This window comes from Arachis hypogaea, chromosome 5, assembly GCF_003086295.3.
Source record: "Arachis hypogaea cultivar Tifrunner chromosome 5, arahy.Tifrunner.gnm2.J5K5, whole genome shotgun sequence".
Classification (NCBI taxonomy): Eukaryota; Viridiplantae; Streptophyta; class Magnoliopsida; order Fabales; family Fabaceae; genus Arachis; species Arachis hypogaea.
The window spans coordinates 68,982,316-69,038,440 of NC_092040.1; the positions used below are offsets into that span (position 1 = coordinate 68,982,316).

Genomic DNA, 56,125 nt, shown 5'->3' on the forward strand with positions numbered 1-56,125 from the left:
GCAACCATGATCCCTTCACGCAAGAGATCATGAAGGAGAAGGTACCACGAAACGTCAAACCACCCGATATGGATCTCTACGACGGCACCACCGATCCAAGTCACCACCTCAGCAACTTCAGAAGCAGAATGTACCTAGTCGACGCCTCCGACGCGATTCGGTGCAAAGCCTTCCCCACCACTCTCACCAAGTCAGCCATGAAGTGGTTCGACAACCTGCCACCAAGATCAATCACCAGCTTCGAAGACCTAACCAAAAAATTCCTAACAAGGTTCTCTATTCAAAAGGACAAGACAAAACATGCCCCCAGTCTACTCGGGATCAAACAAGGTAACCAAGAAACTCTTCGAGAATACATGGAGCGATTCAACAAAGCCTGCCTGGACATACAACACTTGCCCACTGAAGCAGCCATCATGGGACTAGCAAACGGCCTAAAAGAGGGACCGTTTAGCCAATCCCTATCCAAACGATACCCGACCTCCCTATACGAGGTGCAGGAGCGGGCAGAAAAATATATCAACATGGAGGAAACCTCCCAGCTAAGAGACTCTTCTAGGAAGGAATCAACCTACCCACCCCGAGATCGAGATCGGGAACAGAGGAAGAAAGAAGAACCCAACTCGGACAAGCCACGGAAGTACCACAGCTACACCCCCCTCTGAGTCTCCCTGGTAGACATCTACAGAGAAGTATGCCACACCGAAAAGATCCCACCGCCCCGACCGCTAAAACACAAGAGGGCAGGGAGAGATCGGTCCGAATACTGTGAATATCACAAACTCTACGGTCATTCTACTAACGACTGCTACGACCTAAAAAATGTTATAAAAAAACTAGCCAGAGAAGGAAAACTCGACAGATACATAGCAGAGAAAGGAGAAGAGACCAGGAAGAGAAGGCGGGGAGACAACGAAGATCGGGCCGAACAAACCCCGCGAACCCCTGAAAGACACGTTCACATGATAAATGGAGGTTTTGCAGGCGGAGGAACATCCAGATCCTCGCGAAAAAGACACCTCAAAGAAGTCTATCACGTCCGAGAAGATAGTCCCCTGCCTGAATTACCTACCATCTCATTTACCCGAGAAGATGCTCAAGGGATAATACCCGGGCACGACGATCCCATGGTAATCACCATTATCCTAGCAAACGCCAACCTACATCGAACCCTGATTGACCAGGGAAGCTCAGCAGACATCCTGTTCAAAACGGCCTTCGACAAGCTCGGACTTGAGGAAAAGAACTAAAGGCCTATCCCACCGACCTATTTGGGCTAGGAGATACCCCGATCCATCCCCTAGGATACATCTCGCTACACACTACCTTTGGAAGAGGCGAGCAATCTAAAACATTAAGCATCGACTACATTATAGTCGACGTCACTTCAGCATACAATGCCCTCATTGGGCGACCAACCCTAAACAGACTGGCAGCTATAGTCTCGACCCCACACCTCTGTATGAAGTTCCCTACCACAAAAGGAATCGCTACCCTAAAAGGCGACCAAAAACTAGCGCGGCGATGCTACAACGAAAGCCTGAGCCTAAAAGGGAAAGAGGTCAACACAATAGAACTCGGACGAGTTCAATCCCGAGAAGATCTTCGGCCACAACCAGAGGGAGAAACCGAAAAAATCCAGATCGGGAACACACCTGAAAAAATAACAAACATAGGAGCAAACCTCGAAGCGGGCCTAAAAGAGGAACTCACAACCCTCTTAAGGGAGAATTCCGACCTCTTCGCCTGGAAAGCCTCCGACATGCCAGGCATAAGTCCCGACCTGATGTGCCATAAGCTATCAGTTTACCCGGGATCCCGACCTATCCAACAAAGACGCCGGAAGCTCGGACCCGAGCGCATGCAAGCAATAGAAGAACAAGTACAAGCACTGCTAGATGCAGGGTTCATTAGGGAAGTAAAATACCCCCTATGGCTCGCAAATGTGGTCTTGGTAAAAAAGCCCAACGGAAAATGGAGGATGTGCGTCGATTACACGGATCTCAACAAAGCCTGCCCCAAAGACCCATATCCACTACCAAACATCGACGCCTTAGTAGACGCAGCCTCAGGCTACAGATATCTCTCCTTCATGGACGCATACTCGGGATACAATCAAATCCCGATGTACGGACCCGACCAAGAAAAGACCTCGTTCATAACCCCAAAGGCAAACTACTGCTACGTAGTGATGCCCTTCGGGCTGAAGAACGCAGGGGCAACCTACCAGAGGCTAATGAACAAAGTGTTCTCAGAGCACATCGGACTACAGCTGGAGGTGTACGTCGACGACATGCTAGTAAAGACACAAGAAGACAGAAACTTGCTGACCGACCTCACCAGTGTCTTCGGCACCCTCAGAAAACACAACATGAGACTTAACCCGACAAAGTGTACCTTCGCCGCAGAAGCCGGAAAGTTCTTAGGCTTCATGCTGACTCAAAGGGGCATCAAAGCGAACCCGGACAAATGCCAAGCGATACTCAATATGAAGAGCCCGACGTGTGTCAAAGAAGTACAACAACTGAATGGAAGGCTAGCCGCCCTATCAAGATTCTTGGCAGGATCAGCGATAAAATCACTACCTCTCTACTCACTCCTAAAGAAAGGGAAACCCTTCTCATGGACCCCGGAGTGCGAAAAAGCCTTTCAAGAATTCAAGGAATTCCTCGGGCAGCCACCAGTCCTAACCCGACCTTTAAAAGAAGAAGAACTCGTACTATACCTCTCGGTTGGAAATCGAGCAGTCGCTTCAGCGTTAATACGAGAAAATAACCAAGGACAACACCCCATATACTTTGTAAGCAAGGCACTACAAGGGGCCGAATTAAACTATCAGAAAATAGAAAAATTCGCCTACGCCCTAGTGTTCACAGCTCGGAGGCTCCGTCCCTACTTTCAAGCCCACACCATCAAAGTCCGGACAAACTAACCCATGAGACACATCCTGCAAAAAACAAACCTGGCAGGACGAATACTACAATGGGCGGTGGAACTGTCCGAGTTCGACCTCCACTATGAAGCCCGAACTGCCATAAAATCTCAGTATCTAGCCGACTTCATCGCAGAATACACTGAGACCCCTGGAACCCCACTCTCATGGAACCTGTATGTCGACGGGTCCTCAAACAAAACAGGAAGCGGAGCCGGGGTTATACTCGAAAGCGACCAAGGAACGCGGATAGAACTATCCCTAAAATTCGAGTTCCAGGCTTCGAACAACCAAGCCGAATACGAGGCCCTACTAGCAGGTCTAAAGCTAGCCGAAGAGGTCGGAGCCCAGAGAATCACGATCTTCAGCGACTCCCAGGTCGTCACATCGCAAGTAAATGGAAGCTACCAGGCCAAAGACCCAACTATGAAAAAATACCTGGACCAAACACAGGCACAATTACGCCACTTTTCAGAAATACAGATCCAGCACATACCTCGGGAACAAAACGCCCGGGCAGACGCCCTCTCAAAACTCGCCAGCACCAAGCCCGGAGGCAACAACAGAAGTCTCCTCCAGGAAACCTTACAATCTCCCTCCGTGCTAAGAGAGGAAGAAACGCTAAATATATCCAACCAACAGCAAGGATGGATGACCCCCATACTCAACTACCTGAAGACGGGAACTCTCCCCGCCGAAAGAAAGGAAGCTAAAAGACTCACGAAAGACGCCCAGAATTATACACTAATTCACGACGTATTATACAGAAGAGGATTCTCAAACCCCCTCCTTAGGTGCGTCCCGACCTCAGAAACAAAGAGCGTCCTCGAAGAAGTCCACGGAGGCATGTATGGAAACCATCTCGGAGCTCGGGCATTATCCAAAAAAGTAGTCCGAGCCGGGTTCTACTGGCCGACCTTGCAAAGAGACGCAACGGAATTTGTGAAAATATGCCCCCCTGCCAAAAACACGCCAATTTTCACAAGGCACCACCTGAAGACCTTATCAGCATCACCGCACCATGGCCCTTCGCCAAATGGGGACTTGACCTACTCGGCCCGTTCCCCCAAGGATCGGGGCAAGTCAAATACCTCATAGTAGGGGTCGACTACTTCACAAAATGGATCGAAGCTGAACCCTTAGCCACCATTACGGCTCAAAAAAGTCGCAAATTCCTATACAAAAACATTGTCACAAGGTTCGGAGTCCCCTACTCCATCACAACAGACAATGGAACACAGTTCACGGACACAAGTTTTCAGAACTTGGTGGCCGAACTAAAAATTAAACAGCAATTCACCTCAGTCGAGCACCCACAAGCCAATGGACAAGCAGAGGCTGCGAATAAAGTCATCTTGGCCGGGTTAAAACGAAGACTCCAAGGGGCCAAAGGGGCATGGGCCGAGGAGCTCCCCCAGGTACTATGGGCATATCGGACAACTCCGCACTCTACAACAGGAGAATCGCCATTTCGACTAGCTTACGGGATGGAGGCAATGATTCCTATTGAAATAGATGAAGGGTCACCTAGAACCATCTTCTACAGCGAGAAAGGTAACCCGCAGGCATAAAGAGAAGAACTCGACCTCCTCCCCGAGGTCCGAGAAAAAGCTCGGATCCGAGAAGAAGCCTTAAAGCAGCAAACGGCCCTCAGATACAATCAGAAAGTAATAAAACGAAGCTTCTCCATTCACGACCTAATTCTAATCCGAAACGACATTGGAACACAAAAGTCGGGAGAAGGAAAGCTAGCTGCAAATTGGAAAGGGCCCTACAAGGTAACTGAAGTCTTAGGAACAGGCTACTACAAAGTATCCGACCTAGAAGGCAATGAGTTGCCCAGGACCTGGCACGCCTGCAATCTAAGACGATACTACAGCTAGAAAAAGATAACCCGAGGTGTACTCTTTTTCCCTACAAGGGTTTTTTAATGAGACACCCGGTCAAAAAGACACCCGACCTAGCCAAAGGGTAAACACTCTGTAAATATTCTTTCTTTTTTAATACTAATCAAATTTTTCTATTTTCTTTTCTTCTTCCTCGTATTGAAACAAATCCTGAAAAGTACCCCCGCCAAGGCGCATTAATTTATGCTCGGCAAAACGCAAAAAATCATTTGCCAAGAGACCACACAAGGTCGGCAAAGATAAAGCGACGAGGTTCAAATTAATGTGAGAAGTTATAAAGCAACTCTGAAAAGGCTCAAAAAGCCAAATAAAAAGAGATTACAAAAATAACTTAAAAGGCCGACCAACGACAAGGTCGGACCCAACAAAGGGAGGTACTCGAACGCCCGAGGTCCGAGAAAAAAGCCCGGATCCAAGAAAGAAGCCTTAAAACGGCGAAAGCAAAGATTTCGAAAACGCTTACTAAAAAGTTGCCATACAAAAACAACTAAAAAGTACAAGCGAAAAAACGAAATCAAAGGAAAGTTCAAAAAGCGCTAGCTAAAAAGTTGTTATCCAAAAACAACTAAAAAGCATAAAAGCGGAACAAAAAGGCAAAACGCGAGCAAAAACACCGCATAATAAGCTAAAAAGTTACTACAAGTAGCTAAACGCGAAAAGGTGTCCAAAGCGTCCACAGAAACCATCCAAAAACAAAAAAGCCCACAGGCCGGGCAAAAAACCAAAGATAAAAGGATTACAGAGATTCAAGGTCCTTTCCGGACTCCACATCAACAGAAGGCTGCGGAGGAAACATAGAAATCGGGACAGCATTGACGGCACCATCATCTCGGTTCAAAACCTCCACACCAGATCCCTCCTCGGCCAAAAGTGAAGTCGGGTTCGCAACCGGAACTTTGGGGTCGGACACCGGAACCTCATCCTCGTTGGGAGCAGGAACAATCTTTCCCTCCACAACAACGTTATCCGTACTAAATAAGCTCAGATCCAGGTCAGGAGCAAGAACCCGGACCTGAGCCTTCAAATTTTCAAACATAGCATCCATACCCTTAGCCACATGACCTTCTAGTTCGAAAAAGTCATCCTGAGCGGATTGCAACTTCTCCTTTGTCTCCACAAGCTCGGCATATATCCGAGAATAATTCTCCGTCGCCGCCTTCGCCATCTCCTCAGATGCTTTCGCTGCCGCCACAGCCGCGGTAGCTTTAGTTTTCTCTTTTTCCAAAGATGCCTCCAGCTCAGTAATCCTAGCAGCCTTCAGCTCACTAAACTTCTCAAACTCAGACTGAGCCTTCTCAAGTCGGGAGCTGGTCGCACCAATGGGGGATTTCTTGAACTCCCGGGCAATAGCAGCATGAAGACTAGCCATCTGGACACAACTCCGCGCCATATACTGAAAATGATGTTCCATAGACACATCATCAGTAGAAATAAAGGTCTGAGGGAGAATATGCTGTTCAATCCAACCAAGAGCATCAAAATCCTTGTCATTAAAACCCGCAAGCTCTTGAGAGGTCTTCTGTTTCTTGGGAGGAGGACCCGAGGACGAAGGCGGATAAGAGGTAGCAGGCCCAGAGGTCGGGGGATCTTGATTTATAGCTCGGAACTGGGGAGTTGGAATAGTCTTCGACCGAGTAGTGACACCCACAGTAGACTTCTTCGGAGAAGATCGGGCAGAAGCCTCCCCGGCCTCGATATTTCGAGCAGCCACAGACTTCTTTGTCCGACGAAGGAACTTCATGGAATCCGCCTGAGAAGACATCTCTGCAGAAATAAAAGAAAAGGATTACCACAACAGAAATTCCACCAAAACAAGGAAAACCAAAATACTAAAAAAGATGAATCTCTGAGAGGTCGGGAACTACCTAACTCGGAACGGAGAAGGCTTGGATCTCCCAACATTTTCTTCGTGTCCAAGTGAGGTGCCCGACCCCATAAACTACTCACCACACCCACAAAAGCCTGCTCCACCTCATCTAGACTCTCAAAGGTATACTTAACAGACACTACATTCTCCTGCCAATAAAGAGGAAAAGAAGGCTCCCCACTCTCGTCTAGAAAGAAAGGTCGGACGTCTCCAGTAGCCCGGACCTTGAAATAAAAGTTCTTAAAATCATGAAAGGACTCATCATACAAGGTACAAAACTTCCTCCCCTGGTTAGCTCTAAAAGAGACCCAAGATACCTTCCCTCCACCCGACCCCGGCTTCGTCAACACAAACAAATATGAAAAAAGAGAAATAGAGGGAGAGACGCCCAAAAACTGACACAAAAGTTGAAACAGCTTTAAAAACGCCCAAGAATTTGGATGGAGCTGCGTAGGGGCAAGGTTACAAGACCATAACACCTCGGACTCCAGATCGGTAAAGGGAAGTCGGACACTCAGCTTAGAGAAAAAACAATCATAAGCATAAAAGAAGAGCTTCTCGGAACTATCTAAGGGCGGGAAGCACACTCTCTCCTCGGATTCCGGGGCCACTAGTTCGTAATCCCTCTCAGACTCCCTATTCTCACATATGCTACAGTGCCTACGGAACCTAGCTAAATACTCAGAATCTACCACAGAAGGGACTCTTAGAGGAAGAGGGTCTACCCAACCAAGACCACATGGAATCTTAGTCGACATCGCTTGAAGAACCTTTCGAGACATAAAATTTTTACCTACAAAGAAGAATACAGCAGCAAGCAAAAATCACATAAAGAAGATAGCAAAAACCCATTCAGCAAAGCAAGAAACAAAAACCCCACGAAAAAAAACGCGACAACCCGGAACAAAAATACCGGGGAACAAAAAAGAGCCCCCCCATATACAAACAACAAGCAATGGCGGCGCCTCTTTTCGGGGCAACCCAGGCATAAAGAAAAAGAAAACAAACAAGAGCCACACAAAGAACAGAAGCATATGTGCACAAAAATGGGAACAAACCTGGAAGAAAGAAAAGAAGACGACAAGCTCCGAAGCAAGGAGAACGAAACGACGGCGCAGAAGGAACCCCAGAAAGACACACGGAAGAGATTCGGGGAAGCAGAGCAAAGAGAAAGAAGAAGCAGTGCTCGGAAAAGATAAAACAAAAACGCAGAAAAAGGAGGAAAGGGGCAAATAAATAAAGCCTTCACAGAGCCCGAACGGAAATCTAGGAAAAACGGTAAAATGCAATAAATGCAGGAACGGCCATTTTTGAATTTTGAAAAAACTACTATGCCCGAGCTCGACCTCCCAAAAAGGACGAACTCGGGCAGGGGCACTGTTCATACCCTGACCGAGCTCCTCCAACTCGGCAAATTCGTAAGAGGTCCGACCTCGCCCTAAGGCTCACACCTACAGGTCGGACCTCGGGCAAATAAAGCAAGGAAGGCCCATCAAAAGGAACGCAGTCCAAAACCTAAAGGCCGAAAAGGCCTAGAAAAGGCGGTTCCACAAAGATAGGGATAAAACTCCCAAAGATAAGATAAGATAAGAATATCTTATCCAGGGAAGATCACGGCCAACTACTATAAATACACTGGAGCACCCAGGTATGGCATTGATTCCATATTCTACACATATCTGCTTGGACCCATGCTAACTTAAGCATCGGAGTGTCATTGCAGGTACAACCACCAACCGCTCCGCATATCAAGCTCGGGTCCCTGAACCCCCACCTCGGGCCTCTCCAGACGACCGAGCTACACGTTTCAGGTAACCCTCGGAACACCTATGAACGCGCGTGACTGACAACCACTTCCGTTCTACTCTAGGCCGGGTGCATATCTCTTAGATTCCCCAACAGAATCTTTGTGGTATAAGCTAGATAGATGGCGGCATTCATGAGGATCCGAAAAGTCTAAACCTTGTCTATGGTATTCCGAGTAGGATTCTGGGATTGAATGACTGTGACGAGCTTCAAACTCCTGAAGGCTGGGCGTAATGACAACCGCAAAAGAATCAAGGGATTCTATTCCAACCTAATTGAGAACCGACAGATGATTAGTCGTGCTGTGACGGAGCATAGGAACGTTTTCACTGAGAGGATGGGATGTAGCCATTGACAACGGTGATGCCCTACATACAGCTTGCCATGGAAAGGAGTAGGAAGGATTGGATGAATGTAATAAGAAAATAGAGATACGAGAGGAGCACAGCATCTTCACACACTTATTTGAAATTCCCACTATTGCTTTACATAAGTATTTCTATCCCTTTTTATTTTCTATTTATTATTAATTTTCGAACTCATCATAAACCAATTTAATCCGCCTAACTGAGATTTACAAGGTGACCATAGCTTGCTTCATACCAACAATCTCTGTGGGATCGACCCTTACTCACGTAAGGTATTACTTGGATGACCCAGTACACTTGCTGGTTAAGTTGAACGGAGTTGTGGAAAGAAAAAGCTTCTCTAACAGTGCCTGGAACTCTTATATCACAATTTCGTCCACCAGTGGTCAAGTGTTGGTTAGGGTCTTCTTGAGCACCTCCTCCAAATGAGCAATTATTTTGCACCAAAGTGATGAGCTGGGGTTTTAGCTCGAAATTGTTGGCATGTATGGTGGGTTTCTGAATGCTACTCCCACAGTTTCCAGGATTAGGATTGGTATAGGATCCTAAGACCCTCCTTTCTTGTCCAGCACGGTTGGCATGGCCTTGATTATGAGCCTCCTCTTCATGGTTGTTCTCCAAATTCTCTTCCATGTTGGGTTCAAAGTACTCTTCCTCTTCCTCAGCACCAATAATCCTTTTTCCTCTTGCCTCCCTTCTTAGTCTCCAAAGGGTTCTTTCAGGTTCTGAATCAAAGGATGTTGAGACTCCTTCTCTTCTCGTTGTCATACAACAAACAGATTGCACAACGGGAGGTATAGTGAAGATTATTCTTGTTATAGTAATTGTTAGTGTGAGTGATGCAAGTTATCAAACAGTTAGTGGGTTAGTGAGCTGAATTATGATCAACTAAGAAAAAGAGAACAGAAAATAGAGAGGGTATAGGGGATGAGGAAGAAATTAAAAACAAACTAAGGTAAATTGACTGAATAAAAAAAACGAATAACGAAATAAAAAACAAAAAAATGCTCAATCTAGTGATCTTCTAACTTAATCATTGTTGATTCAAAATTAATCCCCGGCAACGGCGCCATAAACTTGATGCGTGAAAACTTGTCTCTCAACAAATTTCTCTTCGGTAAGTATACCTAATTGTCGTCAAGTAAAACTCACAATAGAGTGAGGTCGAATCCCACAGGGATTGATTGGTCAAGCAACTTTAGTTAGAAGAATATGCTAGTTGAGCTAAACAGAATTGAGATTGAGATGCAGAAATTTAAATGACTGGAAAGTAAATAATAAAAATTAAAGTGCAGAATCTTAAATGGGGAGTTGGGGTAATGAGTAGGAAATTAAATGGCAGAATGTAAATAGAATGGGTAAGATCAGAAATGGGGAGATCATTGGGTTTATGAGATGTTGCATTCTCTGGATTAGGTTCATTCTCATCTCTTCCTCAATCAATGCATTCATTAATCTCCTTGGAAATCTTAAGTGATTGGATCCCAATTCCTTGGCAATCCAATCTCTCTAAGCTTGAACAATTGCCCAATTCCTAGATTTAATTGCTTATGGGAAGAGAAGAAAGTGTGGTCACTGATTATACCACATGTATTTCCAAATCAAAGCGTTGGGAGGATTAAATGTCACAATATCCATCCAAACCCCAATTTGGACCAACATGAGAAAGCATTTCTAGCATGATTTCCTCATCCCTTTTCCAAGGTTCAAAGGAGATCCAATTATGGAGAGTTTCTTTTCCAAGACAACTAACCAATTGAATTAAGATCGAAAGCTTTCTAGTAAGATCAAGAGAAAAGAAAGAAGAAGAAGAATGAAAACTATAATTGATCCATCAAATTACAACAGAGCTCCCTAACCCAATGAAAGGGGTTTAGTTGTTCGAATGAAAAATGGCAAAAAAGAAGAATCCATGCTAGAAGTACAGAAAAGTAAATATGCAGAGAGTAGTTCCCAAAAGTGCTAAGCTTCTCTCTAGTTCAAAACTACTCCTATATATACTACTCTTCATGATCTTCTAGTGAGTTCTTCAAGTCTTGGATGTGGGCTCTAGACCTTGAGTTGAAGCAATTCTCATCTTTAGTGGGCCCAGCTTGCAGAGAAATATGAATTAGGCTTGGGCATTTAGTGAGATTAACGTTGAGTAACATTTTCGGTGCGAGAACGTTAGTGGCATTCACTTTTTTCACTAACGTTCCACCCTTATATACCCACGTTAATTCCAACGTTAGTAATCTTAACGTTTCTTACTCAATCCTTGGCCAACGTTAATGGGACTCACTTTTCCCATTAATGTTAGCGTGTGCCCCTTTTCACAAACGTTAATGGGAATCACTTTTCTCATTAACGTTGCTTGCCTCTTGCCCCTACGTTAGATCTCACGTTAGCTTGGCTAACGTAGCTCTTAACGTGGGTATCTATCACCTTCGAGAGCGTTAGTGACACTCACCTTTATCACTAACACTCCAATTGCCGTAAGTCCCTACGTTAGAACCCACGTTAACTAAGTTAACGCGGCTCTTAACGTAGTAATGAAGCCATCTCCCAACGTTAGTGACAAAAGTGAGTGTCACTAACGTTGGTTCTTTGAACCCAACTCCACGTTAACTTTCACGTTAACAATCTTAACGTGAGAGTTAACGTAGGCAATGCTAATGATCCAACGTTAGTGACAAAAGTGAGTGTCACTAACGTTGGCGTTGTTGATCCTCTTCCACGTTAGAGTTCACGTTAACTAAGTTAACGTGACTCTTAACGTGGGGCATTGCCTAGTTTCCCAACGTTAGTGGTGTTCACGTTTACCACTAACGTTGAGGAGAAACGTTATTGGAGTTCATGTTTCTCGTTAACGTGGAGTCTTCTTTTTCTTCGACGTTAAGTACCACGTTAACTTAGTTAACGTGGCTCTTAACGTAAGCTATGAATGGCTTCGCAGGCATTATTGGTGATCACTTTTCTCATTAACGTTGCAAGCTCTTTGCCATCCCACGTTAGTAGTCACGTTAACTAAGTTAACGTGAATGCTAACGTGGTTCTTCCATGCTTCATTTATCCTGAAATCAAGCAATTAGAGTGCATCAAAGCTCTAGCCAAAGTCATGAGATTATGCATCATCAAGTTATCATGCAATTCTGGCAAAAATCTCATGAAATCATGCAAAATTCACAATAGTTGCTTAAAAGAAGTTGTAAGTGTATTTTCACCCAAAACTTGCCTTATTCACTAAGAAAATGCATAAAACTACCCTAAAACAGTAAAGAAAAGGCCAGTGAAACTAGCCTAGATGCCCTGACATCAGTTCACTCCATTAGTTTTGACAGGATCACAAATATGTAGGAAATCAGATATGAATTTATTGGGGTCCTCCTGTGGGAGTCCATGAAACTGGCGATTCTGTGGCACTAGAGTAACCAGTTGAAGCTTAAGCTCGAAGTTGTTGGCACCTATGGCATGTATAGATATGCTGCGCCTATAGAAGTTAGAGGTGTGTGTAGTATAAGAGACAAAGACCTTCCTTACATCTCCTCCAGCGTCTGGATTAGCTGCCATGGTTGTATCTACAGTGTCTTGCTCTAGAGATTCTGTGGGGTTCCCTCTGGCTCTACTAGCTTGAGCTTGTTGCAATCGCCGCCTTAAGGTCCTCTCAGGTTCAGGATCGGATTAAGAAAGGCTTCTCTATCCCTGTTCCTGCTCATAAACAAGAAGAAACAAAACAATAAAAGGGGAAAGAAGTAAGTCTCTATGTCAGAGTATAGAGAGCTCCCTATGAGAAATTCTAATAAAAAAAATCAAATGAGTCAAAGTAAAAAAAAAATAAAAAAATAAAGGTGTTTTTAAATTAAAGATTTTTCAAAAATAAAGAGAGAGAAGAAGTTAAGAAGTTTTCAAAAAAGAAGAAAGAAAAAAAAGTTAAAGAGACACCAAACTTAAAATTAAAATAAGATAAGGCAAACAACTAACTAACAAGATTTAAAATTAAAAATGGAGGGTTTATTTTGAAATCTTTCAAAAATTTGAAAGAGAAAATCAAATAAAAGTTTTGAAATTCAAATTTGAAAGAAAGAAAGATTAACAAAATACTAAACTTTTAAAATTTGAATTTTAAAATAAAGATAAGATAACAAAATTTGAAAATAAAGGAAAAAGATAGAAGATTTGGTTCTAATTTTTTTTTTCAAAAATAAAAGGAAAAAAGTCAAATAAAGATTTTGAATTTCAAAATTAAAGAATGAAAACTAAAGAAACTCTAAATTTTAAAATTTGAATTTAAAATATAGATAAAATAAGATAAGATATCAAAGTTTCAAACTTTAAGAAAAGATAAAGATTAAAGGTCAAGAAAGATAAACACGACATGATTTTAAAAAGAAAATTAATTAAAAAGAATAGGAAAAGGCTTGAAAATTTTGAAATTTAAAAAGAAAAAGGAAATATGAAAAGACACCAAACTTTAAAATTTAAAATTAAATCAAAATAAGATAATAAGAAAAGTTTGAAAATTAAAAAGGAAAAATAAACAATATTAATTTTAAAAATTTAAAGGAAAAACATTAAAAAAACACCAAACTTAAAAATTTTGAAATCAATTAACACTAATTTAAAAAAAATTTAGAGAGAAACACTAAAAAATACCAAACTTAAAAATTTTGAAATCAAACAAGAGAAAATAACGAAAAAAATTCGAACAAAAATAAAAAAGGGAAAAGATAAACAAGATAGAAATTGAATGTTCAAGTAAGCAAACAAGATCTGTTCATACCCTGGGTCACAGCCGTCCGACTCGGGATGCTCTACAGACAAAGCGACCGACCTCTTCAGGTCAGGATGACCTGACCTCTTCTCAAAGAGCTCGACTAAGTCACAGGAAAGTCCAAATTAAGGGCCCAAATGGAGGACCACGTCCCAAATCTTAAGGCAGCCCAAGCCTACAGAGAGAAAGGCGGTTTCCTTGAAGATAAGATAAGATAAGATAAGATAACTAACTTATTTTATCTAAAAAGGTCACTACACACCATTATAAATACACTGGAGCACCCAGTTATAACTCATACTCTGATTCTACTCAATACCTGCTTAATACCCTTGCTAACTTATGTATCGGAGTCCCTTGCAGGTACCCCCCACCCTTCGGGGGACGAAGGATTAGCATACCCACCAAGTCCATAAGTCGGACACAATAGCTCCGACCCACGCAGAAGATCTTGTTCGAGATCGACCTACAGTTTTAGGTAACCGTCGGAACATTGGCGCCGTTGCCGGGGAACCTAGAAGTCATCCCATTACCATAGTGGACGACCATGACAATGATCACACCTCAGATCTAGAAGAAAGAACACCGCATAAAAACACGGACACCACACCAAAAGATACTCCCCAAATCAACAATAAAAAGAACTCCCCAAACGAGGGAGCCCTAGATGCATTTCAAGATCGGTTAAAACAACTTGAGGAAGAAGCTCTATGTCAACGAGAGGCTGAGAAGGACCTGCAAAGAGAAATAAGGCGACGCTGGGAATTGGAGAACAAAATCCTAAAACTTGAAGCTGATGTCAAGACTAAAGCCAGCTGATCCATTCCCGAAGATAGCACCCGCAAGGAGCAAGATCCATTCACCAAGGAGATCATGAAGACAAAAATCCCAAAAGACTTTAAACTCCCAGACACGACCTTGTATGACGGCACTATGGATCCCATCCATCATCTCAGCAACTTCAGGAGCAGAATGTATCTCACCGACGCCTCAGATGTAGTTCGTTGCAAAGCCTTTCCAACTACCTTAACAAAAACAGCAATTAGATGGTTCGACAACCTCCCGCCTAGGTCCATCTCAAGTTTTGATGACATGGCTAAGAAATTCCTGGCCAGATTCTCCATCCAAAAGGACAAAGCTAAACATGCGCTGAGCTTACTGGAATCAGACAAGGAGAAAGGGAAACCCTGCGCAACTACATAGAGAGATTCAACAAAACATGCATGGATATACAAAACCTGCCAACAGAAGCCGCTATCATGGGCCTCATTAATGGCCTGCGAGAAGGGCCTTTTAGTCAATCTATATCAAAGAAGTACCCCACATCTCTAAACGAGGTGCAAGAACGAGCGGAAAAGTACATCAACATGGAGGAAAACTCCCGATAAGGAGAGACCTCTGAAGAGATGAACTTTGCATGGTCTAGGAATCTTTACAATTAGGTACTCATTGCAAGTATAGCTCCTAAACCAATAGAAGTCCTTTCTTACAAACGTTTTGGTTGTCACAAGTAACAAACCCTTTTTAAAATTGATAACCGAGTATTCAAACCTCGGGTCATCTTCTCAAGGAATTGCAGGGAAGTATGATTTGTTATTGGTTATGGAAAATAGTGTTTTGGGTTTGAAAAAGGTTTTAAACAAGGGAAGTAGCTTGCAAGAATTAATAAATTAATAACTAACATAACTCCTGGCAAAGTATGAAAACTGGAAGTCCTATCCCAGTTGTCCTTATCAATTATGACGAGGATTGGATTTTTGTCTACCACTAAGTTAACCTCTAACTATGAAGGTAAGTTAAGTGGACGGAATAAGTTTGGTTCCTCAAGTCCTAGTCTTTCCTTGGGAAAGACTAGAGTTAGTGGAACTCAAGTTAATTCTTGATGAATTCCAAAATTCAGTCAACAATGAGTTTGACAACTCAAGAGTTACCAATTAATCAATTAAAGCCAAAAGGGAAGAGAATCTACTTGAATAAAAATGCCTTTAGATGAGAAGCAACAATAACATAAATAAAAGAAGGAAATCTTAAGTCTGAAATACCTCAATTGCATTAATAAAATAAAATCAATCCAATCATGAAGAGTCATAAGCCAAATAGGTAACATCAATAATCAAATAATAGAGAAGTCAAAATAAAGGGATATTGAACCTGATATGAAGATGAGACAAATCCTAATCCTAATATAAATCCTAATCCTAATCCTAAGAGAGAGGAGAGAGCCTCTCTCACTAAAACTACATCTAAATCCTAAAAAGTGTGTATTCTCTATATCCCTTTATGAATGAGTGGATTCCTCCATTTATAATCCTTTTAATTTGTGTTTTTTGGGCTTGGATCTGTGCCAAAAAGGGCCCAAAATCGCTGAGAACGAGATCTGTAATTTCTGGTGCGTGGCTGATGAGCGGATAATTTATACGCTTTTTGGCATTGTTTTTAGGCAGTTTTTAGTAAGTTCAAGCTACTTTTAGGGATGTTTTCATTAGTTTTTATGTTAAATTCACATTTCTGGACTTTACTATGAGTTTGTGTATTTTTCCGTGATTTCAGGTAATTTCTGGCTGAAATTGAGGGACTTGAGCAAAACTCTGAAAAAGGCTGACAAAAGGACTGCTGATGTTGTTGGAATCTGACCTCCCTGCACTCGAAATGGATTTTCTAGAGCTACAGAACTCCAAATGGCGCACTCTCAATGGCGTTGGAAAGTAGACATCCAGAGGTTTCCAGCAATATATAGTCCATACTTTATTCGGGAATTGACGACGTAAAGTGGCGCTCAACGCCAAGTACATGCTGCTGTCTGGAGTTAAACGCCAGAAACACGTCACGACTCGGAGTTGAACACCCAAAACAGGTCATAACTAGGCGTTCAACTCCAATAAAAGCCTCAACTTGTGGATAGATCAAGCTCAGCCCAAACATACACCAAGTGGGCCCTAGAAGTGGATTTATGCATCAATTACTTACTCCTATAAACCCTAGTAGCTAGTTTATTATAAATAGGACTTTTTACTAGTGTATTAGATATCTCTGGACGCCTAGTCCTTAGACCATGGGGGCTGGCCATTCGGCCATGCCTGAACCTTTCACTTATGTATTTTCAACGGTGGAGTTTCTACACACCATAGATTAAGGGTGTGGAGCTCTGCTGTACCTCAAGTTTCAAAACAATTATTATTATCTTCTATTCAATTCTCTTTTATTTTTATTCCAAGATATACGTTGCTCTTCAACTTGATGAATGTGATGATCCATAACACTCATCATCATTCTCACCTATGAACGCGCGTGACTGACAACCACTTCCGTTCTACCTTAGGCCGGGCGCATATCTCTTAGATTCCCCAACAGAATCTTCGTGGAATAAGCTAGATAGATGGCGGCATTCATGGGAATCCGGAAAGTCTAACCTTGTCTGTGGTTTTTCGAGTAGGATTCTGGGAATCTGGAAAGTCTAACCTTGTCTATGGTATTCCGAGTAAGATTCCGGTATTGAATGACTGTGACGAGCTTCAAACTCCTGAAGGCTGGGCGTTAGTGACAGACGCAAAAGAATCAATGGATTCTATTCCAACCTGATTGAAAACCGACAGATGATTAGCCGTGCTGTGACAGAGCATTTGGACCATTTTCACTGAGAGGATGGGATGCAGCCATTGTCAAGGGTGATGCCTCTAAACGATTAGCCATGCAGTGACAGTGCATAGGACCATTTTCCCGAGAGGATGAAAAGTAGCCATTGACAACGGTGATGCCCTACATACAGCTTGCCATGGAAAGGAGTAGGAAGGATCGGTTGAATGTTATAAGAAAGTAGAGATTCAAGAGGAGCATAGCATCTCCATACGCCTATCTGAAATTCCCACTATTGATCTACATAAGTATTTCTATCCTATTTTATTTTCTGTTTATTATTAATTTTCGAACTCATCATAAACTATTTAATCCGCCTAACTGAGATTTATAAGGTGACCATAGCTTGCTTCATACCAACAATCTCTGTGGGATCGATCCTTACTCACGTAAGGTATTACTTGGATGACCCAGTACACTTGCTTGTTAAGTTGAACAGAGTTATGATCACACCAGGGATTATTAAGATCCCAATTCATCACACCATGATCTCTTTGGGGTATTTTTGATAAGAGCCATTAAATAAATTTCATACAAGTACAAAGAGACCAACTTTGAAGATCACAATTTCATCCACCAAGTTTTTGGCGCCGTTGCCGGGGATTGTTCGAGTATGGACAACTGACGGTTCATCTTGTTGCTCAGATTAAGTAATTTTCTTTTCAAAATTTTTTCAAAAAAATAAATAAATATTTTTCAAAATTTTCTTTTCTTTTTCGTTTTTCCAAAAATATTTTCGAAAAAATTTAATAATAATTCAAAAAAAATCATAAAATCATAAAAATCAAAAATATTTTATGTTTCTTGTTTGAGTATTGAGTCAATTTTTAAGTTTGGTGTCAATTGCATGCTTTAAAAAAAAATTTCTTGCATTTTTCAAAAAATGCATGCATTCATAGTGTTCTTCATGATCTTCAAGTTGTTCTTGGTAAGTCTTCTTGTTTGATCTTGATGATTTCTTGTTTTGTGTTGTTTGTTGTTTTTCATATGCACTGTTCGTTTGTTAGAGTCCATGCATTAAAGATTTCTAAGTTTGGTGTCTTGCATGTTTTCTTTGCATAAAAAATTTTTCAAAATTATGTTCTTGATGTTCATCATGATCTTCAAAGTGTTCATGGTGTTCATCTTGACATTCATAATGTTCTTGCATGCATCATGCGTTTTGATTCATAATTTTCATGTTGTGAGTCATTTTGTTGTTTTTCTCTCTCTCATAATTAAAAATTCAAAAATCAAAAAATATATCTTTTCCTTTTTTCTCTCCAAAATTTCAAAATTTTGGGTTGACTTGGTCAAAAATTTTTTTAAAATTAGTTGTTTCTTACAAGTCAAGTCAAATTTTCAATTTTAAAAATCTTATCTTTTCAAAATCTTTTTCAAAAATTATATCTTTTTCATTTTTTTCTATTTTTCGAAAATTTCAAAAAAAATATTTTTCAAAATATTTTCAAAATATTTTTCTTATCTTTATATCATATTTTCGAAAATTCACTAATAATTAATGTGATTGATTAAAAAATTTGAAGTTTGTTACTTTCTTGTTAAGAAAGGTTCAATCTTTAAGTTCTAGAATCTTATCTTGTAGTTTCTTGTTAGTGAAGTAAGTAATTTTAAATTTTTAAATTAAATCTTTTTATCTTTTATCTTATCTTTTTCAAAATTTTACCTAAAAGGACTCTAAAAAGGAAACTAAGAGAAGCTAAATTACAACAATCCAGAAGTAACCTTTCAGAAAATTTCGAACAAGAGAAGGAGATGGCAGCCGAACCCAATAATGATAATGCAAGAAGGATGCTTGGTGACTTTACCAAGCCCACGTCCAAATTTGATGGAAGAAGCATCTCCATTCCTGCCATTGGAGCCAATAATTTTGAGCTTAAGCCTCAATTAGTTGCCTTAATGCAACAAAACTGCAAGTTCTATGGACTTCCATCTGAAGATCCTTATCAGTTTTTAACTGAGTTCTTGCAGATTTGTGAGACTGTAAAGACGAATGGAGTAGATCCTGAAGTCTACAGACTCATGCTTCTCCCTTTTGCAGTAAGAGACAGAGCTAGAATATGGTTGGATTCAAAACCTAAGGATAGCCTGGACTCATGGGATAAGCTGGTCACGACTTTCTTGGATAAATTCTTTCTTCCTCAAAAGCTGAGCAAGCTTAGAGTGGATGTTCAGACTTTCAAACAAAAAGATGGTGAATCCCTCTATGAAGCTTGGGAAAGATACAAGCAGTTGACCAAAAGGTGTCTATCTGACATGTTTTCAAAATGGACCATATTAGATATATTCTATTATGGTCTATCTGAATTTTCAAAAATGTTATTGGACCATTCTGCAGGTGGATCCATTCAACTAAAGAAAATGCCTGTAGAAGCTCAAAAACTAATTGACATGGTTGCAAATAACCAATTCATGTACACTTCTGAGAGGAATTCCTTGAATAATGGGATGCCTCAGAGGAAGGGAGTTCTTGAAATCGATGCTCTGAATGCCATATTGGCTCAGAACAAAGTGTTGACTCAGCAAGTCAACATGATCTCTCAAAGTCTGAATGGATGGCAAAACGCATCCAACAGTACTAAAGAGGCAGCTTCTGAAGAAGCTTATGATCCTGAGAACCCTGCAATGGCAGAGGTAAATTACATGGGTGAACCTTATGGAAACACCTATAATTCATCATGGAGAAATCATCCAAATTTCTCATGGAAGGATCAACAAAAGCCTCAACAAGGCTTTAACCATGGTGGATGCAATAGGCTGAGCAATAGCAAGCCTTTTCCATCATCTTCTCAGCAATAGACAGAGAATTCTGAACAAAACACTTCTAATTTAGCCAATTTAGTCTCTGATCTGTCAAAGGCCACTTTCAGTTTCATGAGTGAAACAAGATCCTCCATCAGAAATCTGGAGGCACAAGTGGGCCAGCTGAGTAAGAAAGTCATTGAAACTCCTCCCAGTATTCTCCCAAGCAATACAGAAGAGAATCCAAAAGGAGAGTGCAAGGCCATTGATTTAATCAATATGGCCGAATGCATAAGGAGGAGGAGGACGAAAATCCTAGTGAGGAAGACCTCCTGGGACGTCTCTCAAGCAAGAAGGAGTTTCCTATTAAGGATCCAAGGGAATCTGAGGCTCAAATAGAGACCATAGAGATTCCATTAAATCTCCTTCTGCCATTCATGAGCTCTGAAGACTAATCTTCCTCTGAAGAGGATGAAGATGTGACTGGAGAGCAAGTTGCTCAATATTTAGGAGCTATCATGAAGCTGAATGCCAAGTTATTTGGTAATGAGACTTGGGAAAGTGAACCTCCCTAGCTCATTAGTGAACTAAATACCTGGATTCAGCAAATTTTAGCTCAAAAGAAACAAGATCCTGGCAAATTCTTAATACCTTGTACCATAGGCACATTGACCTTTGAAAAAGCTCTATGTGATTTGGGGTCAGGGATAAATCTTATGCCACTCTCTATAATAGAGAAGCTGGGAATCATTGAGGTACAACCTGCCTTGTTCTCATTACAATTGGCAGACAAGTCATTGAGACAAGCTTATGGAATAGTATAGGACGTGTTAGTAAAAGTTGAAGGCCTTTACATCCCTCCTGATTTCATAATCTTAGACACTAGGAAGGAAGAGGATGAGTGTATCATCCTTGGAAGACCTTTCCTAGCCACAGCAGGAGCTGTGATAGATGTCAACAGAGGTGAATTAGTCCTTCAATTGAATGGGGACTACCTTATGTTTAAGGCACATGGCCATCCCTCTGTGATAAAGGAGAGTAAGCATGAAGAGCTTCTCTCAGTTCAGAGTCAAGAAGAGCCCCCACAGTCAAACTCTAAGTTTGGTGTTGGGAGGCCACAACCAAACACTAAGTTTGGTGTTAATACCCCATATCCAAACTCTAAGTTTGGTGTTGGGACTATACAACATTGACCTGATCACCTTTGTGGCTCCATGAGAGCACAATGTCAAGCTATTGACATTAAAGAAGTGCTTATTGGGAGGCAACCCAATTTTATTTATCTAATTTTTATTTTATTTTATTTTAATGTTATTTTATGTTTTATTAGGTACATGATCATGAGGAGTCACGAAAATAATCATAAAAATTAAAAACAGAATCAAAAACAGCAGAAAAAAATTCGTACCCTGGAGGAAGGATAGACTGGCGTTCAACGCCAGTAAGGAGCATCTGGCTGGCGTTCAACGCCAGAACAGAGCATGAATCTGGCGCTGAAAGCCAGAAACAAGCAACATTCTGGCGTTTGAACGCCAGGAATGTGCCTTGAGGAAAGCTGGCGCTGAACGCCAGTAACAAGCATGAAACTGGCGTTCAACGCCAGAAACATGCTACATATAGGCGGTGAACGCCCAGAACATGCTTTACATGGGCGTTGAATGCCCAGAACGTGTATCACCCTGGCGTTTAAACACCAGAATGGTATGCAAAGGCATTTTACATGCCTATTTGGTGCAGGGATGTAATTCCTTGACACCTCAGGATCTGTGGACCCCATAGGATAATCTCAGGATCTGTGGACCCCACAGGATCCCCACCCAACATATTTCCACCTTACCTCCTAATCCTATTTCACTCTTCCCCATGTCACACTTTCCATCAACTTCAATCTCTCTTCCCAATTACCCCCCTTCACCACTCACATTCATCCACTCTTCCCCAAAAACCCCACCTACCTTTAAAATTCAAAAACACTTTTCCACCCAAACCCACCCTAAATGGCCAAACCTACCCTCTCCCATTTTCCTATATAAACCCCTACATTCCACTTCCTTTTCACACAACACAACCCCCTCTTCTATACCTTGGCCGAAACCCACACTCCACCTTCTCCTCAATATTTTCTTCTTCTTCTTCTTCTCTTCTTTCTTCTCTTGCTCGAGGGCGAGCAATATTTTAAGTTTGGTGTGGTAAAAGCAAAAGCTTTTTGTTTTTCCATTACCATCAATGGCACCTAAGGCCGGAGAATCCTCTAGAAAAGGAAAAGGGAAGACAAAAGCTTCCACCTCCGAGTCATGGAAGATGGAAAGATTCATCTCCAAAAGCCATCAAGACCACTTCTATGATGTTGTGGCAAAGAAGAAGGTGATCCCTGAGGTCCCTTTCAAGCTCAAGAAAAATGAGTATCCGGAGATCCGACATGAGATCCGAAGAAGAGGTTGGGAAGTCTTAACCAACCCCATGCAACAAGTCAGAATCTTAATGGTTCAAGAGTTCTATGCCAATGCATGGATCACTAGGAACCATGATCAAAGTATGAACCCGAATCCAAAGAATTATCTCACAATGGTTCGGGGGAAATACTTAGATTTTAGTCCCGAAAATGTGAAGTTGGCATTTCACTTGCCCATGATGCAAGGAGATGAACGCCCCTACACTAGAAGGGTCAACTTTAATCAAAGGTTGGACCAAGTCCTAATGGACATATGTGTGGAAGGAGCTCAATGGAAAAGAGACTCCAAAGGCAAGCCAGTTCAACTAAGAAGACTGGACCTCAAGCTTGTGGCTAGAGGATGGCTGGAGTTCATTCAACGCTCCATCATTCCCACTAGCAACCGATCTGAAGTTACCGTGGATCGGGCCATCATGATTCATAGCATCATGATTGGAGAGGAAGTAGAAGTTCATCTCCAATGAAATCTACAAAATAGCCAAAAAGCCCTCCACCATGGCAAGGCTAGCTTTTCCTCACCTTATTTGCCATCTATGTTACTTAGCTGGAGTTATCATAGAAGGAGACATCCCCATTGAAGAGGATAAGCCCATCAGCAAGAAGAGGATGGAGCAAGCAAGAGAGACCCTCCACGGATCTCAAGAGATGCATGAGGAAGCTCATCATCAAGAAATCCCTGAGATGCGTCAAGGGATGCACTTTCCTCCCAACAACTATTGGGAACAACTCAATACTTCATTAGAAGATTTGAGCCACTAAGGTGGATTCATTCCTTGTTCTTATTTCTTTCTGCTTTTCGGTTTTTATGTTGTGTTTATCTATGTTTTGTATCTCTACTTCATGATCATTAGTAGTTAGTAACTATGTCTTAAAGCTATGAATAAATTCCATTAATCCTTCACCTCTCTTAAATGAAAAATGTTTTAATTCAAAAGAACAAGAAGTACATGTATTTCGAATTTATCCTTGAATTTAGTTTAATTATATTCATGTGGTGACAATACTTTTTGTTTTCTGAATGAATGCTTGAACAGTGCATATTTTTGATCTTGTTGTTTATGAATGTTAAAACTGTTGGCTCTTGAAAGAATGATGAACAAATAGAAATGTTATTGATGATCTGAAAAATCATGAAATTGATTCTTGAAGCAAGAAAAAGCAGTGAAAAAGCAAAAAGCTTGCGAAAAAAAAATTAATTGGCGAAAAAAAATAATAGAAAAAGAAAAAGCAAGCAGAAAAAGCCAATAGCCCTTAAAACCAAAAGGCAAGGGTAAAAAAAGGATCCAAGGCTTTGAGCATCAATGGATAGGAGGGCCCAAGGAAATAAAATCCAGGCCTAAGCGGCTAAATCAAGCTGTCCCTAACCATGTGCTTGTGTCATGCAGGTCCAAGTGAAAAGCTTGAGACTGAGTGGTTAAAGTCGTGATCCAAAGCAAAAGAGTGTGCTTAAGAGCTCTGGACACCTCTAACTGGGGACTCTAGCAAAGCTGAGTCACAATCTGAAAAGGTTCACCCAGTCATGTGTCTGTGGCATTTATGTATCCGGTGGTAATACTGGAAAAAAAAATGCTTAGGGCCACAACCAAGACTCATAAGTAGCTGTGTTCAAGAATCAACATACTTAACTAGGAAAGTCAATAACACTATCCGAAATTCTAAGTTTTTAGAGAAGCCAATCATTCTAAACGTCAAAGGAAAAAGTGAGATGCCAAAACTGTTTAGAAGCAAAAAGCTACAAGTCCCGCTCATCTAATTAGAATTAATATTCATTGATATTTTGGAATTTATATTATATTCTCTTCTTTTTATCCTATTTGATTTTCAGTTGCTTGGGGACAAGCAACAATTTAAGTTTGGTGTTGTGATGAGCGGATAATTTATACGCTTTTTGGCATTGTTTTTAGGCAATTTTTAGTAAGTTCAAGCTACTTTTAGGGATATTTTCATTAGTTTTTATGTTAAATTCACATTTCTGGACTTTACTATGAGTTTATGTGTTTTTCTGTGATTTCAGGTAATTTCTGGCTGAAATTGAGGGACTTAAGCAAAACTTTGAAAAAGGCTGACAAAAGGACTGCTGATGCTGTTGGAATCTGACCTCCCTGCACTCGAAATAGATTTTCTGGAGCTACAGAACTCCAAATGGCGCGTTCTCAACATCGTTGAAAAGTAGACATCCAGAGCTTTACAGAAATATATAATAGTCCATACTTTATTCGAAAATTGATGACGTAAACTGGCGCTCAACGCCAAGTACATGCTGCTGTCTGGAGTTAAACGCCAGAAACACGTCATGACCCGGAGTTGAACGCCCAAAACAGGTCATAACTAGGCGTTCAACTCCAATAAAAGCCTCAGCTCGTGGATAGATCAAGCTCAGCCCAAACATACACCAAGTGGGCCCTAGAAGTGGATTTATGCATCAATTACTTACTCTTGTAAACCGTAGTAGCTAGTTTATTATAAATAGGACTTTTTACTAGTGTATTAGATATCTCTGGATGCCTAGTCCTTAGACCATGGGGGCTGGCCATTCGGCCATGCCTGAACCTTTCACTTATGTATTTTCAACGGTGGAGTTTCTACACACCATAGATTAAGGGTGTGGAGCTCTGCTGTACCTCAAGTTTCAAAACAATTATTATTATCCTCTATTCAATTCTCTTTTACTTTTATTCCAAGATATACGTTGCACTTCAACTTGATGAATGTGATGATCCGTGACACTCATCATCATTCTCACCTATGAACGCGCGTGACTGACAACCACTTCCGTTCTACCTTAGGCTGGGCGCATATCTCTTAGATTCCCCAACAGAATCTTCGTGGTATAAGCTAGATAGATGGCGGCATTCATGGGAATCCAAAAAGTCTAACCTTGTCTGTGGTATTCCGAGTAGGATTCCAGGAATCTAGAAAGTCTAACCTTGTCTGTGGTTTTCCGAGTAAGATTCTGGTATTGAATGACTGTGACGAGCTTCAAACTCCTGAAGGCTGGGCGTTAGTGACAGACGCAAAAGAATCAATGGATTCTATTCCAACCTGATTGAGAACCGACAGATGATTAGCCGTGCTGTGACAGAGCATTTGGACCATTTTCACTGAGAGGATGAGATGTAGCCATTGTCAAGGGTGATGCCTCCAGACGATTAGCCATGCAGTGAGCGCATAGGACCATTTTCCCGAGAGGATGAAAAGTAGCCATTGACGATGGTGATGCCCTACATACAACTTGCCATGGAAAGGAGTAGGAAGGATTGGTTGAATGTAATAAGAAAGTAGAGATTTAAGAGGAGCACAGCATCTCCATACGCCTATCTGAAATTCCCACTATTGATCTACATAAGTATTTTTATCCTATTTTATTTTCTGTTTATTATTAATTTTTGAACTCATCATAAACTATTTAATCCGCCTAACTGAGATTTACAAGGTGACCATAGCTTGCTTCATACCAACAATCTCTGTGGGATCGATCCTTACTCACGTAAGGTATTACTTGGATGACCCAGTACACTTGCTGGTTAAGTTGAACGGAGTTATGATCACACCAGGGATTATTAAGATCCCAATTTATCACACCATGATCTCTTTGAGGTATTTTTGATAAGAGCCATTAAATAAATTTCATACAAGTACAAAGAGACCAACTTTGAGGATCACAATTTCGTCCACCAGTGGCCTCTGTCACGTGTCCGCGTGGGTCACGCGGTCGCATCATTTGGAGTTTTTCCTTGCCAAGCGGTCGCTTCAGTCATGCGTCCGTATCATATGTGTTTTGCTTATGGCGCGCGATCGCGTCAATCACGCGGTTGCGTCACTGCCATTTTGCGCTGGCATGCGGTCACGTTGTCCATGCAATCACGTCGCTGCCAGTTCCTTCAAAAACTCTATGTTGCGCTTTCCTTCCATTTTTGTATGTCTCCTTTCCATCCTTTAAATCATTTTTGCCTTAAAAGATCTAAAAATACTTAACACACAAGTCACAGCATCGAATGGCAATAAAAGGTAATAAAAATAAATATTTTTAAAGCCTAGGAAACATGTTTTTCACATACATCACATAATAAGGAAGGGAAAGTAAAACCATGCAATTTCACATGAATAAGTAGGCGAAGGATTGAATAATTCACTTAAATTCAGCACAAAATATATCATAAAATATGGGTTTATCAACCTCCCCACACTTAAACAATAGCATGTCCTCATACTAAATCCAAGATAAATAGTAAGGTAAAGTGGTGGAATCTCATGCAATGCAATCTATCCTAGATGCAACTACCTAAATGAGTCATGCTAAACTGGTTATTATTCACTTGTATATAAAACTTGCATGTAGTTAAATTAATTCACATTCTCAAGGAAATATATATATACATAGCCAACCTTAGACAATGTTAAAGCACTTTTTATAATTGAGATGGATAAAAATATTTTTCAAACTTGCAAGACATTCAACAATTGGGACAGAGATATATGGTGATGAGCTATTGAACCCTCACTGGATCTTGTGTTTATTCTCTAGTCACTCAGTGTTTATTGGGTTAATCACTCTAATCTTTTTTTTTATTCTTACTTTTTATAACTTTGTTCTTCATCTAACCAATTAACAATTATAAAATACAGACATACAAAGATCATGAGGTCTTTCTCAAGGTTGTAATGGGGCCAAGGTAGAGGTAGGAATATATGTATAAGGCTAAGTGAGCTAATAAGTGAATCCTTGATTAGTCTAAGATCTCATCTAACATACATATTTTTACATAAGTCAAAATTTCTCAACCTATTTGCCCAAACTTTCCTACTTTATGTTGCAAACTCATGCATTAAATTCAAGCTTGTCCCATGTGCATTAATTCTTTTTTTATTTTGTAACTGGGGAATTTCTTTGTGTCCCCTTGTAAAAACCTTTTTTTTATACACATGGTAATTTAATTATTTTGATTTCACATGAGCATGCTTCCCAAATTTTTTCATAACTTATTCAATTTATCTTCCTACTTTTTCTATCATCTCATATTCCCATAAAATTCCCCACACTTAAATTATACAGAATATCTATCTTAAGCTAACCAAGGATTCAACCTGGGATTTTTATTTTGTTTTTCTGCTTAAGGCTAGTAATGTGGTTATAAAACAAGAGGGGATTTAAAGGCTCAAGAGGGCTAACAAAGATGGCATAAAAGGTAGGCTTAATTTGGGATAAGTGAGTTAATAATCAAAAATGGCCTCAATCCTATATTGGTATGTATCTATATTCTATATTGGACATATAAATTAAAACAAAGTAAAGAATATCAGAAAAATAAAAAGAAGGGCAAAACACACAGGAATGAAATTTATGGTTTGAATGTAACCATACAGTTAAGCTCAAAACTCACAGGCTGTGTGTTCTTTAGCTCAAAAATCATATATCAACTAAGTATGTCATGCAGGTAGAAATTAAGAGTTTCTATTATTCTCAATGTAAAATATATTGGATGGCTTTAAAGTTTTAGTGTCACTCCTTGATGAGATGTTGTTAACTAACTAACATGTAATGCTATATATACAAGGTGTGGATTATTTTTATTCTGTTAAAGTCTCTAGCTTACTTCCTTTTTCTTTTCAATTTAATCAATTATCATATGCTAAAAGGGTAAACTATACTAATTGATCCACTTAATAAATAACTAGTAAACTATGGTGCAAATCAAGCTAAAATATCTAAGATATTATACAGCCCAAAGTGCGTAATGCAAAAATATAGTTAAAAGCAAAAGAGAGAAAAATGTGCAAAAATACAGAAAATAGCTAAAATAAGAAGAGAGTCTGTAGTAGTTCACCAAAATGAATAGATGCCAGAGATGGTGACCTCCCCACACTTAAATAATAGTATCGTCCTCGATGCTCACTCAAGCAGGGTGTGATGAAGTGTCATCTCCGGAAGGATGGGCTGCTGGTGTCTCGGTAGTGGTCTGAGGATCTGCAGACTGGATGAGGGTATGAGGATCTGTCTACTGCAGAGGAGGGTTTGACTGGATAGGAATCTCAGAATTTGTGGCTTGTATCTGGTGTGGTACCTCAGTGTGTGGCACAGCCTGCTCTGGTCCTCTCTGCTCAGCCTGAGTGGGTGCCTGCTCTTCATGATCGTATGCCTCCGCCTCAGATATATCAGAAGGGGTGTCAGGCTCGGAGGGAATGTCACTGCCGGACCGGATCATCAGCTTGAGGTGCTCATAGCGTCGCTTGTTGCGATGCTCCATACGGTCCAAGTGGGTGAACAGTCGATGCACAAAATGGTAAATAGGCTCATGGGCAGCTGGAGGTGTAGTGGGTGGGGCAGGTGCAGCAGTGGAAGAAGAGGGGGTAGCTGAAGATGTGGCTGTCTCATCGGAAGTAGTAAGGAAGTCAGGTCTGTAGCCCAAAGCCAGAAAGTTCCTACTGTGAGGAATGATCTTCCTGCACCCTGCAGCAGGTGGCCTCTCATCAACGTCCTCCCAAGGCACGTCAGCCTGACGGCCTAGCTGGGTAACCAGATAAAGGAAGGGGAGGGTGCCTCTGATATGTACCCTAGCCATATAGTGCTGGATGAATCACGGTAGGTACAGGTCATTACCCTCCATCACACACTAGAGGAGGGTGATCATGGCAGCAGGTAACTCTGTCTCAAAAGTGCTCGGCATAATAAAGTTGCTCAAGATCTAATGCCAGAGCCGAGCATTATCATTCAAGTATTTCTGCTTGATTCATTTAGGCATGGTGGTGTTTGTACCCATGACCCATGGGACAGTAGGATCAAGGGATATCCTCTCCTTGACAGCATCCCAGTCAAATCTCAGAAAGCGCATGTCCTCCTCAGCCTTTTGGTAACCGTCTGGCTGATCGGACTTAGGTGAAAGGTGCAGAATATCCTCAATGACCTCTTCGGTGACCAGTATCTGTTTCCCTCTGAGGTGCACGGCATCCAGGGAAGTCTTGAAGTAATTGCAGTATAACTCTCTTACCCAGGAAGCATTTACCTCAGTCAAGTTTCGCTCTAAGAAGAACCAGCCTCTCTGTTTGATCTGATCGGAGGTGTACTGCTGTAGTTCTTCTGGAATTTTCAAAGTCCTCTCCAGATACAGATTTCTTGAGGTAGCAAACATAGGAAAGTTCAGCTCACAGTATCAGTTTGCAAACTTAATTGGATCATTGGCAGGGAGGAGCTGGTCAGCCTTCTCCTGTGCGGTAAAGTGATTGTCCCGCCAGGAATCATCATGCAGAAGTTTCAGGAGAGACATAAAGGATTCAACTCTTTTCCGTTTGCCAGTGGTTGCCTTTCCTTTTCCCTTTTTCTGAGGGTTAGACATTCTCAAAAAAAAGAAACAGGAATCTGAGATATAATAAAAGCAGAAAAAACAAGTAGGCAACTAACAGGATAGGATTGATGATGATTCATATAAGTATAGAAGGAGTAAAAAGCAAAATCAAATCATCAATAATCCAATTGATTAACTAGGAATTCAAAAGTAATAAGAATGTTGGCCCATGCATTCAATAATTGGTTTGGTATTCGTGGAGCAGTGCAAAAATGATAATTGCCAAAACCAATACTTGAATGTAAAAGGGAAAAGTAATTTGCAGAAAATTTGGACATTCCCAGAAAATAGATATCAAGAATCAGTTCATATGAATTGAAATAAGGCTGCACAAATAGCAAGAACAAGAAAGAGCAGCATATGAACAGGATCAACATCATAGCTAGAATAAATTGCAGAATAGATAAACAGATAACAGGAATGGTGCAAGTATTAGGCCTAAATCCACTATCCAGATCCTAGCTACCTAACCACCTAGAATCCACTACAAACATGCATCTCAATCTAGCCTATTCGGAACAAAAATTGAAAAACATACTTAAAGAGCCGCAAGGATGAATCGTCGTATGGCAGAACCTGTTGCGCAAAGAGCAAGGGATAGGACAGAGGGAAGGTAGTGGCGATGTGGCAGTACTGGGAGGGAGGCACGGCGGCGCTGGGTGAACGGCAGTGCGGATCCGGTCGTCGGAGGTGGTTGGGCACGGTGGGGTGGCAGTGGCGGAGCGCGGCGAGATTATTGGGGAGTAATGAGAGGGGGCGGTTCGGGGTGGTGGTCAGCGGAGGGGGAAGCGCCGGTCGGAAGTGGGCTGCGGTGGTAGAATGGTGGCGGAAGAGAGAGAGAGGGAGGGGAGAGAAAGAAGAGAAGAGAGAATAGGGGTGGTGGTTGCGGTGGTGTCTGGGTGGTTGAGGGTGGCTGGCGGCGGCACGGTGGTGGCTGGTGGTGGGATGGTGGTAGAGAGAGGGAGTTGCAGAGATTGAGAGGGAAGGGGGTTAGGGTTTGGGGCGCAACGGGGAATGGTTCGCGTGACATGGGGTTAGTGATCGCGAATCCACGTGAACGCGTGGGTCGCGTGATCGCGTGACTAAGGTGAAATGGGGCTGACGCGGATGCGTGGTTGACGCAATCGCGTGGGTTGGGTATGAGATTGGTGACGCGAATGCGTGAAGCACGCGACCGCGTCTCTGGAATTTGTGCTAGACGCACGATTCCAGCGTCGTTTTAGCGCAACTCTCTGTTTGATAAAGGAGGTCATAAAATCCGCGCGACGCGATCGCGTTGCTCACGCTTTCGCGTGGGATGGGTGTTGTGTAAGTGACGCATTTGCGTCAGGGATGCGTACGCATAGGTTGTTTTGTGCTAAACGCACACTAGCCACACGATACCAGCCTAACATTCTGGGCGTTGGATCTTTACACCGATATCCAGATCACGCGTTCACGTGAGTGATACGGACACGTAGGAGGCCTTGTTCCCATTTGATGTGATCGCGTGGGGTACGCAGTCGCGTGGAACAATTTGGGCCAAAAGCATACCTCCAGCCTTACTTCAGCACAACTCTCTGTTCACTTTCCTTTTCCTTTACTACACTTGTGACGCGGATGCGTCAGCGACGCTGTCGCGTCGCGTGTTCTCTTTCTTCTTCTCTTTTTTTTTTATTCATTATGCAATATGGAGAATGAAGAATGCAATGAATGTTATGCAGAACTTTGTTTAAACGAAATACCAAAAACAAAGTGAAATGGAGAAGGAACGATCATACCATGGTGGGTTGTCTCCCACCTAGCACTTTTAGTTAAAGTCCTTAAGTTGGACATTTGATGAGCTTCCTGCTATGGTGGCTTGTGCTTGAATTCGTCCAGAAATCTCCACCAGTGCTTGGAATGTCAGCATCCTCCGGGATCCCAAACAAGGTACGTAAAGCTCTTAGGTGAGTTCAAACAGGCTTGCAGGCTCCCGAAATGTTGAATGGTAGAATAGATTCCAGGATTCCAAATTCTACCTTTACACCCATTTTTGTCTTGATCTGCATTGTTCCAGCCGGGTGATAAGTAATCCGAATTCTCACTGCAGTAACCAAACAGCTTCCGAGATCCTGTCAAGTGAGCTTGACACTAATTCCTGCACCTCAATTTGAAGTGCAAAACCTCATTGAATCTTGCATACCAGTGCTGAGTGCGAGTTATTTCCCTTTTGCTCTTAAAGCCGCAAAGAGCTCTAAGCTGGCCATCTGTTTCAAGGAAACCATATTCAAGTGGAAAAGTAAAGATAAAAGCTAAGGATTTTACCCACTTGAAGTTTGAGTTAGGTGGCAATGGCCTTGGGACAAGCGTTTCCAGTGGTTCTGCAAGCTTTATTCCCTTATGTTCTTCAGTGAATTCCTCCACTCCTTTGCAAACCTTTTTCATTCCAGCCATGTCATAGTCAAAGTCTTCCATATCTTCCTCATCACTTGAGTCATAATTAGGAGGTTGAGAAAAGTCGACCTCTGCATCATCTTCGTATTCACTTGGGGAGGATTCTTCTGTCTCAAAGAATTCACTTACGGGTGCAAGTTCATCACTAGGGGGACTTGACTGGTGACTATCATCATCAAGGAAACATGCGTTTTGAGTTACTCCATCCAGTTCTTCATAAGATATCTGCATTGGAGGCTGTACAACATCCTCTTTAGCGTCAATTGTAACATCCTTGACAGGGTGTTCCATGATTCTGTGTTCCCTATGAGGTTCAGCGTCTCCTAAATCTGCAACCAATTCTTCTTCTTTTACAATGACAGCGTCCTCTACTTGTTCCAATACGAAGTTATGCTCTATGCTGTCTACTGAAGTTTCTAGTGTCTTCTTCATGCTGCGTTCTTCATTAGATTCTCCACATAAAGCCATGGGAGTCTGTTGAGTGTCTGAACACCTGGAAGATAATTGATTTATTGCTTGCTCCAGTTGATGAAGGGTTGCATTAAATTGTTTTACTGATTCTTCGAGGTGAACCTGTGATTCTTGGCTTGATGGATATGGACATGGTGCATAGGGGTGTGGTAGTTCTTCGGAATAGTTGGATTGGCGTTGGGGTGGATAAGGATCACGTGGTAGTGAATGGTGAAAAGAAGCTTGTGAGTGTGGTGGTTCGAAGTTATGTCGAGAGGATGGTCTCTGAGCATAGGGTGGGGCTTGTTGGTAGTTACAAGGTGGTCCACCAAATCTACCAGTTGGGCATGCATTGTAGAATGGTCTCCGTCCATGATATCTAGGAGGGTGTTGTTGCCTAAAGGGTTGATCAGATCCTCTTGGCTCCATCCATCTTTGATTGCTTAGACCGTGATGCATAGTCCTGTTATAGCTTCAATTCCTTGCAACAAAATTAGAACCAAACTCAAAGCGAGAGGGGTGAGAATTCATAATGGTAAGAGAAAATAAAAATAAAAGCTAACAAAAAGAAAATATTTTAAAAAAGATATGATTTTTGAAAAAGATAGGATAAGATTTTGAAAAAGATATGATTTTTTTTAAAAAAATATTTACAATAACCAATAATAAGGCACACGTTTGCAATTCCCCGACAACGGCGCCATTTTGAAGAGATGAACTTTGCGTAGTCTAGGAATCTTTACAATTAGGTACTCGTTGCAAGTATAGCTCCTAAACCAATAGAAGTCCTTTCTTACAAACGTTTTGGTTGTCACAAGTTACAAACCCTTTTTAAAATTGATAATCGAGTATTCAAACCTCGGGTCGTCTTCTCAAGGAATTGCAGGAAAGTATGATTTGTTATTGGTTGTGGAAAATAGTGTTTTGGGTTAGAAAAAGGTTTTAAACAAGGGAAGTAGCTTGTAAGAATTAATAAATTAATAACTAACAGAACTCCTGGCAAAGTATGAAAACTGGAAGTCTTATCCCAGTTGTCCTTATCAATTGTGATGAGGATTGGATTTTTGTCTCCCACTAAGTTAACCTCTAACTATGAAGGTAAGTTAAGTGGACGGAATAAGTTTGGTTCCTCAAGTCCTAGTCTTTCCTTGGGAAAGACTAGAGTTAGTGGAACTCAAGTTAATTCTTGAAGAATTCCAAAATTCAGTCAATAATGAGTTTGACAACTCAAGAGTTACCAATTAATCAATTAAAACCAAAAGGACAGAGAATCTACTTGAATAAAAATTCCTTCAGATGAGAAGCAACAATAACATAAATAAAAGAAGGAAATCTTAAGTCTGAAATACCTCAATTGCATTAATAAAATAAAATCAATCCAATCATGAAGAGTCATAGGCCAAATAGGTAACATCAATAATCAAATAATAGAGAAGTCAAAATAAAGGGATATTGAACCTGATATGAAGATGAGATAAATCCTAATCCTAATATAAATCCTAATCCTAATCCTAAGAGAGAGGAAAGAGCCTTTCTCTCTAAAACTACATCTAAATCGTAAAAAGTGTGTATTCTCTATATCCCTTTATGAATGAGTGGATTCCTCCATTTATAATCCTTTAATCTGTGTTTTTTGGGCTTGGATCTGGGCCAAAAAGGGCCCAAAAATCGCTAAGAACGAGATCTATAATTTCTGGTGCGTGGCCTCTATCACGCGTCCGCGTGGGTCACGCGGTCGCGTCATTTGGAGTTTTTCCTTGCCACGCGGTCGCTTCAGTCGTGTGTCCACATCATATGTGTTTCGCTTATGGCGTGCGATCGCGTCAATCACGCGGTTGCGTCACTGCCATTTTGCGCTGGCATGCGGTCGCGTCGTCCATGCGATCGCGTCGCTGCCAGTTCCTTCAAAAACTCCATTTTGCGCTTTCCTTCCATTTTTGTATGTCTCCTTTCCATCCTTTAAATCATTCCTACCTTAGAAGATATGAAAATACTTAACACACAAGCCACGGCATCGAATGGAAATAAAAGGTAATTAAAATTAATATTTTTAAAGCCTAGGAAACATGTTTTTCACATACATCACATAATAAGGAAGGGAAAGTAAAACCATGCAATTTCACATGAATAAGTGGGTGAAGGATTCAATAATTCACTTAAATTCAGCACAAAATATATCATAAAATATGGGTCTATCAACCTCAAAGGCCGGGTTTACCCCCCGAGATAAAGACAAAGATTCCAGAAAGAACGAAGATCGACATGAAGAGAAAATAACAAAATACCACAATTACACCCCTCTTCGGGTGTCTCTTGTGGATGTCTACAGAGAAGTTTGCAACACGGAAAAAATACCACCAGCTTGACCACCCAAAGGCAAAAAAGGAGGAGGAAACTGAGCCGAATATTGTGAGTACTATCGGATTCCCAGGCACTCCACCAATGAGGGTTTCGATTTAAAAAATATCATAGAAAAACCCGTACGAGAATCATCTCGAACGAAGAAGAAGAAGAGCGGAAGATGTCGAACCAACCGCGCAATCATCTCAAGCGCCAGAAAGACATGTCCACATGATACACAGCAGATTTGCCGGGGGAGGAATCTCCAAATCATCTCAAAAATGACATCTTAAAGACGTATACCACGTCGCAGAAAGGAGGAAGCACCCGACATCCCAGCAATCACTTTTACCAAGGAAAACGCATCCGGCGTTTCATCAGGGCATGACGATCCCGTGGTCATCACTATCGTACTAGCAAACGAAAATCTTCACCGCACGTTGATAGACCAGGGGAGCTCTGCCGATATCTTATTCAAAATTGCTTTCGAGAAACTTGGCTTGGAAGAAAAAGAACTCAGAGCATATCCGGACAGCCTGTTCGGGCTAGGAAACACCCCAGTTCAACCAATGGGATACATCTCGCTTCACACAACTATCGAAAAAGGAAGCCAGTCAAGGACATTCAAAATAGATTACATCGTAGTTGACGCAAGTTCCGCTTACAATGCCCTAATAGGTCGGACAACGTTAAATCAGCTCGGCGCAATAGTCTCGGCTCCACATCTATGCATGAAGTTTCCAACTACAGGAGGAATAACCACGATAAAGGCAGATCAGAAGATGGTACGCCGCTGTTACAATGAAAGTCTAAACCTCAGAGGCAGAGGAGAAGAATTCCACACAATCGAGCTCGGTGGAGTTCGAAGGCGGGAGGAGCTTCGCCCACAACCTGAAAGAGAAATAGAGAAAATCCATATCGGGAACACCCCAAACCAAACAACCAATATCGGCACACTCTTAAAAGAGGACATAAAAGAATCACTCATACAGTTTCTACGTGACAACGCCGACCTCTTTGCGTGGAAAGCCGTAGACATGCCAGGCATAGATCCCAAACTAATGTGCCACAAGCTAGCAGTCTACCCAGGATCTCGGCCGGTACAACAAAGGCGCAGAAAGCTAGGACCAGAACACTCTCAAGCAGTGAAAGAACAGGTACGAGCCCTACTGGAGGCAGGCTTCATGAGAGAAGTCAAATACCCGCTATGGCTTGCTAATGTCGTATTGGTAAAAAAGTCAAATGGGAAGTGGAGAATGTGCACTGACTATACCGATCTCAACAAAGCCTGCCCGAACGATCCTTATCCGCTCCCGAACATCGACGCTCTGGTAGATGCCTCCTCCAGATATAAATACCTCTCCTTCATGGATGCATACTCGGGATATAACCAAATCCCAATGTACCCACCCGACCAAGAAAAAACCTCATTCTTAACCCCAAAGGCAAATTACTGCTACATCGTTATGCCCTTTGGTCTTAAAAACGCGGGAGCCACTTACCAAAGATTAATGAACAAAGTTTTTTCGAATCACATCAGAAAGATCATGGAGGTCTACGTGGATGACATGTTTGTAAAAATGCAAAATGAAGAGATGTTATTATCCGACCTAACACAAGTATTCAACACTATAAGACGACACGGCATGCAACGCAATCCCGAAAAATGTACCTTCGCAGTAGAAGCTGGTAAATTCTTGGGTTTTATGATCACACAAAGAGGAATCGAGGCAAACCCGGACAAGTGTAGGGCCGTACTCGACATGAAAAGTCCGATTTGTGTCAAAGAGGTACAACAACTCAATGGGAGGTTGGCAGCCTTGTCCAGATTCCTGGCTGGGTCAGCAATAAGATCTCTCCCCTTCTACGCCACCCTAAGGAAGGGAAAGGAGTTTGAATGGATAGCAGAATGCGAGCAAGCCTTCCAAGACTTCAAAAAATTCTTGGGATGGCCACCTATACTAAGTCGGCCACAGGAAGGAGAACCACTCATATTGTACCTCGCGGTGGAAAATCGGGCAATAGCCTCAGCACTGGTCAGAGAAGACAACAGCGGGCAACAACCCATATACTTTATCAGCAAAGCATTACAAGGATCCGAGCTGAACTACCAAAAAATAGAAAAATTTGCTTACGCTCTCATAATAACATCTCGACAACTTCACCCATATTTCCAGTCTCACACCATTAAAGTTCGGACCAACCACCCCATAAAAGGAATCTTTCAAAAAACAGACTTGACAGGCAGAATCTTGCAATGGGCAGTCGAGTTGTCCGAATTCGACCTTCAATATGAAGCTCGGACGGCCATCAAATCCCAATTTCTAGCTGACTTCATTGCAGAATTCACGGACACAACAGAAATCCCCACAGAATGGAATTTATATGTGGATGGTTCCTCAAATAAAATGGGAAGTGGTGTGGGTGTAATAATTAAAAGCGACCAGGGAACCCAAATCGAACTCTCCCTCAAATTCGAGTTCCCTGCCTCAAACAATCAAGCAGAATATGAGGCACTACTAGTTGGTTTGAAGCTGGCCAGGGAGGTTGGAGCTCAAAAACTTATCATCTTTAGCGACTCACAGGTAGTTACCTCACAAATATCAGGAAGCTACCAAGCCAAAGATCCCACTATGAAAAAGTACTTGGACAAAACCAGGGAATAGCCTGGACAAATCGAAGAGTATGGGATTTGTCACATACCCCGAGAACAGAATGCTCCGGCCGATGCACTCTCAAAATTAGCCAGCACCAAACCAGGAGGCAACAATAGAAGCCTCATACAAGAAATTCTACAGAATCCATCAAGCTCAGAAGAAGGAAAGGTCCTAACCATAACAGGTCACGATCAGGGATGGATGACCCCCATAATTAATTACCTCACAACAGAAGCCCTCCCTACAGATGAGAAAGAGGCGAAGAGGTTAAAACGGGAAGCACAATACTACACCATCATAAATAATACTTTGTACAAAAGAGGGATTTCAACACCATTGCTAAAATGCGTGCCGACTTCCAACACTAAAGATATCCTAGAAGAAGTACACAATGGCATTTGTGGTAATCACCTCGGAGCATAGGCACTTGCCAAAAAAGTACTTCAGGCAGGTTTTTATTGGCCAACTCTACTAAAAGAAGCCACAGAATTTGTTAGGACATGTTCGCCATGTCGAAAGCATGCCAACTTCCACACCGCTCCGCTAGAGGTACTCATCAGCGTAACCTTACCTTGGCCATTCGCAAAATGGGGACTTGATCTCCTCGAACCTTTTCCTCAAGGATCAGGACAAGTCAAATTCCTTAGAGTAGGAATAGACTACTTCACAAAATGGATCAAGGCAGAACACCTAGCTAATGCCACAGCTCAAAGAAGTCAGAAATTCCTATATAGAAACATTGTCACAAGGTTTGGAATTCCATACTCCATCACTACAGACAATGGTACCCAGTTCACAGACGCAGGCTTCAGAAAACTAGCGGCCGACCTGAATATAAAACAACAATTCACCTCTGTTGAGCACCCCCAAGCCAATGGGCAAGCTAAAGCTGCTAACAAAGTTATACTAGCAGGGTTAAAACGGAGACTACAGGATGCAAAGGGAGCCTGGGCTGAGGAACTCCCACAAGTCCTATGGGTGTACCAAACGACTCCACATTCCACGACAAAGGAGTCACCTTTCCGATTAGCTTACGGAATGGAGGTAATGATCCCAGTAGAGGTCGAAGAAGGATCACCCAGAGTAATCTATTTTAGCGAAAAAGCCAATTCCCAACTTCAAAGGGAAGAGCTCGACTTACTTCCAGAAATCCGAGAAAAAGCTCGGATAAGGGAAGAGGCATTGAAATGATGGATGACCTCCAAATACAACCGAAAAGTAATACAACGGGCCTTTGCTGAAGATGACCTCATCCTAATCCAAAACGACATAGGAACAACTCGACTAGGAGAAGGAAAGCTGGCAACAAACTGGAAAGGACCCTTCTGAGTCATAGAAGTGGTGGGAAAGGGCTACTACAAACTCTCCGAACTCGACGAGCGAGAGCTTCCAAGATCATAGCACGCTTGCAACCTAAGAAGGTACTATAGCTAGGGATGATAAAAGATCTTGGACAAGGCGCACTCTTTTTCCTGAAAAAGGTTTTTTAACGAGGCACCCCGCCAAGACCTACAAGTCACCCGACTTAGGAAACTAACTCCTCATGTATATTCTTTTAATAAAATTTGTTCAGATTCTCTACAAACACTCAAGTCGTATTATTCTGAAAGCATTCATCACCCGATTGTAAAGCTACAGATCGACAGAAAGTGAAAACCGAATTCACTGCACGATCACGATAAAAACAGGGGCTAAAAACCCAAAATATACAAAATCGGCAAAGATGAAAATAGAATAATGCAAGAAGTTATAGAAAGTGATCCATAGAAAGGACCTGACGAGGTCCTAATAAAATGGATTGCTATAAAATAACTTAAAGACTGGCCAGCACAAAAAGTCAGACCAGCCACAACAACCCAAGTTATAAGTAAAGCCGTGAAAAGAGGTCTGGCCAACCCTATAAAAGAGGATTACTATAACTTCGAAGAGCCCGACATGATGAAGTCGGACTCCTACAAAAAGTTAGAAAAAATAATCCCTGAAAGAGACCTAAACAAGGTCTAATAAAGAGGATTATCAAGTAACTCGACAGGGCCTGACGTGACAAAATCGGCCCAAAAAGAAATGTTACAAAAGATAATCCCTGAAAGAGACCTAAACAAGGTCCAAGAAAGAGGATTATCAAGTAACTCGACAGGTCCGACATGACGAAGTCGGCCCAAGACGTAAAGCTACTGAAGGTAATCCCTGAAAGAGACCTAAACAAGGTCCAAGAAAGAGGATTACCAAGCAAATTGACAAAGCTCAATATGACAAAGTCGGTCCAAGATACGAAGCTACAAAGGTAATCCCTGAATGAGACCTGAACAAAGTCCAAGAAAGAGGATTACCAAGTAATTTGACAGGATCCGACATGATAAAGCTACCCTTGGAAGAGACCTTAAGTAAAGTCCAAAAAGCAGGGCTACAAATGTACAAAAACCAAGTTGAAAAATCGGCAATCTTAGTATCACGATTCCTAACAAAAAACAATAGTTTAAAATTGACGAAGAGTAGCGTCAGGACTAAGAATCAAGCTGATCATGTCAGCCAAATTCCAACCTACGAAAGTACCAAGACGAGTGCAAAGCAGACAGGATATAAAAACTACTAAGTTATGATAATAGCAAGCTTCAAAGAGGCCACCAAAATTAGCCCAGAAAGCTCGACAGCCACTTTGTTTTTCAAAACAAAGTTGCTACAAGCAACAGAAGTATCAATAGTCAACAAAATACCATTTACAAAAAAAGAGTTCAAAGCTCACAGGCCAGGCTATACACAAATACATCAAAAATGAATCAAAGAGAGTCCAAAGGTTTCCCAGTAGCAGCATCTCGGGGTGAAGGATGACGAGTCTGAAGAGGCACTGCATCTACTGTCCCATCATCCTGGTTCAGGATTCATACATCAGGATCGGACTCAGGCTGAATGACTTCAGCTGCCTGAGAAGAAGAGGGCAGCACAATGGAGACTTTGGTAGAGGGAACAATAGGAGGCTCAACGTCATCGTCATCAGGGTGCTCGGGAATAATCTTGCCATTCTTCACAACATTATCCAAGCTAAACAAGGCAAGGTCAGCCTCTGGGGCAATAACCCAAACCTGCTCCTTCAGGTTCTCGTAAGCAGTAGTCATGTTGCCCACAAGATGATTCTGGAGCTCGAAATAATCAACCTAGGCCGACTCTAAGTCCTCCCGAAGACGTATCACTTCCCGATAGGAGGTGACGTAGCTCTCTTTGTGCCTCAGAGCTGTGTCCTCAGCCAACCGCACAGAAGCTACCAAAGCAACTGAACTAGCCTTCTCCACCTCCAACTCCTTCTTCAACTTAGCCACCTCCGCCTCAAACTCCTCCTTCAGACCCTTCATCAGATTAAACTCTTGCTTAGCTTCCTCCATAAAGGCTTTGGTAGCATGCAGGGGCAGATTTTGGGTAGTTCAATACAAAGCAGCTCCCATATGAGCCATCTTAACACTACTCTGAGTTATAAAATCCAAGTGATTGAGGAGAGATACATCATCCATGGAAAGGGCACCATAAGGGGCAATCTGCTGGTCCACAAAGCTAATGGGATCAAAATCTGGGGCATCCAAATTGAAAGGTGTGACGGTTTGAGGTCTTTTAGGAGGAGGAGCAGCCGAGGAGGAAACCACAGCAGCAGTAGAAGATTAAATGAGATCTACTAAACAGACCCGAGGTGTAGGGATCATTCTCTTTGGGCCAGGAGAGCTCGGCACGGGTGGCTTCGAAGGAGCCTGGGAAGTTCCCTCCCCATCGGCCCGAGCCGAGATGTTTTGAGCTGCAGTAGCTTTCTTCGCCTTCTTGAAAGCCTTCATTGCATCATTGTTCTTGGCCATCTTTGAAAAATGGAAAACAACAATTTATCATGCCAAGAAGAAAGCAGGAGAAAAAACAAGATAACAAGATATATCAAAACAAATACCCAAGGCGGTTCGAATAAGGGATGGGTCTTCCAAAGATTTTTTTGTATCCAAGTGAGTAGGTTATTCCGAGGGTTACCTGAAACTGGAGGTCGATCTCGGACGAGATCTTCTTTGCTGGTTGTAGTGGTTGTGTCCGACTTGTTGGACTTGGTGGTAGTGCTGATCCTTCGTCCCCGGAGGGTGGGGGTACCTGCAAGGGACTCCGATGCTTAAGTTAGCAAGGGTATTAAGCAGGTATTGAATAGAATCTGAGTATGAGTTATAACTGGGTGTTCCAGTGTATTTATAATGGTGAGATGTGACCTTCTTTGGATAAGATAAGTTAGTTATCTTATCTTATCTTATCTTTTGTCGAGGTCAGCTTATCTTCCATGGAACCGCCCTTATCTCTATAGGCTTGTGCTGCCTTTGGATCGGGGTCGTATTCCTTGAGTTGGGCCCTTCTTTGGGCTTTCCTGTCGATTTGGCCGAGTTCTTTACGAAGAAGTCGGTCCGCTTGACCTAAAGAGGTCGATCGCTTTGCTACTGAACATCCCGGCTCGGACAGCTCAACCCAGGGTATGAACAATGCCCCTGCTTGAGCTCGGTCTTCTTTTTTGAGGTCGAGTCCTTGACTTCGGTCCTTCTCTAGTGAAGCCGAACTCAAGCATTTTGTCGATTCCTTTGTAGAAGCTTTTTGAATGTGGAACGTTTTTTCTCTAAAAGCGCGTGCTTTTATATCAGTGCTTCGGGAACGTGCGAGGGTTTAATACCTTCATTAATTGGTATTAATTGCCCCGTTTTTCCTTGTGGCCTTTTATTTTGAATTTGCGATCAGAAAATGGTTTCCCTTCTTCGCTCCTCTTCGTAACTTCTCCCTTCGTTCTCTCGCTCTCTGTCTTTCGACCACATTTTGCTTTTCTTACATTGCGGCGTTGTTCAGTGATCGGTGATTCCGTCTCTCCATCTCCAACTTTTCTGAAGTTTCCTGCTTTTTTCCAGGTTGGTTCCATTTTCTTTTCATTTTGCTTTGTCTTTAATTCTCTGGTAATTTGTTGATATTTGCTTGAATGTCGAAAAAGTTTGAACCTTTCTTATGATATTGTGTTTTCTTGTTGCTGTAATGTGTTTTTTCTTCTTCGCGTATTCCTGGTGTTTCTTCTTTGCGGTTTCCCAGGGGTTTGCATGTTCTATTGTTGCTTCTGGCTGTTATTTTTCGAAAAACTGTCTCTTGCTCCTTAATTTCAAAAAATCCTTGTTAATGTACCTTTGTGGGAGATAATGATACCTATAGTTTGCTTTTTGCTTGGAGTGCATTTTCTTGACTTCCTCTTGATACTTTTTAGGGTTTTTGCTTGAGTCTGCAAAAGGTTGTGTTTTTGACGATTTTCTGCTTGGTGTTGTTGATAATGCTCTTTGCTGGTAGACTGTAGAAAGATAGTGGCTTTGATGATTTTTGTGTTTCTACTTTCCTTTTTTGAAATGCTTTGTTTGTTTGAAGTCTTCTTTTATTGTTTGAGAGATGCTGGGATGCGAGCTGTAGATTTTTCCTGAAAACCTTGCTTTGTTACTGCCTCCAAAGGATGCCCTAGGACTTTGGTTTGAGTCTTGGAGTTTTTCTTTTCTGTTTGTTCGCTTGTGTCATATTAATCGAGTTGTTTTGTCCTTCGTCTGAGATGTTTTTAGTAATCCCATCTTCTTTTCTTATTGTAGGATTAGTTGGCCTCATGTCTTCTCGCAATAACATTGTAGAGATATCTTCCAGAGTTCCTGAGGGGATGTTCGATTGGCTGGACTCCCTTGTCTTGATGTGTGTCTCTGTTGTGGATGCTGAATTTTGCGTAGAGCTGAGGAAGCGTCATAGGATCTGTGGTAATACTGCCCGGGAGAGGGATTATGAGCTTGTCGCTCCTGATTCTGATGAAAGGGTTTGTTTTCCTACCTCCATCGAGGGAGAGCGTCCCTTCTTCTATGCCTATGAATATTTCTTCAGTTAGTTGGACATTACTTTTCCTTTCACTGCTTTCGAGACCGACCTGTTGTGGTTGTGTAACATTGCCCCACCCCAGCTTCACCCGAATTCTTGGGGTTTTGTCAAGATCTTTCAGCTACTTTGCCAAGAGTTAGGCGTAACACCTTTTCAGACTCTTTTCCTTAATCTGTTTGTTTCTGCCAAGCCTGGTGGTTCTTCCAAAAAGAAAGCTTCCTGGGTTTCTTTCAGGTCTGCCCAGGGCCATAAAGTTTTCACCATGTATGACGAGTCCTTTAAGGATTTTAAGAATTACTTCTTTAGATTTCGTGCTATCGAAGGGGCTCGCCCCTTTTTTCTTGATGAAAATGATGAGCCTTCTTTCCCTCTAGAGTGGCAGAAGGATGTGAGAGTGTCTCGGTATACATGGGAGATGCTTGACGAGGTTGAGCGTGCTTTTGTTGTTGTTCTTGAGGATTTACGGGGGGAACCACCCCATCTTGATACAAAAAGGTTTTTGAAATACCCGTCCTTGGTTCGGACTGTTTTGGGTACTTGTCTGACTTGTTTCTGTACTTGTTTTCTTGGTTTTGCTTCCTCTTCTTGTGATTGTACCCTTTACAATGGCTGATTTTGTATTTGCAGAGATGTCAAAAAACAATGACTCCATGAAGGCCTTCAAAAAGGCAAAGAAGGCAACTGCTGCTCAAAACATCTGGGCCAAGGTGGCCGGAGAGGGATCTTCTCAGGTTCCAGTGAAACCTCCTGTGCGGAGTTCTCCTGGGCCGAGAAAAGCAAATCCTATTCCTCGCGTTCGTCTGGTCGATCCTCCACAGACTTCTGCCGCTGCTTCTGGTGCTCCTCCTAGTAAGAAGCAAAAAACAATTGATCCTTTCAACCTTGATGCTCCTGACTTTGATGCGGTCGAGTTTGTAGATCAACAAATCGGTCCTTATGGTGTCCTCCCTATGGATGACGTGTCACTTCTTCATCATTTTGATTATATAACTCGAAGTAGTATCAAGATGGCATACATGGGAGCGGCCCTGTATCGAACTGCTCATAGTCTTCCTCTCCGTGCCACCAAAGCTTTTATGGAGGAGGCCAAATGGGAGTTTGATCAGATAAAAGGCTTGAAGTAGGAGCTTGAAGTGAAGGTGGAAAAGTTGGAAAAAGATCTGGAGAATGAGAAGGTGAGTTCCCTCTCTTTGGCTGCCTCTGTGAGGTTGGCCGAAGACACGGCCCTGAGGCATAAGGATAGCTATGTCACATCTTATCGGGAGGGAATGCGTCTGAAGGAGGAGTTGGAGAACATCCGAGTTGATTACTCCGAGCTCCAGGGTCATCTTGTTGGCAGTGTAACTACTGCCTATGAGAACCTGAAGGAGCAGGTTCGGGTTATTGCTCCTGAGGCTGATCTTACTCTCTTCAGCCTGGACAATGTTGTGAGGGATGGTAAGATTGTCCCTGATGACCAGGATGATGATGATGTTGAACCTCCCTCAGTGCCTTCTATCAAGGTGTCGACCTCCTCGGTTCCTCTAGTTATGTCTGATCCGGATTGTTAGATTCTGAACCGGGATGATGGAACTCTAGATGCTGTGCCTATTCAGACTCGCCCTCCTTCTCCCCGTACTGATGCTGCCGGGAAGGCTCCTGATCTTTACTGATCTTCTTTTTAAGTATTTGTGAAAATAGCACGGTTTGTGGGCTTTTAAACTGTTTTATTGTTTTGTTTAACTGCTTAGTTGCCTGCCTGGCAACTTTTACTTTGAAAAACAAAAGTAGCTTTCTGAGGTAGATTTTGGTGGCTTCTTGAAGCTTTATTATACTATGCTTTTATTGCGCTTTAACATGGTATCTCTTCTGGTTTCTGAGAGTGTTGGAATCTTGTTGCTTGACCTCTTTGGATTGCATTTATACTTATTGTTTGTAACTTGGATCCTTTGAGGCCGTGACTGTATGGGTCCGACTTGTTTCTCAGTTTTCTCGCTTTTGCTTGTATTTTTAGCGCCCCATAACCGATTTCTTTGTGTTGGTCCCCTTCTAAGTTATTTTTGTAATCCTCTTTCTTGGACTTTTGTCAGGTCTCTTTCAGGGATTACTTTTATAACTTGTATTCTAGGAGACTGACTTCGTTAGGTCGATCTCTTCTAAGTTATTTTTGTAATCCTCTTTCTTGGACCTTTGTTAGGTCTCTTTCAGGGATTACTTTTATAACTTGTCTTGTAGGAGACCGACTTCGTTAGGTCGATCTCTTCTAAGTTATTTTTGTAATCCTCTTTCTTGGACCTTTGTTAGGTCTCTTTCAAGGATTACTTTTATAACTTGTCTTGTAGGATACTGACTTCGTTAGGTCGATCTCTTTTAAGTTATTCTTGTAATCCTCTTTCTTGGACCTTTGTTAGGTCTCTTTCAGGATTACTTTTATAACTTGTCTTGTAGGAGACCAACTTCGTTAGGTCGATCTCTTCTAAGTTATAGCAATTCCTCTTTAATAGGGTTGGCCAGACCTCTTTCCAGGGATTTGCTGATAACTTGGGTTGACTTGGTCCGATTTTTTATTGTCGGCCAGTCCTTTTAAGTTATTATATAGCAATCCATAAGACCTCGTCAGGTTCTTTTTGGGATCACTTTCGATAACTTCTTGCATTATTCTGTGTTCATCTTTGCCGATTTGTAGATGGTGGTTTCTGTCCTGGTTTGATCGTCCTTTAGGTGAATCACGTTTTCACCATTGTCGGACGATCATTCCTATCGAGATCGTACGATGAATCTGTTCTTCACTTTCTGTCGATCTGTTGCTTTATAATCGGACGATGAATGCTTCAGATTAATGCGTCTTGGGAATTTGTAGAATATCTGAAATGTATTTTATTCAAAGAGAGTGCAAATATATACATGCGGGAGTTTTTCGTACCCTTAAGTCAGATTAAATCTCAGTCTTGATGCCTCATTAAAAAACCTTTTCAGGAAAAAGAGTGCATCTTATGATGAGATCTTTTACCTTTCCAAGCTATAGTACCTTCTTAGGTTACAGGCATGCCATGATCTGGGGAGTTCTCGTCCCTCGAGTTCGGACAGTCTGTAGTAGCCCTTCCCAAGTACTTCTTTGACTCGGTAGGGTCCTTTCCAGTTGGCTGCCAGCTTTCCTTCTCCGGGTCGAGTTGTTCCAATATCATTTCAGATTAAAATGAGATCGTTCTCAGTGAAACCTCTTAGCACTACCTTTTGATTATACCTGGAAGCCATTCGCCGCTTTAGTGCTTCTTCTCTGATCCGAGCTCTTTCTTGGATTTCCGGAAGTAGGTTGAGCTCTTCTCTTTGAAGTTGAGAGTTGGTTTGTTCATTGTAGTGGACTACTCGGGGAGACCCTTCCTTGACTTCTATTGGAATCATTGCCTCTACTCCGTATGCTCATCGAAATGGTGATTCGTTCGTAGTAGAATGGGGGGTTGTTCGATACGCCCATAGGACTTGTGGAAGTTCCTCGACCCAAGCTCCCTTTGCTTCTTGCAGTCTCCGTTTCAGCCCGGCCAATATGACTTTGTTGGCCTCTTTGGCTTGTCCATCGGCTTGGGGATGTTCGACGGAGGTGAACTGGTGTTTTATATTCAAGTCGGCCACTAGTTTTCTGAAGCCTGCATCTGTGAATTGGGTGCCATTATCTGGGGTGATGGAGTATGGGATTCCAAACCTTGTAATGATGTTCCTATATAGGAATTTCCGGCTTCTTTGAGCAGTGGCGTTGGCTAGGGGTTCTACCTCGATCCATTTTGTGAAATAGTCTACCCCTACTATGAGGAATTTGACTTGTCCCGATCCCTGGGGAAAGGGTCCGAGAAGATCGAGTCCCCACTTTGCAAATGGCCAGGGTGAGGTCACGCTGATGAGCTTTTCCGGCGGGATGATGTGAAAGTTAGCATGCTTCTGACATGGTGGACATGTCTTTACAAATTCTGTACCTTCCTTTCGTAGAGTTGGCCAATAGAATCCCGCCCGAAGTACTTTTTTGGTGAGAGCTTGCGCTCCGAGATGATTCCCACAAATGCCGCTGTGTACTTCCTCCAAGATTCCCTTTGTCTTGGAGGTCGGTACGCATTTTAACAATGGTATTGAGATCCCTCTTTTGTATAGGGTGTTGTTTATGATAGTGTAGTACCGTGCCTCCCTTTTTAACCTCTTTGCCTCTTTTTTATCTGTGGGGAGCGCTTCTGTTTTGAGGTAGTTAATTATCGGAGTCATCCATCCTTGATCCCGACCTGTTATGGCTAGGACTTTTTCTTCTTCCGATATTGACGGGTTCTGCAGTATTTCCTGGATGAGGCTTCTATTGTTACCCCCTGGTTTGGTGCTGGCTAGTTTTGAAAGTGCGTCAGCTCGGGCGTTTTGCTCGCGGGGTATGTGGTAGATCCTATATTCTCCGAGTTGTCCGAGCTGTTCCTTGGTTTTATCCAAATATTTTTTCATGGTAGGGTCCTTGGCTTGGTAGCTCCCTGTTATTTGTGAGGTAACGACTTGTGAATTACTGTAGATGTTGAGTTTCTGAGCTCCAACCTCCCTAGCCATCTTTAAACCAGCTAATAACACTTTGTATTCCGCCTGGTTGTTTGAGGCCGAGAATCTGAATTTGAGGGAAAGCTCAAGTTGGGTTCCTTGGTTGCTTTCGATTATCACACCTGCATCGCTTCTGGTTTTATTCGAGGAACCGTCCACGTATATATTCCACTCTATGGGGATCTCCGGGGTGTCTATGAATTCTGCAATGAAGTCGGCTAGGTATTGTGACTTAATGGCTGTCCGCGCCTCGTATTGGAGGTTAAACTCGGACAATTCGATTTCCCATTGTAGGATTCTTCCTGCTAGATCTATTTTCTGCAATATCCCCTTTATTGGCTGGTTGGTTCGAACCTTAATGGTATGAGTTTGGAAGTACGGGCGAAGTCGTCGGGATGTTAGTATGAGAGCGTAGGCAAACTTCTCTATTTTCTGGTAGTTCAGCTCTGACCCCTACAGTGCTTTACTAATGAAGTAGACGGGTTGTTGACCACCCTCGTCTTCTTTAATTAGTGCTGAGGCTATTGCCTAACTTCCTACTGCGAGGTATAATATGAGTGGTTCTCCTTCTCGTGGTCGAGATAGGATAGGTGGCCGTCCCAAGAATTCTTTAAAGTCTCGGAAGGCTTGCTCGCATTCTGTTGTCCACTCGAAGTTATTTTCCTTCCTTAAAGTAGTGTAGAAAGGGAGGGATCTTATCACTGACCCTGCTAGGAATCTGGACAAGGCCACCAATCTCCCATTGAGTTGTTGTACCTCTTTGATGCAGGTTGGACTCTTCATGTTGAGTATGGCCTGGCATTTATCTGGATTTGCCTCGATTACTCTTTGTGTGAGCATAAAGCCCAAGAACTTACCTGCTTCCACTGTGAAGGTGCATTTAGCCGGGTTAAGTCGCATGCCATGCTTCCGTATGGTGTCGAACACTTGAACCAAGTCGGTTAGTAATGTCTCTTCACTTTGTGTCTTTATCAACATGTCATCAACGTAGACCTCCATGATTTTTCTGATGTGGTCTGAGAAGACCTTATTCATTAGCCTTTGATAAGTAGCTCCCGCGTTCTTAAGGCCGAAAGGCATTACGATGTAGCAATAGTTTGCCTTGGGTGTTAGAAAGGAGGTTTTTTCTTGATTCGGTGGATACATTGGGATCTGGTTGTACCCCGAGTATGCGTCCATAAACGAGAGATACATATATCCCGATGAGGCGTCTACTAGAGCGTCGATGCTTGGGAGTGGATAAGGATCTTTTGGTAGGCTTTGTTGAGGTCGGTGTAGTCGGTGCACATTCGCCACTTCCCATTTGACTTTTTCACCAAGACGACATTTGCTGGCCATAATGGGTACTTAACTTCTCTTATGAATCCTGCCTCTAGCAGTGCTTGCACCTGTTCTGCCACAGCCTGAGACCGTTCTGGTCTGAGTTTTCTTCGTCTTTGTTGTACTGGCCAGGATCCCGGATAGACTGCCAACTTGTGGCTCATCAGTTCGGGATCTATGCCTAGCATGTCGGCGGCTTTTCATGCGAAGAGATCAACATTATCATGTAGGAACTATATGAGTGATTCCTTTGCGTCTCCTTTCAGGATTGTGCTAATATTAGTTGTCTTATCCGAGATGTCTCAGATCTGAACTTTCTCTACTTCACCTTCGGGCTGTGGACGGAGTTCTTCTCGCCTCTGAACTCCACCAAGTTCGATTGTGTGGAACTCTTCTCCTTCGCCTCTGAGGTTTAGACTTTCGTTATAACAGCGATGTGTCATCCTTTGATCTACTTTTATTGTAGCTATCCCTTCTGCAGTTGGGAATTTCATACATAGATGTGGAGTTGAAACTATTGCGCCAAGTTGGTTTAACGTTGTCCGACCTATTAAGGCATTGTAGGCTGAGCTTACGTTGACCACGATGTAGTCTATCTTGAGTGTTATGGATTGGTTCCCCTTTCTGAAGGTTGTGTGTAGCGATACGTATCCCAGTGGTTGTACTGGGGTATCTCCAAGTCCGAATAGGCTGTTCAGGTATGCTCTTTACTCTTTTTCTTCTAAGCTGAGCTTGTTGAAGGCAGTTTTGAATAAGATGTCGGCGGAGCTTCCTTGGTCAATTAATGAACGGTGGAGGTTGGCGTTTGCCAGTATGATAGTGATGATCATGGGATCGTCGTGTCCTGAGATGATTCCGGATACGTCTTCTTTGGTAAACGTAATTGCTGGGATGTCTGGCGCCTCCCTCTTTAAGGTGTCGCTTGCGGGATGATTTGGAAATTCCTCCTCCCACAAATCCACCGTGTATCATGTGGACGTGTCTTTCCGGTGTGCGAGGTGATCGCTCAGACCGTCCAACATCTTCATCCCTTCTTCTTTTTCTTGGCTCTTCATCCCGGTTGGCCAAAACCCGATCTAGTTTTCCTTCTCTTACTAATTTTTCTATGACATTTTTCAAGTCGAAGCATTCGTTGGTGGAATGTCCTCGGACTCTATGATACTCACAGTATTCGTTCCGATTTCCTCCTTCTCTTTTGCCTTTGAGTGGCCGAGCTAGGGGTATTTTTTCTGTATAGCAGACTTCTTTGTAAACATCTACCAAGGATACCCAAAGAGGGGTGTAGTTATGATATTTTTTTATTTTCTCCCCGGAACGATCTTCTTTCTTCTTGGATTCTTTATCTTTGTCTCGGTAGGCGGAACTGAACCTCGAGGCTTCCCCAAGTCGTGAATTCTCCTCCATATTGATATACTTCTGCGCCCGTTCTTGTACTTCGTTCAGGGATGTAGGATATTTCTTAGATATTGATTGGCTAAAAGGTCCTTCTCGTAGGCCATTTTTGAGGCCCATAATGGCAGCTTCTGTTGGTAGACTTTGTATGTCCATGCATGTTTTGTTGAATCTTTCCATGTAGTTACGAAGACTTTCCCGATCTCCTTGCTTGATCCCTAATAGGCTGGGGGTGTGTTTAGCTTATCTTTTTGTATGTCAAATCTGGCCATGAATTTTTTGGCCAGGTGATGAGCGGATAATTTATACGCTTTTTGGCATTATTTTTAGTATGTTTTTAGTATGATCTAGTTAGTTTTTAGTATATTTTTATTAGTTTTTAGTTAAAATTCACTTTTCTGGATTTTACTATGAGTTTGTGTGTTTTTCTGTGATTTCAGGTATTTTCTGGCTGAAATTGAGGGGTCCTGAGCAAAAATCTGATTCAGATACTGAAAAGGACTGCAGATGTTGTTGGATTCTGACCTCCCTGCACTCGAAGTGGATTTTCTGGAGCTACAGAAGCCCAATTGGCGCGCTCTCAACGGCGTTGGAAAGTAAACATTCTGAGCTTTCCAAAAATATATGATAGTTCATACTTTACCCAAGATTTGATGGCCCAAACTGGCGTTCAAAGTCACCCTCAGAATTCCCAGCGTTTAACGCTGGAACTGGCATAAAAATTGGAGTTAAACGCACAAACTGGCATAAAAGCTGGCGTTTAACTCCAGAAAAAGTCTCTACACATGAAAGCTTCAATGCTCAGCCCAAGCACACACTAAGTGGACCCAGAAGTGGATTTTTACGTCATTTACTCATTTCTGTATACCCTAGGTTACTAGTTCACTATTAATAGGATCTTTTGACATTGTATCTGTACCTCATGACACTTTACACGTTTCTTTGTGTACCTTCCACGGCATGAGTCTCTAAACCCCATGGTTGGGGGTGAGGAGCTCTGCTGTGTCTTGATGGATTAATGCAATTACTACTGTTTTTCATTCAATCATGCTTGCTTCCATTCTAAGATATTACTTGTTCTTAAACCGGATGAATGTGATGATCCGTGACACTCATCATCATTCTCAACTATGAATGTGTGCCTGACAACCACCTCCGTTCTACCTTAGATTAAGTAGATATCTCTTGGATTCTTTAATCAGAATCTTCGTGGTATAAGCTAGAACTGATGGCGGCATTCAAGAGAATCCGGAAGGTCTAAACCTTGTCTGTGGTATTCTGAGTAGGATTCAATGATTGAATGACTGTGACGAGCTTCAAACTCCTGAAGGCGGGGCGTTAGTGACAGACGCAAAAGAATCACTGGATTCTATTCCGGTCTGATTGAGAACCGACAGATGGATAGCCGTGCCGTGACAGGGTGCGTTGAACATTTCCACTGAGAGGATGGGAGGTAGCCACTGACAACGGTGAAACCCTTGCATACAGCTTGCCATGGAAGGAGCCTTGCGTGCTTGAAGAAGAAGACAGTAGGAAAGCAGAGATTCAGAAGATGGAGCATCTCCAAAACCTCAACCCATTCTCCATTACTGCAACACAAGTACTTATTTCATGTTCTTTTACTTTTCACAATCAACCCTGATAATTATTGATTTCCTGACTAAGCTTTACAAGATAACCATAGCTTGCTTCAAGCCGACAATCTCCGTGGGATCGACCCTTACTCACGTAAGGTATTACTTGGACGACCCAGTGCAGTTGCTGGTTAGTTGTGCGGGATTGCAAAAGTGTGATTGCAATTTCGTGCACCAAGTTTTTGGCGCCGTTGTCGGGGATTGTTCGAGTTTGGACAACTGACGGCTTATCTTGTTGCTTAGATTAAGACTGTTTTATTTTTGTTGGTTTAGAGTCTTTTAGTTGAGTCTAGTTTCATATTTTATGTTTGGTGTCAATTGCATGCTTTTGTTTTTCTCTTAATTTTCGAATTTGCATGTCCTTAGTCCCTTTTTGATTCTTAAAAATTCTACGTTTGGTGTCTTCTTTGTGTTTTTCCTTTAAGTTTTCGAAAATTTGTGTCTGATTTTCTAAAAATTTTAAGTTTGGTGTCATTTTGTTGTTTTTCTCTTTCCTCATTTCAAAAATCAAATCTTTTTCATAAAATTTTTCAATCATATCTTTTTAATTGCTAATCTCAAAATCTTTTTAATTAACTAATTGATTCAGTTTTCAATTTGCTTTGATCTTATTTTCTTTTAATTTTCGAATTTTTATTTTATTTTCCTTTTGTTTTATTTTAATTTTTTTTCGGTTAATTCAAAAAAAAAAATATATATATATATATATTTATATATACTTTGCTTGTGACTTCATATCATATTCCCGTTCTCCATCATGGACCTAAGTGGGATTGAACAGTCCAGAAGGACTCTGGGGTCTTATGCTAACCCCATTACAGTTGCATATGGGAGTAGCATCTGTACACCTCCCATCAAAGCAAGCAACTTTGAGCTAAATCCTCAACTCATTATCATAGTGCAGCAAAATTGCCAGTATTCCGGTCTTCCACAGGAAGAGCCTACTGAGTTTCTGGCACAGTTCTTGCAAATTGCTGACACAGTAGATGATAAAGAGGTGGATCAGGATGTCTACAGACTATTACTGTTTCCATTTGCTGTAAAAGATCAAGCTAAGAGATGGTTGAATAACCAACCTACAGCAAGCATAAAAACATGGAAACAGTTATCAGACAAATTCCTGAATCACTTTCACCCTCCAAAGAGGATGACACAGCTAAGGCTGGACATCCAAGGCTTTAAACAAGAGGATAATGAATCCCTTTATAATGCCTGGGAGAGGTATAGAGGTATGCTAAGAAAATGCCCCTCTGAAATATATTCAGAGTGGGTGCAGTTAGACATCTTCTACTATGGGCTTACAGAAAAAGCTCAGATGTCTTTAGACCACTCAGCTGGTGGATCTATACACATGAGGAAGACAATTGAAGAGGCTCAAGAGCTTATAGACACTATTGCTAGAAATCAGTATTTGTACTCTGGCAATGAGGTCTCTCCAAAAGAGGAAGTCATGGTAGTAGCCACTGATCCTAATCCTCAAGAACAGATGATTGAGCTTAATCAACAATTACACCAGATGACAAAATAGTTAGCAGAATTTAAAGAGATGCTTCATGAAACTAAAACTGCTAACAAGAACATAGAACTGCAGTTGAATCAAGCAAAACAGCAGATATCTAAACAGATAACAGAAGAATGTCAAGCAGTTCAACTAAGGAGTGGGAAGACATTGAATAACACTGCTCAAGGTAGCAAAAAGCCAAATAAGGAACAATTGACAGAGGATAACCAAACCACTGTTCAAAATCCCTCTGAGGATAGTAAGAGCCCAGAGAGGAATGCTATTGGCGTTCAAACGCCAGAAAAGGAGGGAAAGCTGGCGTTAAACGCCCATTCCCTGCCCAGTTCTGGCGTTCAAACGCCAGAAAAGGGGGAAAAGTTGGCGTTAAACGCCCATTTTCCACCCAATCCTGGCGTTCAAACGCAAAAGGGGAACCAGACACCTGAGAGTGCTGATAGTAATCCCTCTAAAAAGGCTTCTTCAATCACTTCTGTAAGGAATAAACCTGCAGCATCTAAGGTTGAAGAATATAGAGCCAAGATGCCTTATCCTCAGAAACTCCGCCAAGCGGAGCAGGATAAGCAATTTGCCCGCTTTGCAGACTATCTAAGGACTCTTGAAATAAAGATTCCGTTTGCAGAGGCATTTGAGCAAATACCTTCTTATGCTAAGTTCATGAAAGAGATCTTAAGTCATAAGAAGGATTGGAGAGAAACTGAAAAAGTATTTCTCACTGAAGAATGCAGTGCAGTCATCCTGAAAAGCTTACCAGAAAAGCTTCAAGATCCAGGAAGCTTTATGATACCATGCACATTAGAAGGCGCTTGCACCAAGACAGCCTTATGTGATCTTGGAGCAAGTATCAATCTAATACCTGCATCCACTATCAGAAAGCTTGGGTTGACTGAAGAAGTCAAACCAACCCGGATATGCCTCCAACTTGCTGATGGTTCCATTAAACATCCATCAGGCATAATAGAGGACATGATTGTCAAGGTTGGGCCATTTGCCTTTCCAACTGACTTTGTGGTGCTGGAAATGGAGGAGCACAAGAGTGCAACTCTCATTCTAGGAAGACCTTTCCTAGCAACTGGACGAACTCTCATTGATGTACAAAAAGGGGAAGTAACCCTGAGAGTCAATGAGGATGAGTTCAAGTTGAATGCTGTAAAAGCTATGCAGCATCCAGACACACCAAATGACTGCATGGGCACTGACATTATTGACTCTTTGGTGGAAGAGATCAATATGACTGAAAGCCTAGAATCAGAGCTTGAGGACATCTTCAAGGATGCTCAACCTGATCAAGAAGAACTAGAGGAAACAAAGGAATTTTCGAAAATTCCTCAGGAGGAGGATAAGCCTCCCAAACCTGAACTCAAACCACTACCACCATCCCTGAAGTATGCATTTCTGGGAGAGGGTGACACTTTTCTAGTGATTATAAGCTCTGCTTTAAATCCACAGGAAGAGGAAGCACTGATTCAAGTGCTAAGGACACACAAGACAGCTCTTGGGTGGTCCATAACTGATCTTAAGGGCATTAGCCCAGCTAGATGCATGCACAAGATCCTGTTGGAGGATAATGCCAAACCAGTGGTCCAACCACAAAGGAGGCTAAATCCAGCCATGAAGGAGGTGGTGCAGAAAGAGGTCACTAAATTACTAGAGGCTGGGATTATTTATCCTATTTCTGATAGCCCCTGGGTGAGCCCTGTCCAAGTTGTCCCCAAAAAGGGAGGCATGACAGTGGTTCATAATGAAAAAAATAAACTGGTTCCTACAAGAACAGTCACAGGGTGGCGTATGTGTATTGACTACAGAAGGCTCAATACAGCCACCAGAAAGGATCATTTTCCTTTACCATTCATAGACCAAATGCTAGAAAGACTAGCTGGTCATGATTATTACTGCTTTTTGGATGGCTATTCAGGTTACAACTAAATTGCAGTAGATCTTCAGGACCAAGAGAAAACAGCATTTACTTGCCCTTCTGGCGTGTTTGCCTACAGGAGGATGCCTTTTGGTCTGTGTAATGCTCCTGCAACCTTTCAGAGATGCATGTTATCCATCTTCTCTGATATGGTGGAGAAATTCCTGGAAGTCTTCATGGATGACTTCTCAGTATATGGAGACTCATTCAGCTCCTGTCTTAATCACCTAGCACTTGTCCTGAAAAGGTGCCAAGAGA

At 42.0% G+C, this 56,125-nt stretch overlaps 1 non-coding gene across 1 annotated transcript; it reads right to left on the reverse strand.

The window, feature by feature from the left end:
- Positions 1-19,417: 19,417 nt before the first annotated feature.
- LOC112804402 (small nucleolar RNA R71) lies at positions 19,418-19,521 on the reverse strand. Its single transcript, XR_003203010.1, has one exon. It is a non-coding gene; the product is annotated as a small nucleolar RNA R71 (small nucleolar RNA).
- Between the last annotated feature and the right edge of the window lie 36,604 nt (positions 19,522-56,125).